This window comes from Sorghum bicolor, chromosome 10, assembly GCF_000003195.3.
Source record: "Sorghum bicolor cultivar BTx623 chromosome 10, Sorghum_bicolor_NCBIv3, whole genome shotgun sequence".
Taxonomy (NCBI): Eukaryota; Viridiplantae; Streptophyta; class Magnoliopsida; order Poales; family Poaceae; genus Sorghum; species Sorghum bicolor.
The window spans coordinates 54,344,542-54,416,237 of record NC_012879.2 but is presented as its reverse complement, the minus strand read 5'-3'; the positions used below and the strand labels follow the sequence as shown (position 1 = coordinate 54,416,237).

Here is a 71,696-nt window from a genome sequence, read left to right as displayed (position 1 = left end):
ACATGGCTTATTGAGCTCGAACCGTCAGAGAAAAAGGAAGCCACCGCCAAGTCAATAGAATCCATGCCCCCATCAAAGGAAGCCCCAAGTGGCGATGTACATGTCAAACAGCCATCAAGTCAACCATTGACCCTAAAGGATATCAGAAAGCCAACGATTGATGATTATGTCAATGTCCCCAGTGACTATGTGCCCGGAAGGCCTATGCTCCAATGGACGCTGCTTGATAAGATTCAATGACCGATAAAAAGGTTTCATGACTGGTACATGAGAGCAGTGCATGCTGGCCTCCATGCAATCAGAGTTGATATACCAGCAGACGTGTTTGCTACTGGTAACGAAAAAAGCATGACATTTGTTACCTTTGAGGACATGCTCTTGTTATTGAACTATAGGCGGCTTGACGTCCAACTCATAACAATCTGGTGTCTGTAAGTATCACTCATGCACACACAATTATTATTAATATGTAGTGTGAAACTCTAATATGTAGATGTTGTCTGTAGTTTGCAAGATCACGAGCAGAGGTCATTATTATCTACCGGATCGATGGTCGGTTATCTGAGCCCTATCAAGTTACAAGAAAATATGCACAAATTTGTACTATCAAAGGAAGATAGAGCAAAGATAGAGGAAGACAAAACACCAGAAGAAGTTGCAGAAGCTATAAAAGAGTTGAAAAAAATACGAGGATAATTATGCCCTCTATCTTGGTAGATCAATGCTGAGGTATAAGTATAGGGATTTTATATTGGCACCTTACAACTTTAGGTAAGCTTGACTTCATATACGTACTTCAAATAATTATCGTGCAAACAATATATATGTGTCGCTCACTCATTTATTCATGCAGTGACCATTGGATTGTTTTTTATATTTATCCCTTTGAAGGGAAGGTGCTTGTCCTAGACTCTTTACATGTTCCTCCCGAGAAGTATCAACAATTCTTGGTTCAATTAGAAAGGTGAGCCAACATATGAAACCACATGCGTACTTATATAAATTAGAGTTTCAAAATAACTTTAGTAATTTATATTCGATATCTACAGGGCATGGCGGTTTTATAAGAGACAAAAGGGACTGGTCGACGCCGCACGCTCAGATCCTAGGGTGCCATTGATGATACAACACCACTATCTGGTAAGTTGTCCAAACACATTTCATCATATAAATAACACATAAAGCATGACAAATTTAGAATAATCTGTTGTTCATTATATAGTGCCACAAGCAACCACCTGGATCGGTCTATTGTGGGTACTATGTCTGTGAGTTTATAAGGCAGCGGGGACGTTACGTGAGGGACAAAAATATGATAAATAATATATATATATATATATATATATATATATATGAAGTTTTCTCATTAAAGTTGAAAAATTATATATTGAACATGTGTCAATCATGCTTTTAAACTTTGTTTCCAGCCAAAAAAGCAAGGAAAGGACGTGCCCTTTACACCAAAGACTCTGGAAGATATAGTAGCAAACTTGTGTGGTTTTATTATGAGAGAAATAATTCCAAGTGACGGTGCATATTTTGATCATGAGGACGATTTAGCAAGTGATAAATTTAGAGTGCTGACAGACATAGCAGGTCTAAATCTGAAGCGAAATGACATGTAAACACTGTATGGTTGTGCGGATAACATGCATTGACGTGTATATATGTAATTTTATGGTTGATGTTTGATTTCATGTTTATAATTCTATAATATATATATGTGGTGTATGTATGGTGTGTGTATATATTTACACGCACGAGTATCTACGCGCACCTGAGATTATACACGCCGTCCAGCCAGTCACGCGCTCGAAAAACGTCGGGTAACGGGAGGCGTTGGCCCGTTAGCAACTCCCTCGGTCTCGTCCCTCCTTTCTCAAATCTTATCGATATCGCAAAAATCTATTAGGGCCGTATGACTGTTGCGCAGCTAGATTCTCGGCTATGTACGTGAAAGCCAGTGTTTGAATCGGATATTAGTACGTACTGTTCATAACTAGTACTGGCTACACTAGGCTACACATATGCTTAATTAGGAATATGCCATACACACTGATAATTATACATTAATACATGCGAGTAAATGATTTTACCGAGTATATTTGTTCATATACAGATATATGGAGTATCTATAGATATTTTATAATTATATAGCGTATGTTCATATACAGATATATACAGAGTATCTATAGATATTTTGTAATTATATTTTTTTAACCGAGGTAAACCCCATTTCCATTATCACTAACGGAAATACAAAGTCTTGAAAGTAGTATAGAGAGACAGAATGGGCAGAACCCAGAGAAACCTTACGACTACAAAAGCTAACAGAGAAATAAAGCTGTTGAAACCTATCTCTCCACTGATCTGACTCTGGCAAGTCAGATAACAGACCAGATTACAAGATATAGAAACAAGATAGACCCATTCCGCATCACAACTGGCCGCTTTCTTCAGGCACTTGATCGGAGATCTTCTACTCTTCTTCTTCTTCGTTGTTATCATCATTGTTTTTCACTAGCAGCTCCCCCTCTCTGGTCCTCTTGGCAAGAAGAGAGGTAGCGATCTTGAGCATCATGTTCACTCCATTCTCCAAGGTTTCCTTGTCTACCTCCTTGAAAAGACCTGCCCAATATTTCATTAAAGCACAAGCATGACAAATAATAGATATTGGGTTTGATAAGAATTTTCCTTCAAAACATGTTCTGTTTCGGGCTTTCCAGATAGCCCAACAAACTGCCGCAATCCCAATTGCATGAAACTGTTTTCCTGTAGGTATCCAAACATCACACCAATTCCAACATTGTTCAAAAGAACAAGGAATATTATCAGCTCCAATACATTTAGCAACTATTGCCCAAACTGCTTTAGCAGTACTACATTGAAAGAACAAGTGAGATAAATTTTCAACTTTATCACAAAAATAACAGGTGGGATCACCTGTCCATTTTCTTTTAACCATATTATCTTTTGTCAACACAACATTGTTAAGCATAAGCCACAAAAATATTTTTATTTTAGTTGGTATCGCACTTTTCCAAATTCTTTTATGATATATGCCAGAGTCATTTAAAGTCATAGAATCATAACAGGATTTAACAGAGAAACGACCACTTTTGCCAAATTTCCAAGAGATATCATCTTTAGCATCAGTAAAAATAACTTTTTTAAATTCCTCCATAATGCTCATCCAATCATCCCGTAGTTTATCCACCAGCCATCTTGAAAAGATAACTACTTGCATGTTTTGCCTAACTTCATATACTTTCACATTTTGATGCAGACAAAATTTGAACAGATCAGGAAATATCATTTGCAACGGTTTATCATATAGCCATGTATCTCTCCAAAACAGAATTGATTTACCATTACCAACTATAATTTTTCTCCCTTGCAAATATATTTCTCTAATTTTCAACAAATCAGTCCAGATAGCAGAGTCATTTTGCCTGTGCTTCACAGTGCAAATTGAGGCATTTTTGATATATTTGAAGTTAATGATTTGTTGCCACAACCCATCCTCTTTTTCTAGCTTCCAGAGCCATTTACACAAAAGGCTAATGTTCATTTTAGAAATGTCCTTAATTCCAATTCCTCCTTTCTTTTTGCTTTTACAAATCTTAGTCCATCTAACAAGATGATACTTTTTCTTTGTCCCACCACCTTGCCACAAAAAAGTCCTTCTCAACTTGTCCAACCTACTTAGTATTGTTTTAGGAAGCAAGTAAATGGACATATGATATATAGAGGCATTGTTCAAACTGGATTTAATAAGAGTTGTTCTGCCAGCTATCGACAATGATCCACCTTGCCAAACGTCCAACTTCTTAGCATTTTTATCCACCAAAGGAAGCCAGTCACCTACATGCAGCCTACTAGGACTTACAGGAACTCCAAAATATTTTATAGGGAATGTTCCTATTTGGCAATTGAACAGATCAGCATAAGCACTGGCCCAATTCTCCTCATCATTAATGATAATAATCTAACTTTTAAGGAAGTTTATTTTCAAGCCAGTCATTATAGTTCATACATGTACAACAGTAGTTTCATATTTCTTGCATCATCAATGTTGTGTTTCAAACACAATATTGTATCATCTGCATATTGTAATACTGCAACTCCTTTATCTATAATATGATCCACCAACCCATGAAAAAGGTCATTAGCTTGGGCCTTATGAATCATTCTAGTCAAGCCATCAGCCACAAAATTGAATAAAATAGGAGATAAAGGATCTCCTTGCCTCACTCCTTTGTAACTTTTTATGTAACGTCGAACTAGATTGTTCACCTTTACACTAACAGTTCCCCCAGAAACCACATTTTTTATCCATTCACACCATTTGGAACAAAAACCTCTAGCCTCAAAGCATTTGAAGAGAAAGCTCCATTTCACTTTATCATAGGCTTTTTCAAAGTCTAATTTTAAGATGATCCCAATCTGTTTAGTCCTCTTGGTTTCATGTAAGATTTCATGCAGAATCATAATACCACTCATGATATTTCTTCCTTTCATAAAAAGCAGTTTGATTATGATGTATAAGTTTCTCAGCAGTTTTTTCCAATCTCACAGTCAAAACTTTTGTAATCAGCTTGTACAAACAATTTAGTAAACAAATCGGTCTATATTGTTGAATTTTTGTAGCATCACTAACTTTAGGTAACAGAGTAATCACCCCATAATTCAATCTGCTAATGTCTACCTTTCCTTCATGAAAGTCTAAGAATAATTGCATAATTTCATCTTTTATAATTTCCCAACATATTTGGTAAAACTCAATTGGTATCTTATCTGGGCCAGCTGCTTTGTTTTTTTTCCATTTGATACAAAGATTCTTTAATCTCACTTTCAGAAAAAGGTCTACATAAAAGTTCATTCTCCAAATCCGACACTTTATCAAGTTCAATTTGTATATTGTGTTCTATTTCAGGTCCAAACAACTCAGCATAATAATCAGATGCATGCTGCAAAAGATCCTCATCCCCCTCAATAATGTTTCCATCACATTCAAAAGTTATGATCCTATTTTTTCTTTTCCTGCCATTGGCAACTCTGTGAAAATAACTGGTATTATTATCTCCTTTTAATAACCATTGTTCATGAGATCTATTGTACCAGTATGTTTCCTCTTGATCCAGAAGAAATAAATTTTCACAAATCAATCTAGTTTTGATCTCAGCTAGTTCAGCATTAATCCCATTCACTTCCTCCAAAGCTTCCAATTTTTTTATCTCCTCACTGTTAGAACATCTTTGCTTTTTAAGATCACCTTGTAAACTGAAACCCCAGCCTTTGAAGTACTGTTTCAGTATCTTCAATTTTTGCTGAATTTTATCTAGACTGGTTCTAGCTCTACAAGGTTTAGTCCAAATATTTCTAACCTTTGGAATGAACTCAGGATCTCATATAATTACAAATATTTTGTAATTATATGAGATCCTACCCATATTCTCAGGCAGTATACCTTCTCAGGCAGTATACCGAAGGAGTTGAGTACGTACACATTATCAAAGGAGTAGAGACACATAATCAGAAAGTATGAGTACATACTTGTTTGATCCGACGTATATTATAATTGAAGTATGAGTACATACTCTTCCATTAAAGTATATATATATATTCATCAAAGTATGAGTGCATATGCAAAGCAGTATAGTATGAGCACATACTTTCGAGAAGAATAAAAACAGGGATTATAATGTAACAACCAGTCACTCTTTTCTGAAAAAGAATAGAGAGACACAAGTATCAGGAGATACTACTATCTGAAAAGTATCAAGTGATACTATAATATGGAAAGTATGGCATGGTACTATGATGGTCTTAAAAATGTATGCAACCATACTCTTGTCAATCTAAAAATCATTTGTGGCGTGTGCAGGTATTAGGTGATACTTCTAGTCTTAAAAGAGTATACAAGTGAAACTGTCATCTAAAAAAACAAGAAAATAGTTTGATTACATTCCTGCTGACCTCCTCCAGGTAGTGTCATAGATAATGAATTGTTCTTTGACTTCCAAAATGTAAGAAGTAGAGTGCCAGAAACCTCAATAGAATGGATTTCATAAATTGAAATCATGAGAATGGAAAAGAGAAAATGCATCCATGAATGAAGAGTGCAGTAGATCTTAAAATATTACCCACTGATCAAATAAAATAACGCCTAATCTGCCCCCAAATAATAGGCATTTTATCAAACACCTAAACTCTGGTAACTGGTAGGCTAGTAGCTTAGAGCAACTGATAGGCACCTCTCTACAAATCAACGATAACACAATCTCATTCTCATTTCTGCCTCTTCCCCATCCCAAATCAGCAAATTCCTCATCCCAATCTCATTCTCCATACACTCCCGTCCATAATAATCAGCACAAATAATCAATCTCCAGCAAAGGAGCTCACAAGGGGCAGGGCACTTGAGTCAAAGGAGAACCAGCACCAACGTCCAGTAGAGGGGGCCTCCCGGTGGCAAGCAAGCTGCAGCCTCTCGCCGGAAGGATGAAATGGAGATCTGAGAAGGTATGCATGTACGCAACAAGATGGAAGATGTACACATAGTCCCAGTAATCTGTATGGCATAGAGTCATACCCGTTTCATGTTCACTCTACTGGACGTTGGTGCAAACTGCCGGGACTCCCGGCAGTTGCGTGTTTGAGCCCGAGCAGACGACGCCGGCATGCTTGTATGGTGGCCTCAGCATCGGATCGTTTTGGGTAGCGTCTGAGCATTGATGGCGGTCCCTTCAAGGAACTGCATCCCCTTCCGGTCCCTTCAACTGATAGGCACTTCTCTACAAATCAACGATAACACAATCTCATTCTCATTTCAAACACGCAACTGCCGGGACTCCGCCCACACGGGCTGGGACACGTGCGTCCTCGTGGGGAAGCACCTAGCCATGACGCCGTTGGATGCAGGGGAGGGGCCCAGCTGCCGTTGCCACCGCCGGAGGGGCATCAGAAAGGTAAGTCGCGATCTGATCCACCAGTAGAGGGGAAAGGACATTGCGGCCAGGGGCTGTCGACGAAAGCTAGTCGGCAGTCTACCTTGGGGTATACCCACGGTAGTAGTTTATCGGTAGACGGTGCGCAAACTACGAACTTGATGGTGACGCAAGATACGGACAAGCTTTTTATCCAGGTTCGGCCGCCGAGTTGGCGTAATACCTACGTCCTGCGTCTGGTTGTATTGATTTGTGTTGAGAGAATAACTTGTATGACCTGTCCTCTAGGGGACCCCTGCCCCTCCTTATATAGTCCGGAGGGCAAGGTTACAGATCTGGAAACTAATCCTAGTCGGTTACAATTGCCATAGATAGTTCAATATCAATTCCTATTCCAACCGACTAGAATCCTGCTTGATCTTCACGGCTTGTTCCCTTGCGCGAGACTCCAAGCTGTCGGATCAAGCTTTGAACTTGTCTCGTAATGGGCCAAGTCTCCTGGCCCAAGTCTAGCTGTAAGGGTATAAGGGTTTATACCCCCACAGCTAGTCCCCGAGCACCATGTATTGTGAAGTAACACACCATCTTGAGCTTCTTCGACCAATGACATTTTGACATCTTCAATCAGCATGAAATTCATCCAGACAGTTGCGACGGTATTTTGACCAAATCTAAACATATTTGATCAACATTGACATCGAAGAAGCCAATTGTTCGAAGAATGCATGGTGCTCTTGAGAAAAAATATTTCCTTCCTCGTGAAGTGTGCCCACTTTACTTTTCTGAAAAGTATAGTCTTAGAAAAAAGCAAGCATATTCACCGCAAGGTGAAGTGTGCCCACTTAGTCCCCGAGCCTGGTAGTAGGTGACGTAGGCACGTGGTGCCAGGGTCAAAAGAAAAGTCCTCAAAGAAATTCTGAAACTGAGATGCATCGTCAGATGCATCGTACCGATATAGTCCCCGAGCTTGCTGGAAGGCGAAGTATGAGCCTTGTAGCAAAGTCTAAAAAATTGAATTTACCAGTCCCCGAGCATATAACGCTCGGTGGTCGGTACAGTCTCCGAATTCTCAAATTGGTGGGCTGGTCGACCAGTCCCCGAGCGTATAGTGCTCGGTGGTCGGTGCAATCCCCAAACTCTCAAATTGGTGAGCTGGTCGACCAGTCCCCGAGCGTATAGTGCTCGGTGGTCGGCACAGTCTTTCATTTGGTTTAATAAAATTTATGTAGGGTGGCTAGGTACGCAAGCAGCGGTTACGATAAGACCGACATATACGAACGCTTGGGTCAAAGCCACGGTCAGAGCACACGAGGATTTCGTTTTTGAACGTGCAATGGTCGATCTGTGGCGTCACTGCCGTGCTGCACCGGCTCGTCGACTACAAGTTCTCTGACCCGTTGCCGGACCGTTGAGTCTGAACGACGTCGTTGAGCAGGGAGTCCAACTTAGAGTGCCACAAGTCCTGACTGACGTGACGACCCATTGTGGAATGTGTCCCGTTCCGTATGTTGTTTCATTTCATATCCGTACGCCACGATATAGACAGACGGAACTCCCTCCATTCCAAGGCCTTGTTTACTTCCTACAAAATTTTGCAAAATTTTTCACATTTTCCGTCACATTGAATCTTTGGACGCATATATGGAGTATTAAATATAGACGAAAATAAAAACTAATTGCATAGTTTGGTCGAAATTGACGAGACGAATCTTTTGAGCCTAGTTAGTGCATGATTGGAAAATATTTATCAAATACAAACGAAAATGCTACAGTGCCTGTTTTGTAAAAAATTTTGGAACTAAACAAGACCCAAATTAATGGTATGTTTATGACTCAAAGTTTATCCCAAAAAATAAATAAACAAATGGCGCACAGTTCCATGTTCAGCAGCAAGCAGCAGAGCACAATACACTTGCCACGCTAAACCAAATTAAGGCATAGCACTCTCGTTTTCGTTTGTATTTGATCTAAACATGACCTTAATTTGGTTTAGATCATAGACTAATTAGGTTTAAAAAATTTAGACACTATAGCACTTTCGTTTGTATTTTATAACTATTGTCTAAATATGGACTAACGCCTTGTTGTTCAATTTTCAAAAATTTTCGAGATTCTTCGTCACATTGAATCTTTGGACGCATATATGGAGTATTAAATATAGATACAATAAATAAATAATTGCACAGTTTGCATATAATTTGCAAAACAAATCTTTTGAACCTAGTTAGTTTATGGTTGGACAATAATTGTCAAATATAAACGAAAGTGCTACGATAGACAAAACCAAAATTTTTCATCAACTAAACAAAGCCTAATTAGACTCAAAGATTTATCTACAATTTCTTTAGTTTATGTTAATGTTTTATACAAGTACCGTAAAATTCGATGTGATGATAAATCTTAAAAAAAAATAGATTTTAAGTGTAACTGAACAAGGCCTTAAAAAAAGGGTAACCAACGGCAGGCTCGCGTTCAATCGTTCTGGTATACTTGCATCTTCAGGCACAGTCACATCAAGACTCCTGTCCATACACGGCCTTGTTTATAGTTCACTAATTTTTTAATTTGATTATTATAGTATTTTTATTTTATTTGACAATTAATATTCAATCATAGATTAATTAGATTTAAAAGATTTATCTTATAAATTATATAAAAACTGTGCAATTAATTTTTTTATTTATATTTAAGGTTATATTCATATGTCTAAAGATTCGATATGACGAGATGAAAAGAAAACTTTTGGAAATTAAACAGAGCCTTATGGGGACAATATCTTCATTTTACCTTGTATCTTGATTTTCACGCCTGTTTATAGAATACACTAACTTATTTTAGGATGGAGGTAGTACGCAGCAGTTCTTTATGCCATTAGGTTGCATATAGCATCTACGCATCTCGTCAAAAAAGTATAATTCATGTTTTTTTAATATTATTAGATAACTTTTAGATTGATCAAATCAAATAAAAAGTACTAATATTTATATATAAATAAGTATTATTAGATTAGTTGTCACACCCATATTTTAAGAACAAAATATGATGCATAAAAGACTCATATGTGCCCCAGAAACAGTCGCACACATAAGTAGACAAATCTCAAATGTACCATTGCAGTGTTTATTACATAGCGGAATATAATATATCACATAGTCTCATACCAAAATGATAGCATGAAGTAAACAACGCTCTCGACGGAAGCACCACACAGGGACACTGTTGACTGGTTGACTCCAAACCTAGTACTCATAGCGATAGTCCTCATTCCAATCATCATCATTAGCATAACCTGGGGTGTTGGGAAATTGCAAGAGTGAGCACATATCGTACTCAACAAGTATAACCAGGGGTTCATGAGGCTCAAATAGCTGACACTGGTTTGACTGCATTAGCTTTTAATGGTGGATAGCATGTTCATAAATTGATAGCAAATGTCAAGGTAGCAGTAATAATCCATTAATCACATGATCAAGAGTAAGCATAATTAATTCATAGCATAAACGATAATCAAATGAACATGATAACATAACAAGCTCATCATCTTAATGTAGATGTCCCCAAGGCCGCTCCTGACCGTGAGCTCGGCTAGTATACTAGTTTTACACTCTGCAGAGGTTGCACATCTTTACCCATGAGTCATGATTTACCCTTTCGCCCGAGGTAGCTAATCTCTTAACCCCCTTCCTAGAGAGGTCGGCATGGATCACTATGAAGCCTTTCAAAAGTTCGCCTAACATGTTAGGGCCGCAAGGTTTCCTTTGCGCGCAGATATAGAGCCCCCCTTCCGATGGCACAATGACGCACAACCTATACACATACAGACAGAGGCCACACTATACCCAAAACGGTTCAGCCCCTCCGCCCTTTCGGGTAACCTCTAACAAGCTAGAAAAGGTCTTCATACTGAGCTAAAGCCAGAGCCATTATAGCCCTCATGGTTGCACTGTTATCACGGGTGATCACGTATAGACAAGATCTCATACAATTATTTGTCATTCTTTTACGTTCATTGCATAGCTATTAATCATCTTACAAGATCATGGATTATATCAAGCACTAGCACATCTACACCAAATGCATATCAAGTAGGTAACAAGGAATCCAGGTAACAATCATCTATGATTTTGCTAAGGTCGACAAGGTGAGAGCATGCATATGATATATATGTGTAGTTATAAGTGAATAGGTAACAAGGATGATGCCAAGTTATACTTGCCTTGATCAAAGCTCTCCTGAGCCTGCTGGTCTTCAAAAGCTTGGTCTTGATCACCAACGTACGGCTCACCGTCTATTCCCAAACATCAATCAACAACACGCAATCTAATGGAGACAATCATACACAAAGCAAACAAGATATAATTAGAACATTACACCAAACAGTGGTAAAACAAGTATAAAAGTTTATAAAAATATTCTACGCAGCGCTACGATCACACAAACGTAAAGTTCACGAAAATCAGAATTAAAACGTAGAAGATATGAATTTTCTAAGATTTCCTATAGAGAAATAATTAATTAAATGCTACTGAAGAATTAAAAAGTTTCAAAACAGTAAACTAATACTTCTAACATGTAGAGCTCGTAATCACGAACCTAACGCAAATGAATGGACAAAAACGGAGTTAAAATGAGTATTTTATGAACAAACTAATTCCAGTGGCAAAACTGTGAATAATCGAAAACGTATTTTCACTTAGGCTGAAGAGAATACGCTTTTAGAATGAAGAAAACGCATTCTGGGAAAACCGCCAGGGACTGCGGGATCAAAATGGGAAAATCTCAGGGGCTCTTTATGAAATTTCGCAGGCGAAAGGGTATCGGCCGCTGTCGACCATCAGATTAGACGTGGACGGCTCAGATCTGAGTTGGGGAAAGGGTGGCCGGCGGCCGGCCGGAGCAGAGCTCCCCACGGCGGCGCCATGGACGGACTCGCCGGCGGTCTCGGCTTTCTCACTACCGTGCACCAAAAACCGAAAGAAAAGCACCAGCGGGACGAGGAGCTCACCGCGAACTTACCTAGAGCCTTGGCTCGGGCCGAGAGAGGACAGGGAGTTGGGGTCACGCGCGGCGGCGGGAAATTTCTCGGCGAGATCGAGCTCGAGGCGGCTAGGGCTTGACTTTCGTGGCGCGGGTGGAAAGACGACGCGCGGAGCGAAGCTAGAGGTCTTATAGAGTCTCGGTTGGCACAAAAAAGGCAAGAGAAATCCCGCCGATTTCGGGATGGAAATCGGAGACGGACTCTCGGTCGAGTCCTACTCGCCCACGGCGAGAGGAGGGAGACGAGCGCCGCCAAGTGGGGCCCGCTAGTCAGCCGGACAGGGAGAGAAAAGGAATGGGTCCCAACGGTCAGCCAGAGGAGGGGAGGGGAGAGGGGAGCACGCGGTTGGGCTGCCTCGGCTGCGGGGAAAATGCTAGGCCGCGCCGTGGGCCGTGCGAGAGAGGGAGGGAAAGGCCGAGGGAGTTGGGCTTCAGCTGGTTCGAGGGAAAGGCTTTCTCTTTTTTTTCTTTTCTACAGCTTTTTGAGAATAGTTTTTAAATCCTTTTGTAGACAAAACAAAACACACAAGAGAATAAATAAATAAATCTCAGCATGAATGCACAACTATGTTTCTAAATTTATGGGAATTTTAATTTCAACAAAATTATTTATTTACTATATTAAATGCTCACAGAAGAAATACTCAAATAAATCAAATTAATTCCTATTAATCGAAATCAAAATTTTGGGTGTTACATTAGTTATGAAAATATTTTATAGTAAAAGAACTTGACTGATTCTAATCTAAATCTAGAATTGCATTCCTTTTGGGACATACTCCCTTGGTCCAAAAATAGATGACCATATATGATATATTCAAATTTGTGGTAAAGTACTTGACCTTCTGGTTTTCCATGTACTTTTTTTTTTAACAATACATCTCTGTCTCTACTCTTAAAGGGTATTTTAGTCTTTTGTCTTCTAGGTTGGTCTAAGATCTTAAAACATCATGTACTACGGGAGGAAGAAAGTAGAGAGGATAATGTGATGTTTGAGAACATTGCAGATATGACCACTAAAAAATAACAAAATATATATGTATGCAAATACAAATTAAGCTCATGTTGTATGCACCTGAAACAAGGCACGTATACAAATACAAGATACCAGTTTCATGCACTACTAGTTGCTACTTATATACTCCTACAACTTTTACCAGCTATTACAAGCACTACGCAAACCTTAATTTGTAATAATTTGCATATATAAAGAACAAAATAAACCTGTCTTTGAATAATATATCAAACCCCCTGCTTACTAGTCCAGCGTAAGTCCTGTCCAGCATGCATGCAAGAACCGATGATCGACATATATAATTTATTGAAGTCTATGATCTCTCTCTGACTGAAACCAGGAAGCACACAGTGATCCTCCAGCCGGCATGCATGTCGCTCCCGGCGGCGTACGGGCGCGTCGGCGCCTAGCTAGCTAGTGGCCGACGCCGGGGCTCGGGCCGGAGTCCTTGATCCCGCCTAGCATGTCGACGTTCATCAACCTGTGGCCTGCTGCAGCACCGCCGTCTTGCTCCGCCTCCGCGGTGGTCCCGACCACCACCGTCTGGATGTAACCCACCACCGGCGGCGACTCCACCGTATGCTGCGCACCGTCGTCGTACGACACCTTCAACGGCCTGCTGGCATTCGCGACCGTCGCCGCGAGCAAGAGCAACAGGCACGTCGCGAGGAGCAGGCCGACGAGGACGACGGCCGGCGCTCGCGACCTGATGGTGTTGAGCTCGGTGACCGCCATTCTTGCCGTCGACTGATCGATGAGACGAGGAACGACGAACTCTACTGTTGACGACACACGTGCGTGTTTTTGTTGACAGTGCAGTGTTCTGGGCCGGGGGTAGTGGTATGGTAGTGGGCTTTATATATATAGCCAAGCCAGCGGCACAGCTAGCCCCGTAGCGTAGGTTCGCGTTTGCGTAGTAGGCATTGACCGAACGGCGGCCGGTCACCGGTGGCGTCTTTGGAAATCGTAGCAGAGGCCAGGAGAGCCCGGCCAGGCCGGTGATCTGATGACCGCCAGAGGAAGCGTCGTGGAAACGACACGGCCGGCCGGCCGGGGGCGCGCGTGCACAAGCTCGCTCGATCTTCGCCGCCAGGTGCGCCGCCGTGCGGTTGGAAGTTGGGGCGTGGAAGTTAGAATCGCGAGAAATTCCGCGGTCCCGAGTGTGGACTTTGAAAATGCAGCCGGCCGGCCGGGGCGCGCGCCGACGCCGACGTGATGACACATGCATATGCTGCGCAGCTTAGAGGTCGTCGTCGACGACGACGAGAGAGACCAGTGCACAACTCGCTCAGTTTGGTTAGTGGCGTGGCTTGCTGGGACTCCGGCCGGCCTCCCTGCACACTTGTGCAAATTTCGAGGGAAGATCTGAAGATTGGCTATAGGGGTACGTAGAGAGGACGGATGCGTAGATTGCAGGTGGCGACACTACGTACGGCAGAGAATCAAATTAGTGACGGCTCGCGAGCGAGAGCGACTGAAAAGCCCACGCGCGCCAAGTCAGCGCCAGAGCGCGGGAACCAGTGGAGAAGCAACGTCCGGACTCCGGACCGGTCGAACGGAGGGAGGACCCCGGCGCGGGCGGGTGCTGACGTGACGACGCGTGTGGTGCCACTGCTGCGGCCGAGACCGACCCAGTCATTTCTGACTCGTCGTTGGCTGGTGGTCTCTTCGGCCGCGTCACTATAGCTCACCAGATACACCGACGTTTTGATATTTTTAAATACATTCTTTACTATACGTATTTAGACATAGTATACAAACTAAAACGTCTTATGATTTATAATAGAGGAGATATTTAATTAGGAGCTCCGTCTCCAATACGAATCAGACAAGGACGACCATGTGGCGCAAAGAGCATGTGTGATACATTTTGTGACGCTATTGCTAGTATAGAAAGGTCGATCCATACATGTTAAATTCTTTAGAGATTGTTGATAATATTTTTTATCTATCTCAATCCACGACGTGTATTAGGACAGAAATTTGTTATTATTATTAATCTCCCATTCCAATCCATCCTAGGATTAATAAAACCTTTTTGGGGTTGGGGCGGAGTTCCCAAAAGAGTTTGTTATTCACGTGATCTTCGTGGGCTAGTTCAGAATGAAGGGCTGCTCAATCAGTGCAATTGTAATGTTAAATTGATGCATGCACCAGGAAGTACACTACTGTGCCAAATTGTCTAATGTGTTTGGGTCAAGCTAACCGGCTTTCCCGCTAACTGCAAGACCTTTCAGCATTTGCCATATACTGATGGAACATCTACGGCTGTGGATAAAAGGATCGATAAACACTCGACACTTGGCTAGCTAGCTATTGTCAATAATGAGATCATGGAGCTTATTGCATGCGTGCTTATATTGGAAATGCACTTGGCGGAAGCAGACTTGACAGGGTTTCCCACTCATCAGGTGGTCGGCACGCAGATCAAGCACACTGCACACGTTGTTGTGTCATCCGCGCGCACTCACTTGCTCAGTGATTTTTGGTGGGGGAGGAGAGAGGCGGTAGGATCGCTTGACACGCTACGTCAAATTAGGCTGCCCGTCGCGCAGAATTGCGTGCTGCTCATATATATGCGCCATGCATGGAGCATCGTTGTCGAAGCTCCGTGCCTGTGTTGGACGATTCAGGCCTTGTTTAGTTCTATTTTTTTTTAAATGAGTACGGTAGTACTTTCGTTTGTATATAATAAATATTATTTAATTATAGTCTAACTAAGCTTAAAAGATTTGTCTCGTAAATTACAGACAAACTATGTAATTAGTTTTTGTTTTCGTCTATATTTAATGCTATATGCATGTGTCTAAAAATTCAATGTGATAGAGAATTTTGAAAATTTTTAGGTTTTGAGAGGAACTAAAAAGGCCTGATCAATCGATCATCAGTTCATCACTATGCTGATTTTCTACGGATGAATACTAAGACACTTTTCCCGTTTGGTTTCTATAACAATAGTAGTCTCACGAAGATGCATATATTATTCAAGCATCATCTGAGACAACTATACACACATCGCAAGTAGCACTTTCTTTTTCATTTAGTGTCACTACCCCTCCTCTCTCTCTCTCATGTTCATCACTAGTACAAAAATGGTCTGTACTCCCGGTTCCTTTAGTCCCGATTTCCCAACCAGCAACGTTGCTTTTAACTTCATCTCTTCTTTCAAAAAATTAGTAGCTTCATGCTTTTTGTTAGCCAAGCTATAAAAAAATCTTGTGCAAGAGACTGACACTTCTGCAAGCATCTAGGAGCTAGTACCAAGGTGAGTTGGCTATTTTTGTTAAGTGGGTAAGATGGAGGCTACAAGAGTACAAGACACATAGGAGCGTTGGGGTTGGCCTAAGGCCAGTCTCAATGCATAGTTTTATGATACAGTTACTAAGACTATAAACTAGGTAACCGAGCCATATGAGTTTTATGAAGATGAAACTCCTCTCTCATCTAATAAAACTTCTTCATTTAATGACCCTACCAAGTCAATAATTTTGCTTATGTAATACTCTATTTAATGCGCATGACACTCTCATGAAACATACATTGAGACTGGCCTAAGAGGATTAATAAGACGAGAGGCTGGGCACTTTGTTCCCCGGGAGCTCTTGGCATTCCATTGGTCAGAACATTGTTGCGTGCACTCCGACCAACCAGCAAATCTTATAGTAATTATTTCAACCCTAAATCCATATGCTAGTTTTCATAGCTAGTGTCAACAAGAAATTTCTTCTCCAAAAACTACACCACACACAAAGCATGATTTTTTTTTTGGCATGGGCGCTTAGGCCAGTCTCAATGGCCTGTTTCAATGCACTGTTTCCAAAACAAATCTGCTGACAGAGCATCAATGAAACGAACAATGAAACAACCTCCACAATGCATGAGTTTCACTTTGATGTTTCCTAGGCTGGGCAAAGCATTTAATTACTGCAAAATGATTGGATCACATGTAAGATGGTGAAACGATTTAGTCCTCAGTGGGGATTTCATCCTGTTTCACCGCGTGGGAAACAATGCCAGCGGAGTTTCACCATGGTGAAACTACTTCCTTCTCTCTCCTCTTCGTTTCATGCAAAAAGTGCAGTTTTGCTGACATGGCGCTCTAATAAATGTGCATGACATTCTGATGAAACCCCCACTGAGACTGGCCTTAATGAATCCATCCTACCCACTATTTCTCGTGTCTTCTCTATCCTATCCTTTTTGTCCCTCTTCTGATCTCTCCCGCCCGCTTCTCCGAAACCGCAATATTATTGTTTCCTACCTCAAGGAGAGGGAAGTCCATGGTGAATGGTGTTGGAGTCCATCTCATCGCTTGAGTGCGTGCCAAGCCGGCAGCGGCGAAGCCCGCAAGGACATGTTTGGGCTAGTGATCTTTCTTCTCCACTTACTCGTCACGGTACTATAGTAACATAGCAAATTACAGCATGTACGAAACATTAAAGTTTATTTTTTTAAAAAAAGAATATGTTACAGAGCATCTCATGAATAAATAATAATATAACAATATTTTTTTAATATACCTCATAAGTACTATGAGAACAATCTTATTATATTGTAGAAAATAATATAGTTCAAGTATAGCATAAAATAAAAATAAGTAACAAAACTAAATAGAAAATGAAATTAATAAAATAGTAAAGTAAAAATATAGAGGAAAGGAAAAAAGGAACAGGAAATGACAAACTATAAATAGGAAAATTCGAAACATCTCATTGATTAACATAAAAATAAATAGGAAAATAAAAGAGTAAACTTGTTTGCGAGAAAAATATATACCAGAATAAATCAAACACTCCAATAAATATCACAGGACATACCAACGAAGAGAATAAAATTCTACCTATTTGTAAAACAAAAAAACTAAACTAAACACTTAAGATTAATATAAAATATAATAAAAAATAAAAGCCAAGGTACAAGAAATAGAAAAATAATAATATCATAGCTCTAGGAAAATAATATTGAAGGCCATGATAATATGGTAGGTTCAATATAATAACATTCTAGTTCATCAAAATTATTCTATGTCGAGAAGAATAGTATTCCAGTGCAAAGAAGAAAAGGGGAAAGAAGAAAAATGAATGGAATGAAAGAAAAAACAAAAGGAAAAAAAATCATGAAATTTGTTTACAATGAAAAGGAATAAAAACATGAACAAAAAAAAGAAATGATCAACAACCCCCCAGCAAACATACTTTGTTGGACTCAACCATATATATCATTTTTTTTGCGCAAAACATATATATGATATATGGGTTGAATGGAAATGCATGGACCAACATAGAGCCACCAGGCTAGTACAATATGAAGCAAATTTGGCCCAACAATGGCCCACTATTAAAACAAAGAAAAGCACATGCAACCAAACTAGTATGGTGGGAAGTAAATTCGACCCAACAACATCACAACACAAGAAAAACATGAAGTGATGGGAGGTGATCAGAGTGTTGCTACCATTTGACTGGCCGATTAGCGATGATTCATGAGACTAGGGGGATCCACTCATTCCATGTTGTTTTTTTTCCTGTCAAGTGAGAGGGTGGACTCGCTCCATGCAATTTTGTAGGGAAACATGCATTTTGTTTGGGAGAAATAGGATCTCGTTTCATATAGTAATTTTTAGGCATGGACAAAAGATATTATTTTTTAAATTTTAAAAATGATATAATAATAGACCAGTAAACTTTCATAAACGTATATGGACCTAGTACTAATTGAAGGACGATATACAATTTGTGAGGATCAACAGAGCCTAATATCCCCGGAATTTGCCCTAGCAACCTAGCTAGCAAAACTAATTAACACGGTTAAGTGCTAGCCATTTTAGCTCTGCTGAGCTCTAGTTTCTCTAGCTGAGCTTTTCTGGTAGAGTTGAAGCCTTTTAGAAAAAATGTTTGGCAAAATATGGATAATTTTTAGGGGCATTGCTATGTTTTTTAGAGGGTTTATCCCGAGAATCTACTTTTGTTTCCCGTCTTGCCTAGTCTAAGTCGTATTGTGCCTTTTGTGGGGTCTTTTCCTTTTACTCATTTGACATGGCTTGACCAAAAGCTGGTGGAGAAGCTAGTGCAAAAGCCCTACCATATAGGACCTTCCTTGAAAACAACTTGATGAAAAATTGATACTCAAAGTATAATCATGGTGTGGGCCTGCAAATATATATTTTCATTATTGATGAGTCATCCTATGTTCCAATGTAAATTTACATTATCTTTGGGAAGGTGACAGATAAATTCCACAAACAACACATATAGAAATTCTGATATTTTAGATCGATGTTAGCACTAAAAAAAAGAAGTTATTGCTATTTTCCATCTTCCTTTCAGTTGTCTAAAACTAGACAACAAGAATCACACAAAATAAGTTCTTTTTTTTTTCAAACCAAGCCCAACAACTGCACAAGTTATATATAACAGTTTGAATCCATAGTTACCACAAGAAAACATTTTCTATGGCAACATTTCATGTTCTATGCGACATCTTAATATAAAGAGTAAAATACACTGGCGGCCCTTTAACTTGTCAGCCTGTGCCACTTTGGTACATGAACTTGCAAACCCGAAAAAGTGACCCCTGAACTTGTCCGCCTGTGTCACTTTGGTCCATGAACTTGCAAACGCGAAAAAGTGCCCCCTAAACTTGTCGACCTGTGCCACCTTGGTCCATGAACATGCAAATACAAAAATAACACCAGCTGCATGACACTGTTCTGCCACGTGGCCGCCTCTGGTAGGCCATGCATGACACCGTTTATGGTGTTGACATCAGCGATGATGTCAGCACTTCTTTTTTTAATTTACGAAATTGATATATTTTTATTCGTAGCGTCAAATATATCAAATAATATATCAATTCGTTGCATTTATCAATTAAAAGAGATAATTTTAAAACAAGCAAAAATTATTCGTTTTCTAGGTTTCATATTTTTCCTAGGCAGAGTACATCATGAAGAGGCTACACAAAACATTTCATGAATTTAGCATTTCACTAGTAAATTAGTTATGAAATAAACAAATATTTGTTGACGCGTTGAAAGAGCCTTTACACGCATGGATAAAAGTGGCACAGGCCGACAAGTTCAGGGGCCACTGTTTTGCGTTTGCAAGTTCAGGGGCCACTGTGGCACAGGCGGACAAGTTCAGGGGTCAATTTTTCGGGTTTGCAAGTTCATGGACCAAAGTGGCACAGACTGACAAGTTAAAGGACCGCTAGTGTATTTTACTCTAAAGGGAAAACAAAGAAGATAGATCATTGTATGTCACTGCACGACATCCTCCTCCTCCTCCTCCCAAGAGAGTACGACGTAGTGGCATATAAAGGAGAGTAAGCTAGCTAACACTCCACTAAATGTAAATCCAAAATAGATATAACTCATAGTAAGGCAAAATTAACAGCGATCGATAAACTTCATCCTTATTCCAGCAACATTGATAATACAACAATTTTGGTTAGTTGGTTTAATTCTTTTTAAAACACGGAGCACATAAATCACAGGCGAAACTTCCATTATTAATAATATATATCTCAGCTGACTGAGCTAATTCTTTTTACTTGTATCAAGGGACATTCAACTAGTATAACTGTTATAAAGAAACACTAGTATAACAAAGGTGACTTTTTAGATCATGTATTCCATGCATATATATATTTCTATTAGTTCACCATAAAATTGTAATATAGGTTTTCTAACATGAAAATCATATAGAGATAATACCTCTTCAAGACAATGCCAACATGTGTACAGAACATAAAGAATCTGTGCCGGTATGAACTAGAAATTTGATGAACACAGGTTCAACACTACTCCCTCCATTGCAAAATCAAATTATAAAGTAATTTGATGTGCACACATGTTAGTATTTTTTCCTACAAACTTGGTCAACGATATAGTACATTTGATTGAAGGGAGTAATATTAAACCATGGATATGGGAAGTTCCACACAGAAAAAAACCTCAAAGTAAAACTAAACCAAAAAGAATATCCTATCTTGAATTTTTTTGACAACGATGTATCGATCATATTTGTGGATATAGTAGGTTAGAAGAAAGAAGCAAGAAACTGTATAGTATATCGGTGCACACTTATACCCAATGCTATATCAAATTTAATGAAGAACAGTGGCTAAGAATCTTGAAGAGATTTGTGGAATTAACCTTTGATCGTGTGTATCTCTGTTCAGTGTCAATTTATTCATAAAGTCAAGTAACCACTTGCCAAAGAATATGATTATATATATAGAGCATAGTTTATGTACAGTTCCAATTAATTGTCTACAGAGAAATAGCTACCAGATTTGATGAAAAATGATGCCAACAACATAGACGGAGTGATGCTGACCTGCGTGCCATGAGTCTCACCCTTATTATTAGGGCAGTGAAAGGAAGACAGGCAATTAGGAGGAAGAGATATTGGCGCGGCTCAATCAGATACTGATTTTACAGCTGTTTGTAAAACCTATCATCGGATTGAACCTCACCAATATCGCTCTTTCCATTGATCAAAGATATATGCACATGCAGATCATGCATGTATGGAGCTCTCGTCTGGTTGTAGCTAGAGCCTTGCTGACACATATATAGAAGTAAGGTTTTCTACCCTCTCTTCACCTACAACTTCGAAATGACAGAATCCTGAAATTAAGAGTAGATCAAACTCAACGATAGTAGATCATTTTATTTGAGGGAATAGTAGATCATATTTGATGCATGCATGTAACAAGAAAGATATTTACATACCAGATAGCGATCATCCGATCCCGCCCTTCATCGATCAGATCGAAGTGAATGCATCTAGAAACCACATCACGGCTAGTGTGTGTGTGTGCGCGCGCGCGCGCGCGTGTGTGTGGGGGGGGGGGTGGGGTGGAAGAAACTTCGAAAGTCCCTTGGGTATTGCTAGGGTTAATTGGAAGCTACTAGCGTACCATGAAACTTCTTGGATCTTCACCTGATATTGCTGCTATATTGAGAGATTAGCCATGCAGGAGCGTTAGAGCGAGGCAGGCAAGCCAGAAGGCCAAGAACGTAACACACAGTGATGAAGTGATTTTATGGCGAAACAGAAGAATGAAGATGGAGAAAAGCTCGAGCACAACTGAAGGGGACCTAGCTAGCATGCGATGGGTTTTTATGCTCAGCCTCCATGAGGGAGGGTAGTGAGCAGAATGATAAGCAAGGGCAGATGAAAAGATATACTCCTATATGTACTTATGTAGTAGTACAAGTCTTTCTCTCACTCTCTCCGGCCCTCTCTCATTACACAGTTGCATGCACGCATGGTCGGCATAGAATAGTGGGGTAGGTCGAGCGTTTTGCGGATGAATAATATGGCCACTCGTGCTCCTCCTTCAGTTATAGCTAGCAAACTGCGCAGATGTTTTGGTACACTGATTGAGAATAACATATAGATAAACAATGTTGATCTGTCACACAAAACTGCAACCACAAAGTTTTTCTTTTTGCTACATTAAATTATATTATATTCTGCACAGATCGATCGAAATGGGTTGTAGAATGTGTGTTTCAGAGAGAGAGAGAGAGAGAGATACAGACAGAAGGAAGAGGGAGGAAGACGACGAGGATGGGAAGGCGGAGGAGACGTAGCTAGCTAGCTAGCATCAGGTGGGCAGCATCGGGAGCAGGAGCGCAGAATGTGTGTGCCTAGAAACAAGCCTGGGAGGCCCGTACAAAAGGCTTGGAGTTTCTTAATCGAGAGCACCTTGCACGTAAATCTGTCTGCAATCTGAAGCCCAGTTTCTTAATCGCGCCTGCTAGCTCTCTCCTTTTCTTAATTATTAACCATCCAACTCTCTATCTCTCTGTGCGTGCGTGTGTGTGTGTGAGAGAGAGAGAGAGAGCAAGGAAAGGAAGGCGGCCGGGAGCATCGGGCAGCAGCAGCTGGCGGGCAATCAGAACACCTGCTACAAAGCGGGGACAGCGGCGCCAAAGCGGCTCTGCCGTGACACCGGCGCAGGGGACACACCCAGCATAGGGTTGCTCTACCTGATCTCGTCTTTCCCCTATCATCATAATAATACTGGTTTTCTTTTTCGCATCCCTTCAATTCGTCGTCTATTCCTTCCTTTCTTTTGGACCATGCATCGTCCTCCTATCCTCCCTGCAGGCTGCATCCATCCATCTGACAGGATTATCGAAAGCGTCTTCAGTTTACTGTGCGCATGAGCATCTTTTACAGTAGCTAGTACGTACTACTACTCCAAGAATCATTATAAAACCTATATATTAATTCCAGTAGCTATATATATACTCCAATGCAATACATATAGCTAGGTCAATTGCCTTTGAATTGAGCGGTGATAATAATTCATATAGGGGGTAGTTCAGACTGATGTGAGTGGACCATCCAGCGAGCTTCCCATATATACTACGATATGATTATGATATGTGGTTCCACGCAGACAAAGCGCAAAAAGGGAGATGCTGGAGGAGAAAGGATGTGGCGTGTGGTATAGCTAGCTAGACTGGTTGCCGTGATGATAGGAGGGGCTCAGGTGGCGTGCCACGCCCTCACTAATCAGATTCCCACGCGCTAACCCAACAAAATCATCCCCTTCCCCACACTTTTTTACCCCTCCGGCCGGGTGGTGAAACAGCAGCCGTCCACCATCAGGGTCGTCCCTCGTCCACTCGTCCTGCCGGTTAGTTACCAGCTATAGCAGCTCTGCCGCCTCTGCGGTCAAACTGGGGTTAACGACACGACGGCATGCTTATAGCACTACGAATCATGATGCCGTATATATATATATGTAGCAGTTCTCTGGTGTACAGTATATGTGTACGTATACTACTCTACGCACACACACAATATATATACGGCAGCGCTAGAATATTATTCTACACCGTAAGTCAACTGAGCAGAAAAATACTGAGCATTATCATCCAGCACTACACCTAGGACCATGAAATACTGAACAATACTGAAACGCGAATACTGAATGATACTGAATTTTACTCAATGATACTGAATTTTACTCAGCATAACAGTTCGGTGTAGAATAGTACTCTACAGCTATAGGGTGTAGAATAGCACTTTTACACACATATATATATATATATAAAAGCTTGCTAGCTAGTCGGTGGAATCATGGTGTGTACGTGGAGGGAGGGCACATGCAGAAAGGAAGAAAGGAGACACCTCTCGCATGTTTCGCTCCTGCCCGGCATGAGCGGCCGTCGAAACCGGCCGGCGCTGCCTTGTGCAGCCCGCCCGCCGGCCCCGTGCGTTGGGCCAGTCGTTTCTTCAACCCCTGCCTGCACATGCGCGTGGAGACACTTATTATACGCACAAGAGTACGCGTAGCTTTCTCCCACGCCAAAATACGCGGAATTATGCCCACCCCGCTCGCGCGACGCCATCATGCATGCATGGATTCCTCCGGCCGCCCTTCCCCGGCCGGCTGGCGGCGGCAACAACGCCCAGCAGCCACCCTGATGAGCCTAATTGCGCATGCATGCCCACACTGTGCACCGACGACCACGAAAAGGTTATGCGCACACAGGTGATCATTCATGATTTTTTTTTCAGTAACTAATATGTCGGTGCGTTACAATGAGAGAAAAAAGACTATCAAACATTGGCAAAGATTGGTGAGAAACGAAGATACAAACGATACACATCCATTATGTTTTACATTTATCTAAGGCATAAAAGCAATAATTCATAGAGGAAATGAACTAGAATTATTAATCCTTGTGACTGCATTTCATATCACCGACGGCCTCTGTGTCGCCCCTCATCGGACAACCTAGCCAGGTGGCCCCCTAGACCCCATCTGTACGGCGAGGCCAGCACAGGCGGAGGATGCGGTGGTCATGGAAGCAACATCGAAAGAGGAGGAGGAGATGTGGCGGTGGCACGACCGGTGGGTTCAACTCGGTGTCAATCTATTGGAGCTTCTTATGGAGGCGGTGCTGCTTGAGTGGTCAAGTATGGGTCGACAGCTGGTCTAGGCCATCTTGGCCAGATGATAACCGTGTCGAGGCACTGTCATAGAGGCACAATGACTCTTTGATGGGACGCATGAGGAGATGTTGTAGCCGTGTGTTGGCTAGAACGATGCACAGTGTGGCAACACTAGGGCCATGCACGGGTGGAGGCGCCGCAACACATTGGCCACACAAAGCAGCGACACACGATGATGTGGGGTTTGCTCTCACCGAGTGGAAGTTATGAAGAGACCTTTGTGAGAAGGTAATATGGCGTGGGGAGAAGGCACGATGGCGTGGAGGAGGAAGTGCTAAGGCCTATAAAGTGGCAGTCTTCATGTCATGGTGATGGTGGAGGAGTTAAGAGGGGGAGGGCCATGTCGAGTAGTCGAGGAGCAGGTGTCCATGGTGGCGGAAAGTGGTCAAAAAGAAGGTGTTGATGGAAGGATTAGAGAGCATGACTTTTGTCTGGTAGTTGAGAGCGGCAGTTTGGTGGGGCTGTGAGGCTGTGGTGACCATGAAGTTTATAAGAGGAAGGAACAAAGGAGGTTGCAAACATATGTGCGTTGTTGTTTTGATCTGTGTGGAGTTGAAAGCCCAATATTTGGTTTGGTAATTTAATGACAAGTAGTAGAGTAATGCTTTCAATCAAGTTGTGTTTGAGGTAGATCAACACTTGGAGTTGTGAATGTCAAATATATGATTATTATTGTGTGTGCACGTTGTGAGTTAAAAAAAGTGAAAGGGGAGACACACATCTATATAGATATGTCGTGATGTAAACGTGCTCGGGTGATCAAGCCATGGTTTGGGTTGTGTGACATCAACAAATATTTTACAGATTTAAATTGAAAACGAGAATGGAAGAGTGAGGAACGAGACGACATAGACGAATAGGGCAGAGGGACGACAGGCTGATTGGATGAATTCGAAAGAGCTGGAAGAGAAGTAATAAACTGATGAGATAGAAGTGATAGACAAAAAACAGAAATTTAGTGGTTGACTGAGGATGGGTGGTTCTATGTGGATAAACTGTTTAAAGAAACGTTGCCAAACAACCTTTTAAACTGTAGCCAACGCGTCTAAGAAAACAAAAACTGTATAATATACCTTTCGGCAACGTATCATATGCAACCCACCTTCGTGTGCAACCTATGCAACCACCAATTAAGACCACAGGATCTAGATTTAACGTCTGAGATTTTTTCACTTCAACCCCTCCACCTATGGGTTTAAATCTAATCCGTGTGTATTCAGATTGGAGGATTTAAGTGAAAAAAACCTTAGACGTTGGATCTAGATCTTGTGTCTTTAATTGGTGGTTACATAAGTTACACACGAAACTGGGTTGCCATATCTTTGATGGCATGCCATAGGTAGTATGGAACAAAGTGTGTCCATCATGATATGGGCCGGGATAAGTGCACTGGCACTTGGGCTGGTCTTTAGACAGGAGAGGACAGAGGCCCAATGACGAAATTTAATTCTCGTCAGTCTACAGAAGAGCTTCAATATATACTAGTGTTTCGTTGCTTGAGTTCAACTTCAATATATAATTTGTACGTAATATATAGCTAACAAATTTCATTACTGTGTTATCGTTGGACGCTTTTCTAAAAAAAAATGTCAAAGTCGGATACGACCATGGTGTGACTTTTATTTAGTATACTAGGAATTGAACAGATTCACACCACTTATATCTACGATGTAATGGACATACTGAACTAGATTACCTTGTATTTGTATTACTTGATTTAGTTTTTTCTGAAAACTTGTTTTGAAGAAGTTATATTTTTCATGAAAGCTTGTTCCCAGATAATTTATCTTTTGAAGAAATCTTGCAAAACAGAAAAAAAAACCTCCATATAAAGTTATCCTAAAACCTTAGAGCAACTCCAACAGCTTTGCTATTCTTATTATGGAGGCCTTTTAGAATTTTTATAGTAGAAAAATAGGCTCCAATAGATATGCTATTTGGTTTTGTAAAATAGAAAGTTTGCTATCCTTGATTTTCGTTGGCCATATATAGCCAACCACTAGCACTAGCTATCTGATAGCAAGGCTGTTGAAAACCTCTTCTTTTTTAAGAACTTATCTATTTGATAAAATGGCTAAACATTAGAATTTAGCTACTCATTTTAGCTAGGCTCTTGGAGATGCTCTTATGTTAGAACTTCCACAAAGTTCTTCTGAGAAATAGTACAAAACAATTCTTGAAAATTTGAATGACACGTTGTACGGAAAAAATATATGTATAAGTAATACCTTTCCAAATAATGTTTCCCCGTTTTCTCTCAAAAAAAAATCATTTGAGGAAATTGTACTATGTATTATCAATTTCTAACTTTTAAATGAAAATTGAGAAGTTAAAAAATAATAAGTTTTTAAACTAGAAAGGCCCTTTTTTGTGTGAACTAGTTTATACTAAACTAACTCCTTCCCTTGTCCTCCTCCACGGTCCCTTCAACGGAGGAAGTCATTCAAATCTAAGAGATTTTATAAGATTTTGAAACTTGCATGTTTCCAAACTAAAATGCAATATAATCTAGTTTTCAATGAAATAGTAGGTGGAGCGTGCTCCCCCGAATTGATCCAAAAAAATATATATGTTCGTAGTTTTTAATTTGATGAAATCCTATTTTGTGACAGGAGAGGGGATTGCTTCAATAATCAATCAACAGAGGATAAAAGGATGGCAAGTTCACAGCACACTTTGTGATTAATAAGCGTTAACCGATTTTACCATACACACTACTACTGTAGTTAACAAGGAACAATCAATGCAAGAATGAAACAAACATGCAAGTCCCATCTGTTTCGACCGGTCAAGATCACGAATTGACACCGAGAGAGATCGATCGATCCGTTAACCGGGCGGTCCATCCCCTTCCATCAATCTTCATGCATGACATACATAATCCATGCATGGGGTCGGCGGCGGGCGCGGGGCAGCTTTCAGTGTCCGACGACGATGAGCTGGTCGTCGTTGGGCACGTCGGGGTCGTTGTAGTCGCTGCCGTCGTCGTCGTCGCTGTCGGGCGCGGCGGCGGGCGCCTTGAGCGTCACGCTGGACCCTTCCTCCTCCTGGTTCTCCGGGTTGTTTATCGCGCCGACGCGGCACGCCTTGTCGTTCTTGGCGCCGGCCACGCACTTGGGCTTGGCCGCGCCCGACGACACCGCCGCCGGCGCCGCCTGCTGCGGGGCGGGCGCCGCGGCGTCGGACGGCCGCGGCTGGAGCAGCGCGCACGCCAGCACCAACACCAGCACCACCACCCACGCGCGCACGGGCGCCGTCGCCGCCATGGTTGGTTGGTTGCTCATGATCGACCCCCACCCGGAGAAATAAACGATAGTAATAATCAAGAAAATGTGGGAACGAATAGCGAAAGGCGATCGATCGATGGAAGGGAGAGTGATGATGGCAGGAGCTAGCGGCGTTGGGAATTAATGCGGGCATTAACAGGCGATTTTAAGGAGAGGTTGGTCTGCAAGGCTCAACAGCTAACGTTGCGCTCTTGCCAATTTGTGGATGGTGGCCCTCGTTTTGAGGGAGAAACAGAGACGAACGGCCTCGCTACCTCGCTAATTTTAGCCTCGGGGAATTAAAGAAATGCAACAGATTTTTCCTCCCTACCTGAAGACATGCCACATGACTGGAATTAGTAGAGCGAAAGGTAGCTAAAACCTTTTCAGCATGGAGAAAGCTTAAGTCTTAATCGGGCATTTAAGAAGAGGTCCGTGTCAGTTGTATTTTTGGAACGGATCTATGTTCTCTTTCTTGTCCAAATTGCAACCTTCTAGGCTTGTACTAGCATTGATGATTAGAGGTTGCACCTCACTAGATTTTGCTCGGTAGCAAACTACGTAGCAATCATGGAGGAAAAAGCCCTCTCGGCTCTATACCTGCTGATATGCATGAGGAAAGAGCCATGTTCCCATTTCTACCCCCAAGCGCACCACCACTGCCACTCAGGTCTACCCATCTTTCCCTCTAATATTAAGGCACTTTAGTATAGCTTCAACCGTTGATAAAAACAGTTCTAGAAGCTAATTCTCTGATGGAGCTGAGACTGTTTTAGAAAAACGTTTTTCTCTGTCAGATCATGAATGGCTAATAAGAGCGGACTCCTCGGCGCCAAGGAGGTTTGGAAGACTTCGGCGCCGTCTAAGGTGAAGTTTTTCATGTGGCTCCTGCTTCACGGCCGGCTGTGGACCGCCCACCGGCGTTGGCGTCATGGCCTGCAGCCATGTGCGACGCGGGTAGGAGGACGAGTCGCAAGAGCACCTGTTCGCCGGCTGCGTCATCGCTAGAGAGCTATGGTTCCGCATCCTTGGATGGGCGGGAGCCCAGCAGCACGCCCCCGACGGCTCCACCAGCATCGTCGTTTGGTGGATGAACACGAGGTTGAGTGTGCCTGCTAGACGACGCGGTGGGTTCGACTCCCTGGTGCTTCTCGTCACATGGGAAGTCTGGAAAGACCGGAAACCGGCGAACCTTCGACGGCATCTGTCTAAGCTTGAGCCAGCTCTTGCAACACATCAAGGATGAAGGTGAGGAGTGGATCAGGGCGGGCTTCAGGAAGCTTGCGGCCCTGTTCGTCGGGGTACAGTAGGAGGAGCAGCCCGAGCAATCGCAAAATTGTGTACTCCTTTAGTACATCACTCGAAGTTCCACCGTTCTAGCCGGTGCCTTGTGTTTGTGTGTATCCGTTTGGGACGGCTTGAGGCAACTCGCCTCTGGCACCCCTAGCTTTGTATTGAACTCCTTTATCCCTTAAAGCAGTACACGCTTAAGCGTGATTTTTGAAAAAAAACAAATGTAGGGAGATGGTGGCAAAAATGATGTAATTTCTATTAAACTAGAGGGGCAATTTTGTACCTTGACTTGTGGACCTTGATAGAAGTTGGTGAAAGCTGGTTTTCTCCGGCGGCGCGTTCAAAATATGGAGTCAAAAAACGCTTGTTTGGTAACCTAAGTACCAAAACAACTTCTGAAGCTATTGAAAAATCTATACCAAATAGACTCGATCTTATCATCTTTTGTAGCGAAACTCTCCACACTCCAAACTGTATAATTAACTCTAACGTCTAGTCTCGTCGGAGTTGAGAAAGAGAGGCTCCTGATTTTGAGCAGCTAACTTTCCCCTTCATGCTCTATGGCTGTCTGTTGAGAATTAAACAAGGTCGTCAGCAAGCTTTCTCCTTCATTTCCCATTAGGGCACTCACAATGCAAGACTCTATCATAGAGTCCAAGACAATTAATTACATATTATTTATGGTATTTTGCTGATGTGACAGCATATTTATTAAAGAAAGAGGTAGAAAAAACAAGACTCCAAGTCTTATTTAGGCCTTGTTTAGATTTGAAATTTTTTGGCCCAAAGAGAAAAAAATTTATGGAACTGGGGACTGAGAACTAAACGGGGCCAAAAAATTTTGGGGCAAAAATTTTGGGCTGCAACTGTGCACGCACTTCCATAGAAACCCACCAATGACAACTGCAAATGTATGCAGTCCAAGTTGTGTCAGAAAAAAATTTGCCAAACTAAACACCTAAATTTTTTTGCGTGTTCTGATCACAAATTTTTTTTATCACTTTGGTCAAAAAATTTCAATTCTAAACAGGAAGACTCTAAGTCCACATTGTTCGAGACAATAAATAACTTTAGACTCTATAATAGAGTCTGCATTGTGAGTGCCCTTATTACTCTTCAGTCATAAAATTTTGCACCAACGACGACGGAACTCCGGCTGCGCACTACCATATGCATATACGTATGCTTGAATGAAGGAGCCTCATAAACAGACAGAGACAGCCATATATATGGGGCATTCATGTGCACTACTATCACCGTATGACACATATAAATGACATAACCCCAGTCCCCAGCACGGTTGCCCGTCCGATCGTGTGTATCCGGGCCAGCAGCTTGACTCCATAGAACGAAAGAGACCGGAACAAAGAAACTTACACGAGCACGATCTGCTGTGTGCCTCTCTTGCGTCCACAACTTATCTTATAAGCCGTAATTTTTCTACCAATTAATAGTATTTTTCACTCACAATAAGGTGGTGTTTAGTTCCCATTTTCTTTCAAAAAATTTTGGGTTTTAATCTATCATTTTGCAAAATGAAACTAAACACCATGTAAAATTTTTGGTAAAAAGTAGCTATTCTCTATTTTGAATTTTGGCCTCAATATGAAAAAAAAAAAAACCCAAAATGAGCCTCAAGAGGTTTCACGAGGACAATAAATTCTGCATTTTGGATGAAACTAAACATGATCCTGAAAATTTTAGTATTTTACATTTCATCAGTCCAAAATAGTTGGTATTTTATATTTTGAATTCTATGGAGAACTAAACACTCTCTAAATTAGCGAACGGTGCTTTCAGCCATAGCTTTGTTGACAAACGAACACGCTCATATCGACATGACGGCACGTGCAGTGGTCGATCATCAGTGCGTGGACACGCAAATCCTGCTTTGCTTGTGTCGTTAGGATCCTACTAAACTGGTACTAACTGCACAATCAAAGCCGTGACGGGCTGACGGCGACGCGAAGCCGACACCACCCACCGCCCTGTCTCCTGCTCACGCAGTTGGTGCACGCCGCATGGCGCGTACACGCACACGCACACGCACACACGCTGCATCATCCTCGGTGTCGTTGTTGTTGTTCCATCGGTTCCGTTTTCCTGGAGGCTTTGTTGCTCATGCTCTCCTGGACTAGTTGGTGGGGGCTCTCCTCATGCTGGAAGATGTGGTTGCCGCCTTGCCGGTTTCAGTCACGATCCATGCAACTGGCCTGGGGGAATTAAGGGATGCATGCATGTGTTGGATGCCGGATGCATGGATCTATCGGGCAAAACAATCAAGAGGCATGGGAGGCGCACCAAAGCCATCAGGAAAGCGACGGCTCCAAATTAAATTGACAAATCTGGAAAAAAAAACCGAGAGATTCTTCGTCTGTAGATAAAAGATTGGACCTCACCATTGAGTGTTTATCGAGATTCGAGACAATCGAAATGCACGTGTGTGTAGAACATTTAAGGCTTTGTTTGGACTTGTCGGATTCACTTCAAAGAGTTGGGGGTAGAATTTAGTTTAAGTTTCACTCCAATCCACCTCAAGGATTGATATGAATACGACTATATCCAAACAAAGCCTAATTTGAAACTGGGTCATAGAACCGCTGTGTTTGGAAGATTTTCTCCCCGACGATACCAGCTGGTGAGAGTCAAAATCGAGTTTGAGCCGACTTTAATTATAATAAATCTTGATGGAGTCCAAATACTCAATTTGATGGTTCGATTGAGCATATGAATAAGTTTATGGAAGCCAAACTGGAGAAGCAGCCTTTTGGTAGCAACACAAGCTTATTTATATTTGCGATGCTGAAAAAAGTGATTTTACATAATTCATATGTGTGCGTGTGCCTCAACCACAAATTACATCTTCTGGTCCATCGGCAACAGCCCATCAAGTCAACCATGCTTAGTATGCCATTGAATTTTTTCCGAGGGTCAAACGAATTTCGGACAGCAAAATCAAAACTAGACCATCTGGTTTTGGTTAGTTGGTTCTATGCATGACTATCTTCCCCTGTACCCATATGTGTTGCGCCTTCTGTTTCTGACTGCTTCTTGCCAAAATATGAAATTAACAATTTTGTACCATTACGAAATTTAAGCATGTTATATGGTTCAATGTCTAATTCTGTTGTTAATAGTTTGTTGCAAGATATCACTTGTGCATTGCCAAATCAAACACATGAAATGTTTGGTACACCATTACATAGGGCCTATTTGGTTTCCCTTGCTAAATTTTAGCTAGCTAAAATTATTTTAGCTACTCTTGGATGACTAATGAAACTAAACTATTTTAGCTCCTTTTAATCAATGTGTTTGAAACTTTAGCTATTAAAGTTACTAAACTTTAGCTAGCTAAAATTTAACAAGGGAAACCTAACAGAGCCCTAGTACAAATAGAGGCATGTCCCAGATGTGAGGGTCTGGTTGAGACGGCGCTTGAGCGGTCATGGTCGATGACATTGCTAGCGGTAGTGTGATTGATTCAGGTGAGTCTGCCAATGGCGTGGCTGAGTAGTCGTAGCCGGAGACATGGTCGAAGGCGGTGTGATCGGCTCAAGAAGCCCACAGACGGTATGGCCAAGTGGTCATAGCTAGAGACATGGGCAAAGGCGGTGTGATAACCACTATAATCTTGCATTGTATTCCATGTCGTGGTTATCACACATGACATTTGTGGTTTAATGGTACATATTCTATTTTTTCAGTTCCTTCTTTTATTGACTGTGCACTCTGCAATGGTACTATGGAGACATTGGATCACCTCTTCTTCATAATAGTGGGATGAATAATTTAGCATTAGTTTGAGTGTTACTGCAGCTATTGTGTGTATAACGATAATGGGTAGAATTTTAAAAATAAAATATATATCAACGATTATTAGTTTTAATGATGACTACTTTGTTGAATTGATGCTTAGTTGTGTCTACTTTTAATCTTTCATTATAGAAATCCTTCCCTGGCTCGAGTTTTTTTTATTACGGAAATCCTTAGTACTAATTCATTTTTAGCATATCACGTAAGAATTTGTGTGGAGGGTCTAAATATAATTAGTAATGTATAAGATTGTAAAATCATATAAAATCAAATCTTTTGGCCAAAAATCTCTCCTATTCGCTTAAACTTATCAGCTACTTTTTAGTCAAGAAACAACGTTTTTCTCTCATAACAAATCATACAAAGCTAGGACGCAGGTGTTGCAAGGTTGTCTGGGTGAGTGTCTGCCACCCCAAAGAACTTGGGGGTCTTGGGATATCTAAGAGAGCCGGAGTGGCGCTTCGTGTGCGATGGGTGTGGAGATATCGTCGGAGATGGGTTCATCGGTGTCGGACGAGCGTCTATTAATTGGCCTTATTCCAGGCGGCCATAGTGATAATTCTAGGCAATGGGAAGTCAACCTTGTTCTGGACTGATTGTTGAATCAACGGCTCTAGCATTGAGGCCCTCGCGTCGTCGTTGTTAAGGGCGGTGCATGCAAGAAAGAAGAAGGTGACTGTGGCAGATGTGTTACCTAGGAGTGCATGGGCGCGACACGTTGCTAGATCGGTGTCTCTACAGATGCTGCTTGAGTTCAACAATATCTGTGATTTGTTAGAGGATATGTAGCTTGAGCCACGGTCGGACATGTTCAACTGGAGGCTCACGGAGGATCAGCAATACTTCGCGGCTTCGTCCTACATAGTGTTGGCTCGTCACTGGTGTATGGCGCAAAAACAGCTGCTCCGCCTAAGGTTCGCTTCTTCTTTTGGTTAACCATACATGAATGCTGTCGGACAACAAACCGTCGATTTCGCCAAGGCCTACAAGACTTCAACGACTGCATCATTTGCGATCCCATATACTCAACAAACCGTCGATTTCGCCAAGGCCTACAAGACTTCAACGACTGCATCATTTGCGATCCCATATACTCCTTGGATGTTGTTTTAGCTGGAAGGTTTGGCACATATGGCTGGTGTGGCTATACCTAGAGATTCATGTCACGGATGAGGAGGTGCCAGCCCTACATTGGTGGCTCAATGCTAGGAAGATGATGCCCAAGGTGCTGCGGCGTGATTTGATTCGTTCTTCTTCCTGATGAGATGGATGATTTGGAAAGGGCGGAATGCGAGGACCTTCAATGGCATGGCCTCGACTGCGGTTCAGCTAGCCGATGCAATCCACAACGAGACACGGCAGTGGTGTATGGTGGAGAATACCAAGCTCGGAATGTTGATGTTAGTGTGTTTTTTTAGTCACAAAGTTGTTTAACCATGTAATGCTACAACATAGGATCCAGTAGTTTTAGGCTTCAGTAACTAGGGTGTTTTACCACTTTATGTTTTGTTGTTAAATTCTTTTTGCTTATTGAAATACACGTTAGTGGTGTGCTCTAAAAAAACCGAATTTGCATTGAGCTCATGAACACCTTGTTCACTTGAGTTTATCAACCGAATCTATTAGTCATTCAGTAACGTTTTTCTCTCATAATAAATCAGGACCTACTTTTCACATTCTTCTCCAGTCTCCGCTATTTCCCCAAGCTATTCCGCGTTCGCCCGCGGGGTGTGGTTGTGGGATTTTTTTTTTCCCCTTTTCGGAGCGCCCAATGAAGCAGGATCTCACCATCTAACAAAGTGTCCGATCATGCGTCGCTTGACGTAACTTTGAAAGCCCGCACTGGTTAGTACACGCTCGTCACTCGTCAGTCAGCCCGGCGGGGAAGGGACCCACCGCCGCCTCGCTCGCGGCCTCTGCTATTTAATGAGCACCACCAGTCACCAGCACAACGCCCGCAGGCCGGCGCAGCTGCAGTCTGCAGAGCACAGCACAGCACAGCCGCGCGCGGTTTGCCTCGCCACTCGCCACCGTACTACAAGCACGAGCACCCCGGCGTGGACGAAGCCGGCCACCTCTGCTCCGCCGCAATGGCGTCACCACGCGGCGCCCATCGCCGGGCCAGCGTTGCGGCGCTCCTGCTCGCACTGTCCTGCTGCTTCTGCTGCCGCGCCGGCGCCCGCGCCGACCCGTCGTCGTCGGGCGAGCCGAAGGCGGTGCCGGCGGTGATCGTGTTCGGCGACTCGACGGTGGACACGGGCAACAACAACGGGATCGGGACGATCCTGAAGAGCGACTTCCCGCCGTACGGGCGCGACATGGCCGGCGGGGCCAAACCCACGGGGCGGTTCTGCAACGGCCGCCTCCCGCCGGACTTCATCTCCGAGGCGCTCGGCCTGCCGCCGCTGGTCCCGGCCTACCTCGACCCCGCCTACGGCATCCAGGACTTCGCCCAAGGCGTCTGCTTCGCCTCCGCCGGCACCGGCCTCGACAACAAGACCGCCGGCGTCCTGGTACGTACGCCACTCTATATACCAGTACCACTCGCTCGCTCGCAGAATCAGATGGATGCCTCGCTTAATTACTTGAGCACACATCAATTCCCATGATTAAAACTAGATTGTACTACTAGTAGTTACTCCAACGAGGAACAAAAAAAAACAGGGATCTTTGCGCTCTGCACTACTGCAAGTCTGCAACTGCCTTGAGCATGGCACACCTGCAGGAAGAGTTGCAGAGGGGAAGATTCCACGACCCTGGGGCTGAAAACGGCAGGGACGACGACGACGAATGGCAGAGAACGTCCGCAGTGGCCTTGCAGTTGCAGGTTGCGCCTCCCGGAATTGAAGGCGCTCGGCCTGAGCCTGACGGATGGTTGATGGACGCTACACTACGTCCGGTGTTTAAGGCCGTGGGGGCGGGGGGGCCATACCTTGAATCCTTGAATTTTGCAGTCTCTGTTCTTCTCAAGACATGGAGCATTTCAAACCTTAAAACTGATTAGACTGCACGGACGATCACATTAGGGTCCAGAGAATTATTGATCGCTAACTAATGGTCCTTGTCACTCTCCTCTGCTAGTAGTACCATGGGGCTTTTTGCTAATGCGTGACGGATCCGTTGTCTTTGGTCTGCAGCAACCATTGTTTCTTTGGTTTCTTCCTCCTCTTGGCAATGGCAACCAACTGCAGAGGCATTAAAACCTCCGCATTTAGTGCGTCGAATTCGAATGGTTGCCGGCATTGCCTTCACTTTCTTTCAGGCTGCGTGCGACCCGTCCAGCGTAGCACGGTTGGTCTGCAGCATTGCCATCTTCACTGTTCATGATCATGCCTTCCTCGCTGTGTTGCGTTCTGTTCAAGCATTATACTCTCACCTCCTGAAGATCTGATCTGACCTGAATTCAAGTATCTAATTTTGGAACGTACAAAACAAAAATAAAACAATGGAAATTTAGAAAAGAGAAGGGCGCTATTGGAGAAGAACACCAGATCAAAGAAGAAGCCAGCGCATGGGCGACGGCCAACGTGTACTCCATTAGTAGTTGTCAAAAAAAAACGTGTACTCCATTAGTGAAATAAGCATTAAGTTATGGCCGTTGTAGAGCATCTCCAACAACTCTTTAAAATTCACTTGGTATATCTTGAGTTATAGCAACTTGCTATTTTGTTTGGCACAAGAGAACAAAAGATGTGTCTCCAACAAATTGGTATTTTCACTTGGTAAAATTGAAAAAAATAGGCCCACCTCTCTCCAAACCGGTACCGGTATTGGGCCTTCCACTCAGGTGAAAATTGGCTTACCTGCGCGATGTTCTCGCGTGCGGACTTGTCGCGTGCGTGGCCGCCGCCGCCGGTCGACCGCGACGCTACTTCACGGAACGAAGCTTCACCGAACGAAGCAGGCGTCGTTCAGCTAGTATACTCCGGCCATTCAGCGGACGTAGGTTCAGCTAGTATACTCCGACACTTCACCGAACGAAGCAGGCAATTCAGCTAGTATAATCCGCGTGGGAGAGAGACTCGTGGACGTCGCGCGGCCGCGGGAGGGAGACTCGCGCGCGTTGCGGGCGCGGGAGGGAGAGTCGCGCGCACGGGAGACAGACTCGCGTACGCGGGAGAGGCTGAAATCGTCGATACAAAGTCGTACTCGCGTTGGATATATATGCACGCATGCAGGGACTCCGTTTAGCAAGTTGGGAAATATACCAAGTGGATTTATCAAGTTGTTGGATAGGTGTTTTTGAGTTTTTCTCAAAATAATACGAATACCAAGTGGATTTACCAAGTTGTTGGAGATGCTCTGAAAAAAAAAATAGTAAAGTCCGATATGCTGCCCTCAAATTGATGTTGAATTTAAAAGACACCTTCAAACTCGAATACTGGAATATCGGACAATATACCCATTTAATTTTCAAAGCCTGACAAATTGCCCCCTGAAATAGTCCAAAGTAATTTCAAGGATGGTAGTTTTGGCTGATGTGGCACGTATGGAATTAATTTGTACTGACATATCTAATCACGTGTTCAAGAGGTTATGGAACAGTTCATCGCTGCTCAATTTAAATCCAGCTACAGCTAGCAGCCAAGCACAATGTTTGCTAAAGCTGCAGTTATTGGTGGGGCACTTGGGAATTTGTTGTGGTGTTTCCTGTGGAATTATGGGAGTAACTACTCCCTCCGTCCACGAATTATGGGACACCAGTAGATTTTTTTTTTTGTTTATTGGTCCCAACCATTTGGAGGAGAACACAGCCCTCCTCGGCCACAACAGCTCACGAAGTCCACGAGAACTGACGCGTGAATTGAATGGATCAAACGTACGCGTCCTGTTCCCTGATCGAGCGTCGCGGGGAGCATTCAAGCTCTGAATCTAGCCATCTACCACCGAGGACGATCGCCATGTACACAGATCAGGATCCCAGCCAGAATCTATTCAATTTTCATTTCTGCACAGATTTTATTTAATTAGTTCTGATCTTAATTTCTTGGATTGCACCGATCATGGTTGACGCTGCTGCTGACTGCTAAATAAAACCTTCCGTTTGGTTTCCTTCCCCGGGTCCGGCCGGCCGGTTGAACGACGACGACGACGACCGTGAAGTCAGTGATCCCGCTGTGGAAGGAGGTGGAGTACTTCAAGGAGTACAAGCGCCGTCTCCGGCGCCACGTCGGGCGCGCCACGGCGCGGCGCATCGTCTCCGACGCGCTGTACGTGGTGAGCATCGGCACCAACGACTTCCTGGAGAACTACTTCCTGCTGGTGACGGGGCGGTTCGCGGAGTTCACGGTGGGCGAGTTCGAGGACTTCCTGGTGGCGCAGGCGGAGTGGTTCCTGGGCCAGATCCACGCGCTGGGCGCGCGCCGGGTCACCTTCGCGGGGCTCAGCCCCATCGGCTGCCTGCCGCTGGAGCGCACCCTCAACGCGCTCCGCGGCGGATGCGTCGAGGAGTACAACCAGGTGGCCCGCGACTACAACGCCAAGGTGCTCGACATGCTCCGCCGCGTCATGGCGGCGCGACCGGGGCTCAAGGTCGCCTACATCGACGTCTACAAGAACATGCTCGACCTCATCACCAACCCTTCCACGCTGGGTGAGTAGTGTACATGGATCGATGAGATAGATCGATCTCCAATGCATGCTGTGCAATGCGAGCTGACCTGATGGACTGGCATGGCAGGGCTGGAGAACGTGGAGGAGGGGTGCTGCGCGACGGGGAAGGTGGAGATGTCCTACCTGTGCAACGACAAGAGCCCCCACACATGCCAGGACGCCGACAAGTACTTCTTCTGGGACTCGTTCCACCCCACACAGAAGGTGAACCAGTTCTTCGCCAAGAAGACGCTGGACCTGTGCTACCAGGAGCTCCTGTGACGCCTAGAAATGTTGCTACTAATTAATCAAATCGCGGTGTGTATAGCATAGCATTCCTCCCATTGTCGAGAACGACTCGATCGATGTACTGTATGTATGTAGCATGGTTGCTCTGTCTGTTTCCATGCGTTGATTCTTTTGGGCTTATAAATGATCATCAGATCAGAGAGATAAAGTTTACACGTTTGATCGAGAGTTACATTTGGTTCCGGCCGGACGTCTTTTATGCCATTTGTTTGTGACAGATAGATCGATATACTAGTATATACCAGTAATATTTCCTAGGCTCTTGGTGGTGGAATGATTGATTAAGCAGAGCAGCAGCAGCAATTCAGTTACGTAAGGATGGAGATGGATCACGCATGCACCGGTATGGACAAGTTGTTGGTGATGCAGCCCGTCCTGAAGATCTTGGCGAACGAGCGCCAGATCCTGAGCTCCTGGTGCGCCGTCACCGGCATCCCCTCCTTCACGCAGTGGTCGTACTTCTCCAGCACCGACACAATGTAGCTGAACTCCGGCCGCCGCGCCGGGTTCGCCGACCAGCACTTCTTGATCAGGTTGTTCAGCACCGGCGGGCACGAGTTCGACAGCGGCGGGCGCAGGTTCTGACGAAATCAGGCAATCAGCAATCACAAGAGAGATTCATCAGTTCGCAGAGAAAGAAACGAACACAAGCCAAGCCAACCCAAACAACAACCTTCTCTGAGGCGGCGTACGCGGCCTGCACGGGCGTCATGCCCTGGAACGGGAGCAGGCAGGTGGTGAGCTCCCAGAGCACGATGCCGAAGCTGTACACGTCCACCTTGCGGGTGTATGGCTTCTCCTTGGTCATCTCCGGCGCCATCCAGCGGTAGGTGCCCTTGTTGCCCTTGGTGGCCTGGCACTTGGTCTCCAGGCAGGAGGTGCCGAAATCGGCCACCTTGACGCGCATCTCGTCGTTGAGCAGCAGGTTCTGGGACTTGAGGTCCCGGTGGATGACGCCCTGCGCGTGCAGGTACTCCATGCCCCGCGAGATGTCCAGCGCCAGCTTCAGGATCGTCTCCGGCGACAGCGAGTAGGGGTCCTTCTTGTTGAGGTACATCCGGAGCGTGCCCTGGGACATGTACTCGGTGATGATGCAGTACACCGGCGGCTTCTTGCACGCCGCGATGAACTGCACGATGTTGGGGTGGTAGAGGCGGGAGAGGAAGGCGACCTCGGAGTTGAACTGGTCCTCGAGCTCGGCGCGCCGGGCCTCGTCGCGCTCCGGGATGCGCACCATCTTCACGGCCACGGCGCGCTGCTTGTAGATGCCGCGGTAGATGCGGCTGTTGGCGCCCGACGCGAACTTGTTGCCGATGAAGAGCTGCGACAGGTCCGCCATCCACTCCTCCCGCCGCCCGCTGCTGTCCTCGCCGCCGCCGCCGCCGCCGCCGGGGCCCATCACCGTGTCCAGCAGCATGGACCACGACTCCATGCTGTCCCACCGCTTCTTCTCCATGTCGTCCGCCTCCGGGGGAGGCCACGGGCTCTTCCCGCGCCCCGACGTCGACGGGGACGCCGCGAACAGGCTCGCCGCGAACGGCAGCGACGGGCCCCGACGGGGAGACACCGCCGTGGCGGCCTGCTGCTGGTCCGCGTCCCCGCCGCCGCCGAACGGCCGCGGCAGCCGGAAGCAAGAGAGCATGCGAGGCGCCAGCTTGTATCAAGACTCACAGCACCACGTCGCACACGGCATGCCGACCGGCGACGGTACCACTCCCCTGCTACCAACACGATCGACGACGGCGCGACACGCCGGACGACGCCCGCGCCACCGCCACGGGCATTGCACGCCGCGCCGCCACCACCAGCACCACCACCACACTCACGATACTCAATTACAGGTCACCAAATTAAAGCAAAGTATCTTCACCACGCATTGGAATCAAGCTAAACAAGATCCCAAAACTCCCCACGCCGATGCAAGCAACGCCCAGACAGATGCCTACGCAATAAACCCTGCGTACCCTATCCACAAAGCATGCATGCGCGCGTGGGCACGGACGCAGCTGCTGCTAGCTAGCTTCTTGGAGGATGAAAATGGCGGCGAAAGCGAATAAAGGCATCAGGCACGCGCAGCGGGAAGAAGGGGACGCTAGCAAAGCTCTCCTTCGTCTTCCTCCTCGAGTCCTCTTCTCTCTGGGCTCTGGCACCCCTGAGAAAGCGCTCCGCTCGCTGGTGTTGTTGACTCCAGACCGAGAGGATAGGCCAACGGAGGAGGCAGAGAGAGAGTAAAGGTGCTCAAGGATGTCTCGTGAAGATGCAGTTCAGAAAAGGCCGCACCTTTTCGGCGTCTCTTGCGGCGCCTGGATCGATCGGTGCATGCATGCTCTGCTTCTCACCTGATCGGCCGGTGATCGCCCCCAGCTTCCGCGGCACATGAGAAAGAGAAAGAGAGAGAGATATCTCCAACGGAAAAACAAAGTGCCGGGGGGAAAAAAGATATCTGCTATGGAAAAAAGGGCAAAAAAAAGCTTGGGATGACATGACCTGCAGAGAGACGCTAAGCATAAAATGCGTCGGGAAAGGCACGGCGACGGCGAGCCGATGCGGGTTGCGCACTTGCGCTTTCACCGGTCGGCATGGAGAGTGCGTTCTGTGGCAAGGACGACGCGCCGCCGATCGTATGGCATCAGCGAATGCGTCATATTGTCATGTCTCGCCATTTCTGGCCGACGGCAAAGGTATGGCTATTTCAAGGGCCGAACATCTTTTGTTCTGGGTCGATTTCGAAGGCTCGAATCTAGCCCAACACAGTGATGTGGACTTTTGTACCCTGCGACATAGTATGGCCCAACAATAATAAAGTAACCAAAAACATAGTTTGACATCGATTCTGACGGCCTAAAATTCCCTTGGAAAGAAAGTATTTTGTGACTTCAGTGGGAAACATGGTGACCAGCAGCAAATGCAGCATCCCTGATATTCTCTGGAAAACAAAAAGACAAGTTGTCACTTTGTTTTTCCTTTTTTTTCTTGAATACACAAAAAGGATTGCGCATCTTTGTATTAAAATTGAAAAAAAGTCAAAGTTACAACGACACGCCCCAAATATGCACAGTATGGGGGTGTTAGTATTATACAATTGGTGCTATCCTCTCTAGCAGAGGAGATCATTGGCTACTAGTACTACTTACTAATCTTACTACCTAGCCAGCATCAGCGGTTAAATACGCTGGCTTGCGCGGTGCCTCACCCGCTCTCCTTGTGAGTCAGACAAGAGCTGTCTTATTGCCTCAACATGCAAGGAGTTAAGCTGGTATGCTGTTTTTCTTCTTCCATTGTACAGGCACTCATATCTCAAGAGAAACAAATCTAGAAAAATACAAACTTCTATGTTAAGTCAAAAATTTAAATCCGGATGGAGGTTCCACCATAAGTATGGAGTTTGCATTATGTCATTTTTCTAGTTAAAAAAATTATTTTGCTCTATATGCGTTATGTAGGCAACCCTCCATTATTCAAAATCAAATCGGATTTAAAACAATTTGCTCTCAAAATAGCAACAACAAAAACAATAACCGCCAACTAAACAATAACAGCATGGGAGGCTCAAACCTACTTCATTGATTCCCAAAAAATCCATACTTTTTTACTAATAGGAAAACAAAAGCTTTACAAAGGTTTTTTAAAATAAATAAACAAATAAATAAATGTGGCAGCAGAGTTCGATTATATTGAAAAACAATAAATTTACTAGACAAACAAATGAACAATAGTATGATAATAACAACTCATAACACTGACTAAAATGCCAATCATAACCATTTAGAATAACCTGGAAGATTTGGGACCTCAAGGAAACACGTCAATCTGATGGAATATATATATAGAAAATAGTGGATTAGAATGTTTGGGCTATAGATCTGGATGTTACAAAGGCCTTAGGCCAGTCTTAGCGAGTGTTTCATTTTCATTTAATAGATTGCCACATAAACATTTTTATAACATGACAATGTTCTTAAGAAGGAAGAAGATATGAGTGATGAAGCTCTTTTCACATAATTACTAACTCTATATGAGTCATGAAATTAAATATCTATAAAACTATGTATTGAGGATGGGTGTTTTTATCTATATTTTATTTTTTACTTTACTTTATATGATGTGTCAATTTTTAGAAACAATGCGATGAAATTTTTCATTGAAAATGGCCACCAAAGACATTCACTTAAACCGCATCATAATCAAAGATGACTGTTCTTTTAGATACACCACTACACCAGGTAGGTAGTATAGCTATGAAATCGATGCTCCAAAAGTAGCTCTTGAATCAATGATCATGTCCAAAAAGGAGGGAGGTTAGAGTTCCACACGATTTGTATGACGCTGCAGCAACTCCGCGAGAAAGGATGGAAGAGAAAAAAAAAATATGATAAGAGTTTCTTCACATCATTAATAGTCCTAGACAAGTATGCCCCTTTGGCCTTCATGGCACTCTTTGCATCACCTAGAAAAACAACTGATCAATGGAATATAACAATCCATTCTCTTAGTCTTGTATCTTTTTACCTTTATCAACAGGAACAACAACACCATGCAACTAGAGGCGGACCACGCTGGGTGGGTTGTATCTTGAGGTGAGTTAAAAATTCTTCTTCTTCTGTTCCTCAGTGCAACCCGTAATAGTCCAGTGGAATAGCCCACAAGGCCACAAATCAAGATGGCGATGGGCCCAAACCTGCCCAGTTTTGCCATCCCAAACCATACCCGCGAAAATAAAATCTGCTTATTTAAAAACCCATGACCCATCACAAGTTTAGTTTTGTGCCCAAACCTATACCCATTCAGGTTACGGGTACCCACGGTTCGCCTATGATATTAATAAAATTCAAACTTATTTCATAGATATTTATCAGATATAAATATCTTATGTAGTTCAACCTTGTTGTCTTTCTAATCTACGAAGAGAAAATTATTATAGATTTCAACTGCTTGCCTAGGTATCATTAAATAGTATAGATTTCACCACTCTCTCCTCTGGTTGACATGAGACTAAAGACATCATACTGCGAGTAATAACTAAGAACAAATAGATGTGGGCTCGTTTTCCTTGTTAAAACACAGGTAGACAACACCACCTCAAGCAAATGTGTCATGGATGGATACTTGTCGTTTTGTTCTTTTCTCTACCTTTTGTAATACTAACTCAAAATTGATTTTCATACCATATTATATAAAATTTATTTATACAAAGTGCGTGTGATATATAGATTAGGTGTGTAGATATAAACTACTTTGCTATTATGGACCAGGTTTACAAAACCCATGGGTTTACGAGTTTGGATACTACATTCCCAGACCTATGGCCATAAATCCACTGGGTCTACCTTTTACCATAAAAAACCATCGGGTTTCAGATTTCGGGTACCCGTTGCCATCTTTAGCCACAAAGAACCCTAACTCCATACCCTCATCTGAATCACCTCTAACCCTTCTCCCCATTCTACTCCGCGACCACTAATGCCACCCTAACCATGTCTCTCCGCCTCCATTCTCCATTATAGACCCGATGGTGTGCTGTTGCCCCACTTCGGGCATAGCTAAGGACGGAGACCTGATGGTGTGCTACTGCTCCACTTTGGGCATAGCTAAGGACAAAGCTAGGATTAGAAATTGTTGATGTCACTACTCACTAGGATATCTATGATTGACATATCATGTCACTATCTTGTGTGTTCATAATAATGTTTCGTGGAGTTTTTAGAAGTTATTGTTATTAGACGACACCATTACTAGCACTCTAGATCTACCTCTAGGTACCACCATCTCGACTAGTGGGTGCTAGGCGACGGCCACGCTATGCTCCACAGAACTGATTGCAACAATTGGTTTTTAAGAATCTAAAACTCATCCAACCAGACCCCAATTAGATTCTAGGCCTTGTTTAGTTCCGAAAAGTGAAATGTTTTTGGTACTGTAGCATTTTCGTTTGTTTGTGACAAATATTATCCAATCATGGACTAACTAGGATCAAAAGATTCGTCTCGTGATTTACAGGTAAACTGTGTAATTAGTTTTTGTTTTTGTCTATATTTAATATTTTATGCATGTGTCAAAAAATTCGATGTGACGAGGAATCTTGAAATTTTTTTAGTTTTCAGGGTGAACTAAACAAGGCCCCAGTAATTTGCAATATTTATATTTTCTAATTTGCCGCAATAAGTTTTCTAGATTGTCACAGGATGCCACCAATAAAGCATTAGGGTGGTGAGTAAAGATGTCAATGGGGCCCACGACCCGTGACCCGATGGGTATTTACTCTATTAGGGTACTAATATGGAGTGAAACTAGTATCCATGGGTACACAAACGGAGCAAACCCTTCACCCATTGGGTACGCGGGTATGGGGACGTTCTAGTAGTCCCCATACCCATTTACCCATAGGTGAAAAATACCCAGCCCAAAACTAAAGAAGTCCACCAGCCACCAGTTCACCGGCAGCCCATAGACTGAAACCCTATGTAGTGCTAGCAAAGTACTACTCTCTACTACGTGATTTGTATGGACAATGAACTATTATGGTGTTGTGACTAGTGGTTGCAGTAGAAATTATTATGTTGCTATTTGCTAGGTATATGGTGAGGTGGCTATGTGACGATGCTTGTGAATGGTTATGTGACAATGCTTGTGAATTGCTACTACATGACTGGTGCTTGTGAATTGTTGATGTTTGGCGGGTATGGGTGACCCGCCGGGTCTAATTTACCCACCCGGGTATGGGTCTGGGAAAATTCCCCCACCCATCACTGTATATGGGATACCCGTGGTATCATATTATTGTTATGGGAATAGGTACATATCCGATGGGGATTTACCCATTGCCAACGTGAGTGGTGAGGTTATTGGACGAACATGCGGGTGCCGGGACGGCTGCTGATACCGGAAAGGTCACTCGCTGAAACAGTGCAAGACGCTAGTGTGAACTGGCCAGTCCCATTGTCACTTGCTCGTCCGATTCGGTGTTTCGGCGGCCCCGCGACCGCGAGTCACCTGTGATCTCCGAAAGCGACGAAACGTTCCCGTCACCGCGTCACGACTCACGAGACGTCCCCGCCCTCATTCCTATTCCCGGGCGGCCCCACCACCCAGCCCCCACGGGCATCATCTCCACCGTCCGATCCGCCCGCAGGGCGCCTTGAGGAACGTCCACGCGTCGGCAGCGCCCAACTGTCGGCAGCCGCGGCCGCCCCCTGCGAGTCCGCGTGGCCGGCGGGACGGCGCGGGCCGCGTCCACGTGCGTCGCCGGGAGGCTTATCTGGCGGCGACACGTCTGCCGGCGCCACCCTCGCCTCGCGCGGGCAGCTTCGCCGGCCGCCAATGGCGTCGCTGTCTCGCCCTCCTCCTCCTCCACTTGGAGATCAAGCGCATCGGCGCGGTAATCCGGTCGATTAAAGCGTGCAATTTGTGCAAGTGCTCAGACGCGTCGCTGTCTCATGGAAATCACAAAAAAAAACCCGGCCAAATCGCCACGATTCTGCCCGGAGATAAGCATAGAGGAGCTGCATAGGTTACACACTGACAGGGGAAAAAAACCTGATTTTTCTTTTTTACAAGAAGTTTAACTACGGTGGCCGGCTGTTCTCCGCTCTGAATCGGTTCGTTTAGTTCTCAAAAAGTAACTTTAAATTTTTAAAATTTTTCGTCACATCGAATCTTAGACAAATGCACGAAGTATTAAATATAGATGAGTTATTTGTAATTTGCGAGACGAATCTTTTAAACCTAGTTAGTTTATAATTGGACAATATATATCCAATATAAATAAAAGTGCTAAAAAATTTTGCCACTATTGATTTTGGCATTGTTCGTCGAGAGTTTCAGAAGCCACGCCAAAAGAGCTTCAAAGTTTCCCGAACTGACAGCGACTAAAATGCGCAACGATCTCTGCCGTCAGCACGGCGTGTGCCACCGCGCAACGACCGGGTGGCTGGCGATCCTTAGTTTTACCGCCACTTCCGGCCGTATTACTCAGCCACCACCATCAAGTATTCAAAATGGCGAAGCTTTGCACTGCAAGCGTTAGCCATGGTCGATGCCATCCGGTCGTGTCGTGCCGACCTCGCATGAATTCGCGATCAAGCAAACGCGCCGACTAGTAAAGCTTAGCCGGCGGCTCCGCTGCTCACTGTGCTGCTGCTCCGTGTCCGCGTGCGTGCAGCTGCAGTGCTCCCTACTCTGTTCTTGATAAGACGATCACGACACCACGTTGCGCCCTAAAGCAGCAGCCCCTAGCTAGTCGCCGAGTCAGTCTCTCACATCCACGCCGCGACGGGAGTGGATTCGACTCATCATCATCATCTTCTTCTTCGTCTTCCTCCTGCCGCTTCTTCCACTTCTCGGCTCTGGTTCGCGAGATCGTCGTGCCCGTTGCGGCTTCTTTAGGCCGCGATGCACCAGATTGGGAGCGGCATGTACGTGTCCGGCCCCGCGCCGGACAGGAAGCGCGGGCGGCGGCTGTCGGCCGCCACGCCGCCGTACACGGGCGGGGACGTGGCGCGCTCGGGGGAGCTCGGCCGGATGTTCGACATCGCCGCCGCGTCGCAGTCGCAGGTGCCGTCGCCAGCCTCCTCCTCGCGCCGCAGCTCGGGCCCGCTGCACCGGCCCTCGCCGTCGCCGGCGTCGGGACCGCTGTCGCAGCTCTCGCACCCGCCGGGGCTCCTCGTCGGGCCGTCCCCGTCCCCCGCGCCGTCGCCGTCGTCGTCGTCGAGGAAGGGGAGTAGCAGCAGCAGGAGCAGGCGCGCCGGCGCCGGGAAGGAGGCGGCGGGGACGGCCGTGGCGCTGGCGCCGGCGAGCGGGAGGCTGAGGCTCGGGGTCCCGTTCGCGTGCTACGTGCTGGTGGCCGTGGCGGCCGCGGCCGCCCTCGGCGCCGGGGCCTACTGCCTCGTGTCGTGGCGCCGCTGGGAGGTCCTCGCCGCGGCGGGCGGCGCCGTGGCCGCCGTCGCGGCGGTGTTCGCGTCGAACGCGTGGCGGACGGCGGCCGAGGCGGAGAGGTTCTTCCGCAGGTTCCCCGACACGGTGTTCGACGACCACGGCGGCGACATGCCCGTCGGCGAGCTCGTCAAGATCACCGGGGTGAGCTCATCAAAACCAATCAGCTATTGCCTTTCCATCCTTGCTTCACTGTTACCAAATCCGTTCCCTGACGTACCTACGACTCTGCTGTCGCTAACAATTGCATCGGTATTCTCCCAGTCCATGCATGCCAACTAGGAGTTGTTAAAAATTGCATTTTGTGCAGTTCTGAACGTGGCTAAGATCCTGTATAAGTTCCTAATTAATTTTCTTTTTGTCGGTCAAAATTGTTGCTTCGACTCGTTTATGCGTCAAAGAATGCCAATCAAAACTGATGATGAGTTTCATCTATGGTCAATGGTTTTGATTGAGGAAGCCAAGTTACCAAACCACTTTTGCTTCACCAAAGCAATGCATGCGTCGCCAACTTGTTACTTCACCAAAGCAGAGTCTGAACACTCTGATCTGCTTGGCATGCTCTGTTCTATTCTAACATGGCTGCCCGTCTCCTGCTCCTGCAGCAAGTTACCTGCGGTGGTCAGCCGCTGGGCGCCAATTTCCACGACGCCGCCCGGTGCGTGTTCACCTCCGTTCAGCTGCACGAGCGCCGTCGGTGGGGCTGGTGCTGCTGCTGCCGCCGCCGGTGGCAACTGAGACACTCCGAGGTCTACTCTGGTTATTACAAGCAATGGACATGGTCCCCAGTACAAGCGATGTGGCAACTGATGGCCGGTTGTGTTTATTGGCATCGCTTTGGCAGGCACGGGTGACGAACTTCTACATATCTGACAGAAACTCCGGGAAGAGATTCTACGTGCGTGCCGGCGAAGGCGACGTGATCACTCCGATGATCAGATACAAAACCACCAGTTTTGATGGCAGCAAGAAGGGCGCCTCACAAAACTTGAAGAACTGGATGGCAACCAACGAGTTGTCTTACAACGGAGATTTGCGTGTTAAGGAAGGGTAAGAAGATCCTTCACACAGATTTAGGTGAAAGAACTGAAAAGAAGACCATATGCCCTGCGAAATTGTGTTATTTGCCTCTTGCTAATTGCTATTCCTCTGTTCCTCCTCCCATATCTCATGCTATTGCTCTGTTCCTCCTATATCGCTGCTAGTATTTTCCCAAGTCAGAAGTTTGCCGCCACTGAACTTTACACAAATTTAGGTGAAGGAATTGAAAAAAACATATATACTGCATAGCCTAATCATACCTCTGTTCCTCCCCTATCGCTCAAGTCTGCACTAGCAGAAGTATACCTCTATCTTTATCAGTTTTGAGGTTGACTGGCGCCAATAGATCAACCACTATGGTCACAATTTACACCTACCGAACACATAAACTCTATTGAGGTTGTCAGTTTCTTGCGCTGATCACAATATACAGGTAGAAAGCCAAAATTTGTTTCCTCAGATATCCCACTGAACTTTGCACAATGATTTGCAATTATTTCAAGTTGGTCTCTTGATATCCAATTTTCCATTGTTCTATATAGAATTCGCGACCTAGTAGAACATAAATTTATAGATGAGAGAAGTCGAGACCTGTGTGTCAGAGTAGTGATGTGAGACTGACAAATGTTCATGCAAACACAAGAAAGTCATGATGTTTATATTTTTTTTCTACAAAATGATCATTGCATTGCCTTCACTGTTAAAGCACATTGTTCACTAAGATTGCAACAAAATTGGTTAGGTTAATCAGAGAAGGGGACACAGCAAGTGTGATAGGAATCCTGAAGAAGCACCATGCCTGTGACATCGTCGATGCACCAGCGGGCGTGGTCACCACCGGTTGCCAGCTGATCCGGTGCATGTTCCCTGTCTTCATTGAGGGGCTCATACTGATCGGGGATGAAGACCCTGACGAGGCTGTATATATGGTCTGAACTATATATATAGATACATAAATACATACACTAATGTAGAATACACGCCCTGTCTATCGCGGAAGAGGAGTTTTAGTATCTTCCATTAAGGGTTTCTGATAAAAAAGGATTTACTACTTACGTAGTTGATGGAAACAGAATGATGTAAATTAAAGTGGTATTTGTAGCTTGTCAGTAGCATAGCTGTGCTGTTTTTTTGGTTTCTTTTGAAGAGGACTACTCATTTGTTTGTTGGCTAAGGTTTGATGTTAATGTGCCACGCTTCTTTTGAAGTTTGGCCTTCTCAGTTCCTTTTTTGTCATTCTTGCAATAACAGAAAGGGATTTGGTCCAAATTTCCATATGGGTCCTATTGTTTAAACGAGGTTTCTCATCATACGAAAGTAACTAGCAAGGTAGCCTGCTGTAAAATTTGTTTTTATATAACATTTGATTTTATCTTAGTTTTTTTTTATGTATGGATCCATGTGGCTATTGTTAATCTATTTCTTGGGGGAAAAAACTATTGTCGTCTCTCTCATACCTTTTTCTCCATTCCTATCTCATGGTTGTGCAATTCCTCATAATGCTAAATCAACACAATTGGTAGCCTTCATTTTTATTTTGGTAAGCTCCATTCCTCGATAAAACTCGTCCAAGTCTCCCACAAATTATTGAATTCCTTAGCTTTCTTCCAAATTAAAAATTGAGATCATATTGTACATTTTACTGTTAATTTTTAGTTGCCTATTTCTGTAAAATTTTGCTATTGCAATATTGTTTTTTCTCGACCCACTAGTGCTTCAAGTAGCCATTGGCCGGCTCATCATTGCGTCAACATCCTTTCGCACAGTCTTCCCAAGAAATTGTGAACCCACCAATGGTGATATGTTCCACTCAAAAAAACTGGAAGCTGATTAAAAATCGCCCAAACATCTTCTCGCTTAGCCATAGTGGCCTTTTCCGAGAATGGATCATCTTGTGTATTTTATAACTTTCTATTTCTAACTGTTGGAAATTTAACTTTGTCATAAAAAGCAGGCCCAAACTTTGGAGTTGGAACTTTAGAGTTGATTTTATAATTTTCATAATAAAGTTTGCTTGTAGGAAAATTGATAGAGCGAAGATGGAAAGTTGACTTTGCCAAAAAGAAGTCGACTTTGCCAAAAGATTTTGTCTCTACTTCGGACGAGCCAGAGATCAGAACAAATCAAGGCAAAGATAAGAATTTGGCGTCGTCTAATGATTGAAGATAAAGAAAACAAAATGCAAAAGTCGACCAAGTTTGCAATGCATGAATCATTCGAGAGTTCCATATATGAAGCTGAAGTTGAAGAATGAAGATTTAGATATAGAAAAAAAGACCACTTCGCCCTTTTGGTTATGAAGGGCTGTAAGAGCATCTTCAAGAGTTTTGCATTTGGGTAATTTGTCAAAAAGCTCCAAAAGAGGTATCCAACGGTTTTGCATTTGGAGTTTGCAATTTGGGCAACTTGGCAAATGAGGGAGCAAACTTGGCAAAAATGCCAAGTTGTAGACGGTTTTGCAAACCTGATCGCGCGTGCAAAGTCACACGCAAGGAAAGCGCGCGCGCCTGGAGACCTCCTATTTTTATCCTTTGCCAAGTCCAAATGCCAATTCTCTTGGAGATGGCCTATTTTTATCCTTTGCATTTTGTTATGGAAGTTTGCAAACAACAACAAATACCAAGTCAATTTGCCAAAGCCTTTGGAGATGCTCTAACTATTTATGTTAAAGGTAAAATTGTCATTTAGTGTAAAATACGAAGATTGGGAACTAAAATACCCACTGGCATGTACAGTACAATCTGAAGTGAATATAAATTTTATTTGTGTTCAACTTTGGATATTCATGTGATTGATTTCACCCAACAGGAGTACTCCCCTCCCCTCCCTGAAAAAAAGAGGGCAATTAACCAGTGAAGATCGTCTACGATGTTCTGTTAATGGATTCATAACTTATTAATAATTTTTTCTCGAGTTGCCAGTTTTATATGATTTAGCTTTAACTTTTGCCTTTACTAGGGCAAAACTACAAGATTCGCATAAAGCAAAGCCACCAAAGTAAAAAAAAAAACTGCAAGCTGATTCAAAATTGCCCAAGCATCTGTCTCGCTTAGCCATAGTGGCCTTTCGGATCATATTGTTTTTTTTCTCGAATACATATAAGATTTGCATATCATTATATTAAGAAGAAAGAGTACACAACACAAAACAACATGCACAAGTGCGCTAGGTGGTCAACAGCTGGACCGACCTAGCAAAAAGTTCCGTGGATCGATATTACATAAATAGGTCAACCAAAATGTGCTCAACGTCGCGTCTTACGAGTCCTTCCGGTCGCACGTGCGCCCGTTAAACGTTGGAAACAACATGTCCAGGCCCTCCACCTCGCTCGACGACAAGGTCACGGAACACAGGGCATTGAGTATCCCCCTCGGTGCGGGTGAAACCGTTGTGGTTGGTGGAGCGAACCCAGTCGCTTGTTTAGGAGAACCTCGCCCCGCTTAGAGGCCGGAATGTGCGCCAATGGCTGAGCAGTGATATGACTGCTCCTGGACAGGATAGGCGGGGGCCTTCTGACAGACGTCCTCTATTGAGGTGGAGAGGCAATCAAGGGTGGCTCCTGTATGCACCTCATCAAGAAACCGTGTGAGGCGCTGAGCAGCCTCGCGCAGCGTGGGCGTTTGGTCGCCAATCTCGATGTCGGGCTAACCCACCTGAGGAGGCATGAGGTGCTGGCTCCTGCTCCGACAGCTGAGGCGAAGGGACAGCCGCCACCGGAGGTGGCTCCACGAATCCCTAGGGGGCGGTCGCTACAACAAAGTAGCTCACGGCAAACGTGGCGGCCAGGAGCTTCTCCAGCATCGGGTCGAAGGAAATGACCAAAGTGGGAGGACCATTGGCCACACACATCGCCTCCGCAAGTAGGTCGAGCTCGGGGAGACACAACACGGTCCTCCTCACGAAGGAGCCTAGCGGTGCTTGGGCGGTCTCGGCCGAATGACCGTTGTCGCCATGATGCCACCAGGCTGGGCGATGCCCATCCCGCTGCGCAACTCGTTGAGCCCAGGCAGAGCTCCGGAAACAATCAAGGTGGCGGTCGGTGATGTCCGGCGCTTGCGTCGCCTCTCCCTTGGTCGTCGTCGGCCACCAGTGGCAGGGGTGGTGGTGCTTGACATGGCTCCACCATGGGCATGCGAACCACCAAGGTCCGCCGGTCATATTATTTATTTTATAACTTTCTATTTCTAACATGCAGAATAACACCGCCGTGAGTATCTCTTCTTACCCCCTCGCTCTCAAGTAATAACTCATCTATATAGCAAAATTGTTTCTCAAATGCAGGATCACACATAAGTTACAATATGTGCATAAATTTAGGTAATTATACATGTTACCGATCAAAATATGTGCATAATAGTAATGGAACCTCCCGCTCGATCACCCTGTGTTCTCTTTCACCTTTGCTCACGTACCAAGCTACTGAATGAAATAATGAAAGAACACGCTCGTAGCCTGATAAAACAGATTACGGGGAGCGAGATGTGTGAAGATATATATATGCATCGTTCTCAGCCTTTGGCAGTGGTGGGAAGGAAACATCCAAACATCTGCGCATCACAAACACAAAGGAGTTCAGCAATGATCAGTGAAATGCCATACCATACCACATCACCTGATCGACGGTACTCTCTGATCACCGTGTTAGTGATCAAAGTAGTGGATGGTGTTAGTGATCACCGTGTACATACGTACCTTGGACACGAAAGGGGTCTTTTGATGGTGGCGCCTCAACGCGGCGCCCTCCGGCGGCGACGGCACGCGCGGCACAGCCGGCACCCCGGACCTGGCCACCTCCCGGTGCCGCTTCACGTTCTCGAACACCACCGTGAACCCCTGCGCCGCCGACTCGGCGGACTGCTCGTCCCACACGCCGAACCTGGGCACGGCCGACGGCCGCTGTCGATTCTGTCGTCGTCACACGCGCACAGGAACAACCAAGACGACACACGACACCGTCAACGATCAACGCCGCGCCTGGACAAGCTATATATATATATATATATATACTAGCTGATCGGCCGGTGTGAGACTCACCGGGGCGTTGCTCTGCGGCGAGGCGGACCGCGCCCGGGGACCCGGCGCCGCGTGGTGGTGCTGCTGCTGCCTGCTGTGCGCGTGCGAGGCTCGGTGGCCGTGGCCGTGGCCGTGGCCGTGGGAGGACGGGGGCTGCTGCTGCTGCTGCTGCTGCTGCTGGTGGTGGTGGTGGCCACCGCTGTGGTGACGGTGGTGGCCGTGGCTCGTGCGTTGGTAGTACTGCGGCGGCGGCGCGAACTTGCTTTGGTGGGCGGAGCCTGGGTCGGACGCCACGCTGCTGCTGCTCTCCGTTCGCCGGTGGCCGCCCTGCCCGTGGTGCCGCCTCGACGACGGCGGCGCCTCGCGGTGGCCTCCCGCGGTGGCCGGCCTCGACGACGACGGCGGAGGGACTCTCATCATGGGCCCCTCCTCCGGGTCGTCGAGGCTGTGCGGCCGGTGCAGCGGCGGCGCCGTGGCGCCCTTGTTCTCGCGCACCTTGTCGAAGTAGACCGTGTACCCGACATCGTCGTTGTCCCAGGCGCCGAACTTTGGCACCGTGGGTCGTTTCTGCAAGTACGTCGTCCAGGAATGAGCAATTCCAAGCTTTCAGGTGCCAATGCAAGCAAAATGGTGAATAAATTATGCAAATTCAACTTGATTCTGTGAAGATGAAGATGCAATTGAGACTAAACGATGTCAGTCAACCCTTCCCTGCAGCTAATGTTCAGATTTACAGCAAATAAAAGAGGTCATGAATATTGTATCCGGATCAAAACCCTTCCTTGCTAATATTCAGATTACAGCTGGTTGGCTATCCTTTTGACCAGTGCTGTAAGTGAAAGCAACGTAACGTGCCTCCCAGTAGGAAACGGAACCGTGGGCTTATATGCTTTGCAAAAGTGATTGAGAAAGACGTGTTCAATCAAGGGTGTCTATATAGTTTTATTTTAAGAAGAGTAGACTCCCTATCCATAGAACGTGCACAGATTTTCATTTTTCAACCAGAAGGCAACACTTATATTTGGACGGCCGCTCTCAACTCATCTTGTTCATCTCAAGAAGGATGAACATATCATTACGAGTTTACGTGAAATGAATAGTCAGAAATGAGTTGTATGTGCATCCTCCGTGACTCTACTTGCAACGCGCGCGCCGGTGGTTTCATTTCAATGCTATTTTATCGAAACGGTTATATATAATTCGCAGCATCATGTTGTTATCCATGAATCACTTCATGGCTAACTTAAAGCTATACAAATGGTTCAGGCTGGCGACCCTGGTGTATGCCAAGAAACTGTAATCATCCTAAATTATGCCAAACTAAGGTGAGAGGCGCACCTGAACGAATGAAACATTATTAAATTTGAATTTTTTTTTGCATATGCACAGAGATGTTCATATACTAATTAAAAACGCCCAAATAATTAAGGTGGAATGTATAACTAATTCGGCACAGAAGAACACAAAGATTATTCATAATTGAGCAAAAACATGGTTATGTTATGTATGCATCAAAGAGAAACCAGACAGCAGGGAAGAAGAAGCACTCACGGCCATTCACGCCCGGAGATCGAGGAACCAAACCAGCCGGACGGCGACGGTGATGTCGGCGGCGAGGTCTCTTGATCCGGTGGTCTCTTCTCCCCCTTCCCCCTGCAGAGAGGAGAGAGAAAGAGGCAGCAATGGCAGGCCCCAAGGTAGGGGATGAGAGAAGGCAGGCAGCTGGTGCGGTGGCAGCAGCTAGCCAAAATCTGGCAATCGTCTAATTAAAGGAGGAGAAGCCAACTGCGGAAGGGAAGGAGAAGGAAGAAGCTGCAAAATAGTGGCCGCAGCCCAATTCGGCAATGGTCTTTTATAGACGGCACGGGAAAAGAAGGGCAACAGATCAAACAACAAAGGTTGCGTGGCGTGTGGTGTGCATATTTGTATTACGGCCTTGTTTAGTTCAACAAAAACCAAAAGCTTTTTAAGAGTCCCATCACATCGAATCTTGCGGCATATGCATGAAGCATTAAATATAGAAAAAATAAAAACTAATTGCACAGTTTGCTTATAAATCGCAAACTGAATATTTTGAAGCTAGTTAGTCTATGATTAGATAATATTTACCAAATAAAAATAAAATACTACACAGTAGCCCAACCTAAAAAATTTTAGAAACTAAACAAGGCCTACATATACATGCCCAAGATCCTCATCCTTCTTGCAGTCTCTGATCCGGTGTCCATGTCTTCCTTCTTGCCGTTGCATTCTGACCTCGTCCCGGCAGAGTCCTCGGTGGCCTGGCTTCCTGCTGGATCGACAGGAGACACGTCTGGCTGGCTGGTCAATATGGGAAATGTTGTCTTCGAAGTGCCATCAACCATGACAGCTGGATAGATGAGGCCATGCTGTGTACGGAGTATCAGGGGCAGGTATATATAGAAAACTACAAAGAAAGATCTCTGTCAGAATGATGAACACGAATAATCGTCATAACTTACTTGTAGCCATGACCCCAAGACTAGATGATATGGTACAACGTACAAGCATAAGGGAATCCTTCAAAATGGGACAACTTATTATTCACTGGGAGAACCTTAACTATAAGAAATAAGGCTATCTAATCAGAATAAAAGATTAGAAATTTAATTTGGGTAGGGGTGGCTGCTATGTTTTGGGCTATTTGGAGATGCCGTAATGATGTTGTTTTTAATAGAATAAAATCTAACTCTATTATGCAGGTCATTTTCAGGGAAGTGTACTGGTTACGCTTTTGGGCTCAATTGCAGCATGAAGAGCAAGCCAAGGACGCGCTCTCGATGATGAGCAAGAAATTAGAAGTCATTGCGTTAGAGATATCCAATAAAGGATGGAAACATTTATATTGTTTGAAATAACGTCCTAGTCGTTTTATAAGACTATGGCTTCCTCTTTTTCACTTGATCCAAGTTTTGTATTTTTGGGCTGTGTACATCCTCGGATGTAGAGACCGGATTGTTATCCATTATCTAAAAAAAGGCTTTACACGACGATTTGTTGGTGACGTTCTAAGAAAGCATCGTAGAATTTTATTGTCCATGACGATTCATTTTTGAGGTGATATATCTATGACGACTGATTAAGTTATCGTCATGGTTGGACGTCATAGATCATTTTGACATATTTGTGGTAAATCTTGATCGTAAAGTTACAGCTAATATTTAAATTCAAATGAATTATAACACCCTAGGTGTGAGGTAGTCATCACCAGAAATCATAGATGCACCAATAAAATTAATAAGAATTGTTAAAAGATCTTCACATCCGACTCTAGAAAAGCCAAAGAATTAAAAAAAAAATCATAAATGGAAACAAGAAATATAATTGCATAGAAAGAGAAATAAAAACAAAAAAAAGAAGAAAAGAACACACCACATAAAAATAGAAAAAAACATAAAAATAGAGTGAGAGAAGTACTCATCGACAGGTCCTACTTTTCCTCGTCCCTAACATTCTCACGCCCTCATGCCGAGGCCCGACTCCCTCCGCAGTCTCAGAGTGACAGAACTACTCATCGACAGGTCCTACTTTTCCTCGTCCCTAACATTCTCACGCCCTCATGCCCGAGGCCCGACTCCCTCCGCGGTCTCTCTCTCTCTCTCTCAATGTCGCTCTCCCTACTCCTCCCCTGCACATGCCCCTGCATCCGGCAGCCGCCCCTCCCTGCTCCTCCCCCACGGTCGTCGCCTTCGCATCCGGCACCCTCCTCGCCGGTCGCTGCCCCTTGGCGCTCCTCTCCTTCTCTCCGGCGGCCCCCCTTCTCAGCCCAGTGTCTAGATTTTTTGGTCCGAGCACAACCACGTCACGGTAGTTGCAGCTCCGAGCGCAGCCTCCTTCCAGTGGTTGAGATGAGCCCGTCTTCCAGCCGCCGAAGTCTTCCTTATATGCCCTTTCCGGCGATGAGCTGCCACAACAATGGTCAGGTATGCGTGTGCCTGATCTTCCCTTCCTTTTGTGCAAAATTGAGGATGAACCCTAATTTTAGTTATTTGGTTATCCGTATTTGGAATAGATCTGATCTAATCCTAAGTGTACGCATGTATGCTACAGGGGTTGAATTTTGTTAATCTGACTAGTACTATTTTTTTGACCAGAGCTATACATGTTGAAAAATTTGTACCATCCTATTTTCAGTATTTGACCACTAGCCATTGAGGTTCTCCAAAATTCCTTTCATCTGGAAAGCTAGTTCAGTAGTCATGCTCAGTATGTATATTGTTTTGAAGAATGATGATGCTGAAGTTCAGTCTGCATCTTGTCTGCAATTTTTTAAAGACATATAATTCAATTTTCTTTGAATAATAAATTAATCAAATTTCTATGAATAATAAAATAGTTTCAGTCCAGCAAATGATTTTCATATTTTAATGCTCATCATAAGGTGAACTTACATATTGTACTGTAATACACATTCTACTTTTGGGAACTTACATATTGTAATGCTCATCATGTTTTCTAATTGGCAATGCACATGCCTTAGAAATTCATAAGGTGAAATATATATTCTATAGCATAGCTTTAGTCTCAAGCAAGTCTTTATTGCCTTATTGGTGCATCTCACTAGCTTACTGGGACTACAGTACAAAAATAGATGCTACACTTGTTTATATTTAACCAGAATCTCACTGCTCTATATAGACTGAAGATTATTATTCAAGTTCTTAGACATTAGAATATTTGATGTTTTTCATGGTTTGAAGCTTATAGTGAACTGTTCTGTCTCTCTCAGGCAGAAGGAGGTTCGGTGTCATGTCTGCTTAGGTGAGAATATGATTTCTCATTCTTTCAATTTTCTCGCATGACTGAAGCATTCTTAGTAAGGAGCTGTGTTTCTGTATTGGATACTAGTTGTTTGCTTGTACACACTCATCTTCTAGTAAATTATAGCACAATAATATGTCTGCCTTATATCATGTATATACATGTCATTTTTTATGGTTCACCCCAAATGTTGGAACTTCGAGAATTTGATTGTTTGATTTGCATCATTTTCTATTGATGATATACCATGGTATCTAATCTTTCTAGTTTGCAGGCATTATCCGGAAGACAAGGATAGTTATGGAATGTCTTACCGGTTCTGTAGAGACTACATTGACTATGCAGAGAGCGATTGGAGATGAATGGTTATGCAATAGCTACACTGCATATATCATCATCAAATGGCTTGTTGTAAAGACATACAATACATTTTGTTGAACATTGAACTATCTATGTATGTGCTATATCTATGTAAAGACATTTGAATAGTTGTTTATCTGATTAGTGTGTTCTGTGATGCATGTTATTGCACTGATGTTTCACTTCATTGCTATAGCCTAGAGCTACTACGATTAACTAGTTATTCCATTATGTTTTATTTCATCACTATAGCCTAGAGCTATTGTCATTGACCAGTTATTCCATGACGAACTGAAATGTCAATCTGTGACGGCTCAATTCCGTCCTGTAAATGTATGATGCGGGATACATGATGTTTTCACGATCATCATCATGAGTTGACTCTGACACATTTTTGCTTGTCTGTTACCAAAATAAACCATCATATACAAGGGTATTTTTTGTAGTGCTTGTATGAACACATGGCAGCGTGATTTTCCGCAGCTGATCTCCATACCTAGAACCAAACAACTACCATGATCTTGACACATAGAGATGGAATTTTTTCCTCTATTTTTTTTGACTCAATACAAATATATTTTGTGAAGAATCACAACCGCACTCCATTTATGGCCTCAACAATTCACAACAAGTATAATTGAGATTGTTGAGGGCATGTTTGATAGAGCTTCGGTCCCCTTCCAATTGATTCTCATGGAGAAGCAGGGTGCAGAGTGGATGAGAATTGATTTTGGAGTGATTCTTGTAGGGATTGAATAGGAAATAGTGAAGAGCAGGTTTTTTTAGTGAGCTCACAACTCCTAGTGTAATTGAGAAGTGATTCTTGTCTGTTGTCCACCAGAATCTAAGCGAGACTTCACTACTTCACTATTTAGTTAAGGAGTGATTCTTAGTTTCTCATGAAGAATCTACTCCAAAAAAGCCTTGCCAAAGAGCCCCTAATTTGTGTTCCAAATTGTAAATGCATGTAGTTGTATAGACGTAGCATATATCTTCACTACATATCATGGATGTAAGAACATTTCACAACAAGGCTTCAAAAACCTTTCGGTTCCCTTGTGGACATCAGATTATACCAACACTTAGCCAATTTAAATAATTCACTGAGCTGGTGTAAAAAAGGTCAAGTATAGCATCTAACAAAAATTGTCAATAGGAAGGGGTCACCATGACCTACGAAACACTTCAACACTTAAGGTTGAAGGAATAGAAAACATTACAATGGGAGAAATCACATGAATAGAGAAAGATGTATAGCAAGATAGAGGAGTGGAAAAATACGGGAACCAGTAGGAGTTGGTTTTTGGAATACACGAATATAAAGAACATGAGAAATTTGAAAATGAAGTTAACTCTTGTGCTTAGACCAATATGCATATTGTTCTCTAAGTCATTGCAATATAACCAAAGAAATTCTTTTCGCTCCTATAAGGCACTGACATATAGGCCCACTTAAAAGCTACCGACACGCTAGGTGATGGAATGAAAGCTAAATCTTGCTCGAGCATGCCTTGGACATCCATGAAGAAACCAGGTCAGAGTGGATTTTCTATTCCCGTGTTGGCTTGCTTCCATCCTCCATTCCAAATGGATAGTGACATCATCAAAACAATGTTGTGCTATTCCTTTGAAAATCCATTATAAAAAGTATAGTCCAAATTAAACAAATCCCCTCCCCTCCCCCTTGGCCCTAGCCACAAACACCTGCACAATGCATGATTTGTATTATTCAACGATATTGAGACTTCTTATGCAGATGTACTTAATTAGTTTAAAAAGATGTACTTAGTTTACATAGAGATATTTAAAGAACCCTTTTCTTTATGATGGCATGTGAAATCCCTATTATCTTTAGAGATTAATGCCATTCATGTTACTTCAAGAAAATAAGGCTAAGATTTGGTTGACTACTAAGATGGATTAGCAAACTTTATGGCTTTTTTGGTGTAGCATATGAGCAAAGTTGTAATCACTTCTAAAATAAAGTTTTTTTGTTAACATAGTCATCAATCTTTGAAGTAAGTTAGGACACTTCCACAACATCATGGAAAGGATAATAACACCACTACCAAATATATATTTATTTATGATTGTAATTAAGAACCTCCATTGGCAGTATGTAACAACTTTGTTCATAGTTTTTTGTCTCACATATCAGGACATTTAAAACACAATAGTGCTTTCAAATAAGTGCTTTAGTTTTTAACAAATTGTTTTCACATGGCACTTGCATTTTCACTCTTTCATCTACTAGTATCCCATTACATATTTTAGAATCTTAAAAACAAAACGAAGCTAGAATAGTAATAAGGATCCTAGCATGTTGAGTGCTTGGTTATAGCCTTCTATGACCCCACAAATATTTTGGACCATACATAATATCTTGATCCTGATGGCAAACTTGGTCTACATCTAAATTAAGTAATAATTATTGAAATATGAACCTAAACAACTTTTCATTATGAATCACAATACAGACATAGAAAACCATAGATGCACATACACTCACCCAACACTATCATTATGCGTGCGAGCACCTTCGAAGGCTGAGACTATAAATCTTGATATTGATGAAGTCACCACAAGCACATTGCTATCGTTGGTCACGTTCTATCGTTGAAAGAACAATGTTGTTAAATCCTAAAATAAATTTAGAGAAATACGAGCACCCATGTCAACTCAAAGACTTGAAATTCAAGTAGATAGGTTCCACCACAAGAAAGCTAACCAGCTAAGCTATGCTTACTTCACAACTTAAACATCTTAATAATGTAACAACTTTTACTCTTTACAAGTTGCAATGTGTTAAATAATGCAATAATTGATTTGTGGGACATTGTAACAATTAACTCATAGTAAAATATTTATTATTTTTTCTTGAATACATAGGAGAGCTGTATCATTATATTACCAAGAAAAATTAGGTAGAAACCCCCTTACAAAACACATACCAACACCTCAATAATCTTAGGTAAGAAACCATGGGGACCTCCCCCACGGTATTTTTGCATAAAAAAAGAATCTTAGATAGCTAAATCGTTCATGATAAACCATGTAACACTACCATGACTAGGAGATCAAAAAACCTTTAAGTCTTCTCATTAGACAAGGCAACTAGGTAAGCAATGCACTAAGCTCCCAAACAAACCCCATAATCTCATCTCCTCAGCTACCAACAATGTGATGCTCTCATATTTGATGAGGCTCCATAAAAAAACACAATGATTATGATGATTCCAAATACTCCAAGCTCCAACAAAAAAATAGTTTAGACTATGTCGAATCTGCCTATCTACATGCTTATTGATTTCACACCACTAGCCATCGAAGGAAGACCCTCAGGGCTGAGGAGAGAGGTTATGGAGGCCCACCCTTTGTTGTCTGTGTAAAGGCCTAGAAATGGTAGGAAAAGGATCAGATTATTTAGGCTTGTCACTGGTACTTTATCCGTCTCATCACAAACTTATGTTGTTGGTGCATTTATATTTAAAGGTTAAAGAAGACAAAAGTCATGAACTCAATAATGTTTTTCATGTCTTTCCCTATGTTGTTCCTTGTTGGTTTGGTTCTTTTAGGTCCTAGCAAGTCTATAGGCTAGGCCATCATGCCAATGTCACTATGTCAATGGTAACAATAATAAGAAATAATTTTCACTAACTCCTCTGTTATCACACCAGTGCTCAATAATCCTATGTTGCTTGGAGTCAGTATAACACTTTGTGTTTTGTCCATGGTAATGGTAACAAAAAGTGTATCTCTATGTCGTGGAAGTGTTCCATCCATTAGCAGCGGACGTGATAGGGGTTTGAACATATGTGTCTGCCTCCTCATTCTATGGGATACCATAGTAGCAAAGACATACAATCCAATAGTAGTGCCCCTTTAGGTTCCCCTAGTTACATGGTGGATGGATGTTTTGCCCTGCCTTTTCTGGCAAGTTTAAATGGTGATATGGTGTTGACTTAGGAGTAGGAGAAACCCTAGACCCTCTTTGTCATCATTAGAGGTGGTCCAAAAGTGGATCAAAGATGGTGAACTCATTTGATCCATGTACTTATGTCAGTGATGGTGAAGAAAAGGCTACAAATTTTCATTGTGGTTTAATTTCATTTTTTGTTGGATCTTGACATGAACCATCATGTAATATGTATGTTTTCCTTGGCTAATTATTGTTAAGCATCGCCTTAATAAGAAAATAATGTTGTCCAAGTATGTTTAAATTTACTCACAGAAACATAAATATAAGATTATTGATAACTACAAAATGAAGTTGCAGTTGCAGCATCTAGCAGTAAATCCAATATAATGAAAGGTTCAACCATCGTCTTCGCCCATAAGCTGATTAATGCTCCTTTGTCGTTGTGGTATTCAACAAAATTACTACCAACAAATACTACTAGCATGCTCCTAACTTTGTTCCTCAAACTATAAGACTTACAAACTAGGTAAAATTTTAAATTTAAAACATACATTGAGAAAAAGCCCTAACCATGTCAAGTATTGTTTGTTAATTAGCATATCATGTTTTTGTTTTTTACAAAATAAATATCAACATGCATTAGATATACAATCCAAAATACTCCCAAAAAATTGAGAGTGCTCAAGGCTTTTTAGATGTTTCAATTGGAAATGTGTCTAGTATTATCTTTAGCTCTTCACAAAATACTATCTGATGTATCACCAATACTAGACTTCCACAACCTTCTAGTTCCTTTGACTATGATACTTTGCCAGCTTAAATATATCCAAATATAACATTGCTTCTATGTCACAAAAGATTCAAGCAAAGTAACACACCATATGAAGTGGTCACCTACTAAACATATGATCAAGAAGTTTAGTGCAACACAACTCCTCTACAACGTCAGCAGATCAATCAAATTTACTAAGGCATATCCACATGCTAATATGCACTAGGAAGTACATCAACATTGAATATATACTCTTGTGCCATCAAGTCATAGAAACATGTGATTATGTTGTATCAGTGGATAGATCGGCCTAGAAACCAGCAATAACATTACATACCCAACTTTTTCTATGCTCAAAATTGTAATCTCTATAATAAAATCAAATAACAAGGTATAAAAAAAATCAAAAGATAGAAATCAGAGTTCCAATTGTGCTTATTCACAAGATCTCATGTGGTTATATATTTAATTCTTCATTATAGCCAAAATTTTGATGCACTCAACAAAGTCCAAAGAAAAAGAATATGACAAATTGTTTTGCCCTTGAGAATATTATCATTTTTCTTGAACATTAAAATGAAGTTAATAAGGAACTTAAAGTGCCATTTCAGTAGGAAAGTTAGGAATGGTAACTATTAATAATTTGTCTTTTGTTTCTGTATTTTCTACATGTTGGTTTTGAAACTAAATTCCATTAAGAAAAGATCCATTAATATAAAAGCAATCACAATATTGTCCTAGCATCATTGTGTTTAGTATTTATTAACGTAACAAGGCACAAACATACCAAATGTTCTTCAACGGAATCCAATGAAATACAATCTTGGAATTGGTTCATGTGGAAGCAACAAACCTTCTCCCCATACTTAACCATGATAATACTTCTCTGTCAATCTCAGTGACTCTAAATAGACAATGTTTCAAAAATAAAGAGAATGCTACCAAGACACACATAATTCATTTAACTAGTAAATTCAATTAATATTTCACGTGTGAACAAGCATGTAAGAAGTCAACATAATGGTTTATTATGGTATGAAAATAGACCAATTTGACACATCCTCACTTTCAAAGGTTTGGTGTGAGTCTTTGTATTCTAGACAAAGATTTCTTAATGTATATCAAGTGCTTTTTTGGTTTTAGATCATAACCTCCACAACCGTCTATATGGATAATGAGGTCACTTTGAAAATAATTATTTTCTCTTTTGCTCTCTTTAATACAAAGATACATAGCTAGGTCTTATGCATGTTTGGGAAAATGACAATAAAAAATCCAAATGAATACAGAAACATAAGTGACCTTAGGTTGTAGCAACTGCACTTGAGTGTGCATAGCACAACAAAACTATCGTTTTCATTTCAATAAATTCCTCTATGATATGTAGTCTTAAATTCTTTAAACAAAGCCAAAGGTTTTCCCTTTGACATTTTCATGAACTATTTTTTTGCTAAATATCATTGACTTAAAATAGACACTTTAGTAGGGTTCTAAAGAATTGCTACTAAAACACCTATTATATGATGTTCATCTATTTAATTAATAAAATACATAAGTAAATTTTCTATAGAAACAATTCAATTATATTGTCACAAAGAATCAGTAGAGCAATACTTTTCCACACAGATACAAAATAACACTAATATAGTCATATGTTGACACAATCCTTACACTACTAGGATCTAGCCCTGTCGTGACGCCTATATTGGGTTGCAATATGGCTACTTTAGTTGCAATATGGATCAATTGCATCCATGTATGATCGTTAACAAGTGGGTTGCAATATGCCTATATTGGGTTGCAATATGGCTACTTTTTGCATCCTTTTGATGTGGTGTTGCAATGTGATGGTTTTGCAACGCATAAAAAAACTAGTGCAACCATGATATGGTTGCAAGCATGGATATTGCTACCACCAAAATGGTCGTGTGAGTTACTATTGCGTCGAAACACAAGGCTGTAATATGACACTATTGCCATGAATGAACTTGTTGCAAAATAACTTTACTACCACTCCATAGTTACGTGGGAATATGCCCACATTGCCATGCAGTGTGCTCCATTGCATCATAGAAATCTTGCAACATAAAAAAAATTGGTGGCTAGAGTCACAATTAATTCAAGAAAAAATTATCTATACGTTAATGCACAAGTGCTATAGTAATATCTTCCACATATGCAAAAAGCTTTCTACCAATGAATGGTATGTTGTTGGGGCTCTCTTGCAAGAATGGTCTCAAGAAAACTTTGTGCTAATGAATGATATGTTAGGGTTCCCTTTCAAAAGAACTCAAGGAATGATTTCAATCCTAACACAAAAGTTAGCACCCACATAATATTATCCAAGAGATCTTATGGATTCCCCACTTTCCAATATGTAAAATAAAAAATGTGAGTGAATTATATATATATATATATAAATATATATGATTTCAAGGACATAATTGTATAAAAAAGATATGCACATATAGTGGACACTATCAATTTGTTATACCCGATTTTAAGAACAAAACCAGATATGCACCATATGTGAGTCGTAGAAGTTAAATCTCACATATAGCTACAAATAAGGGGTAATATCAAAAGATAATGCATAAATTATATAACGTACATAGTATAAAAGATATAACCTTTAATAGCAAACAGCGGATAGACAACTCCAAACTTCGGGTATTAACTTCTCTCTACAGGATCCAACTGACTGGTTGATCACAAGCCTAAACTTCTCCTGAGGTTTGGGGGAAATAGCAAGAGTGAGTCCATGTCGAACTCCACAAGTATAGCAACTAGATTGTATAGCTTCCACAATCTCAGGATCAATGTGACATAAATAATGTAAAGCACTAAACAATAATAATGAGCATATTTAACACACATGAATCATCACCCTTAATGTAGATGTCCCCAAGGCCGCTCCTGACCGTGAGCTCGGCTAGTATACTAGTTTTTAACCCTCTGCAGAGGTTGCACATCTTTACCCATGAGTCATGATTTACCCTTTCGCCCGAGGTAGCTAGTCTCTTAACCCCTTCCTAGGGAGGTCGGCAGGGATCACTATGAAGTCTTTCAAAGGTTCGTCTAACAAGTTAGGACCGCTTGGTTTCATTAGTCAGTCCATGTGATTCACCCGCAGGAATCCACGGTCTGCTATTCCCCAATTGCGCCACAGGGGTAACCGCTAAGGAGCTAGAAAAGTTACTCATACTTAACTAAAGCTAGAGCCATTATAGCCCTCATGGTTGCACTGTTGTCCCGGGTGATCACGTACAGATAAATCATCAAGTTGCTAAAAAGTCATTTTTATCGTTTATTACTTATCATTAATCTAGCCACAGGATCATGGTCACAGAAATAGAATCTAAATGCTATACTTGCCTTGATCCAAATGCTCTTGCTGATCTTGCTAAATGTCCAAGTACTGATCTTGCTTGTTGTAGCACTCTTGATCACCACAGATTATTCACCGTCTATTCACGATCATCGATCACACAAACAATCGAAGAAAACATACATGAAACAAACAAGGCTACAATTAGAACAGTACACCAATCATAGGAAAACAGTATGAAAAGTTTGTAAAATGATTCTACGCATCGCTACGATCTCACAGACGTAAAGATCACGAAAATCGGAGCTAAAACGTAGAAGATATGAATTTTCTAAAATTTCCTATAGATAAATAATTAATTAAATAGGATCACAAAATTAGAAAGTTTCAAACTGAGTAAATAATTTTACTAACATGTAGAGATCATTATTATGAACCTAACGTAATTTGAATGGGTCAAATTGGAGTTAAAATGAACATTTTATGGCTAAAACAGTTTCAGTGGCAAACTTGTAAATATCAGAAAATGTACTTTGAATTAACCCGGCACACTTTACGTTTTCATAAAGAGAAAGCTTATTTATGAAAACGTGCTTTGGACTGCGGGTTCTATATTTAAAACTGCCAGGGGCTCTTTAGAAAGATGTCCAGCCGAAAGGGTACGGTTCGATCTGGACCGTTGGATTAGATTTAGAGGGTCGAGATTAGATCCAGAGAGAGAGGAGCGACGGCCGGCCGGAATAGAGGAGACACCCGGCGGCGCCATGGCTGGGGTCAAGCTTACCTCGCCGGAGTTTGGCGTTTGAGCGATTCCGGCCACTAGAACGCAAAACGAATACACCGGGCGGAGGAGAATCTCGTGCCGAACTCACCTAGGGCCTTAGCTCGAGCCGAGAGAGAGCGGAGAGGGCTTGCCACAGAGAGGAACAAGATCGGCCTCGCTGAGATCCGAACTCAAGAGAATACGGCGACTAGGGCTCGGTTTCACAACTTGGATGCAAAGAGGGAGCCGCGGGGTTGACCTAGGGCTTTATAGGGGCTTGATTTGCGCAAAAGGCAAGAGAATCCCGCTGTTCCCGGGATTGAGTCGGCCGGTTCGTGAGTCCGGGTCGACTACGAACAGAGGTAGGGGACGAGCGCTGTCCCGCAGGCCCCACTTGTCATAGAAAGAAGGGTGGGACCCGACTGTCAGCAGGTCAAGAAGAGGGGAAGGAAAATCGCGCCTGGTAGCCTGACTGCTGGGCCGCGCAGCGCGTTGGGCTGGGGCGGAGGAATTGGGCCGGGGCGAGGGAGAAGAATGGGGGAGGGAAGAGAGGGCCTTCGGGCCAAAAACAGTGGGGAAGTTTTCCCTTTTCTTTTTTTTGTTTCTTTTTATTTCAAAGTCTTGTAGAAACAACTTGAAAATCATTTAAAAACAGTTTGGCTTACCTTAAACTTTAGTTAAAACCACACCAAGCAATAAAACAAATGCCCCAAAAATAAATGCACAAATAAGTTGCTAAATCTTATAATAAATTTTAATTCAATGAAAATATTATTTCCCTATGTTTCATGAGCACAAAAATTCAAAATTAAATTACTTTAGCTCTGTTTCAAAAGTTGTAAATTTTTGGGTGTTACACAATTCAAGTTTTGGCACAAAGTTACACTCATCTTGACTATTCCATGTTCAAGGGTTGGCCTCACCTTCCAAGCACATTGTAGGATGTCCTCCATATGTTTGGATAGATGGCAGTTACACCACTATTATGGCATATTCAAGACATCTACTAGCACATGTTGTTAGTTGTAATGTCTAAGTAGAAGGATGGAGCATTACAATAAGAGTTACTCTTGCATATGGTTCCATTAGAATAATGATTAACCAATAACATCAGTCAAACATATAGAAAAATAGTAGTTTGATGTAGCCTATTCCAAGACAAACAATGAACTTTTACTAATTTTATTAACTTCTATCACATACGATTATGATGAACTTTATGATGATGACTATTTAATTGAAACCTCATATACACATGATAGAAACCATATAACAGGAATGCATTGTTCTCTAAAAAGATCAACAATATCAGATGGGAACAAGAAGATAACAATAACTTACTTCAAAAAGTACTAATAGTTCTTGTATTTTGATTTCTAATCATAAGAAAACTAAGTCAAGAAGTCAAGCTATAGATTAATCTAAGCAAACCATGACATAACCACCAATTCATCATAGGCAGTACAGTTGTCTATTGTAACTAGAAATCACGTGGATCATATGGATCTAGGCAAAGGCTGCATCTTTCGTTAGAGCCTATATAGGAGCTAGTGCCACTGCTTCTACTTCAATGGAAACCAGGGGAGTGAGAGTGCTTCTTCTTCACTCGCGTGGTTTGACTCCATGAAGTGTGTGAGATGGTGGCCATTACTTCTTCATCCCTCAACATTGACAAGTGTTGGGCTTTACCCTTCATAGTCCTTGCGGCTATATTGTACATGTGCGCCACCTCCACAAAGGTCACCTATATCCAAATCCATATGCCTCTGTTGTCTAACCAATCAGGGATGTCCATCTCATACTTCTTGTAATATGATCTCACACTAAGGTATGAACAATTCCTTACAAAAATTAGGGGTAGCACAATTTGCTCTTGCTCAGCCCTCTCAACTATAGTTGCTACCTCCATCTACCTTACCAACTCAATTAAGACCCCATCTATATCCTCTCTCACACACTAATGACACATCTGCTGCCTATAGATGGCTTATCCTAGCACAAATGCTGAGCGGATAGACTAAAGAGACATGAACAAAATTTTAAGGGCAATGTCCCTAACTTGCTACTAGATAGTCGCACCTCAACTAGCACAATGCCTTGTCGTCCTAAACTCCCGCCTTAGCAAGTTTCATACACTATGGGCAAGCAACAATGCAATGGAGAGTTTGGTTGCCTCCTCTTCCATTTTTCACTAGCAATAGAGTAAAATTCTTTTTTTTTGTTCTTGATAGAATCCAAGAAATCACCATCCTTGGAGACTCTTTACTCTTACTACCTTTGTCTCCCCATCAACACTATCATTTCTTTTCTTGTATCGAGTGGTATAACCCAAATCAGCATACTCTCCATTTACATTACACAAATTTCCTAATATGCATGTATATTTTTCATTTCCGATACCATGGGACAAATGAGCATCTTCCCCTCACACATAGCCATGGACATTACATTTTCCTCTGATAGCATGTCCTTTAGTAGAAACCATGATGTTTTGCAATTCGTATCAACCAATTGACCATGAGTTGCCCTCGATCATAGAAACTTGAGGTTCCTAGTTAGGTGTGCCCATTCCTCTATAGCCTTGGAATATCATACATAATTCTATAATTTAGCAAACTTTTTATCATCATTATTATACCTATCTTGCCCCTTAACATCTTACACCATCCATCAACAACATATTTAAACCTAATATCGCCACATCGTTAAGACCATGATCCATATCACTAGTTTGGAGTGGGAGAGTCACACTATCGTAGTTCTCCCCATCAATAAGACCATCATCATCATATTTATTCCAACATCAATCTTTTTTTAAGTCCATGCATGGTCAAGTGCCTTGCATTGTCTGGTTGCGGGAAACTTCTTCTTATTGTCCAAATTAGGGCATGCACACCTTATCATTTTACCTTGATCATTTTATATACATCATCGCTGCATCCACGAAAGAATCTAGTCTACTCAAGTATTGTGGACAATAATGGGTCCCAAGGTATATCACACTTCTGTGTGACATACACAAGTTTGTAGAAACATTATTCATTCTTATTAATGTCAAAATTATGTGATTAGGTATGCAGTTATAACTATATATAATTGTATCAAATCTATAGGAACTCATAGGAGATTGGGAAAACATAGTACCAAATCTTCCATATATACAGCTCCCTTATACTAGGATTTGAGACAAACATGCAATGATAGTTACTGCATCTCAAAGCCAAAGTAGGAGCAAGAGGAGAGGAAAAAAAGCGAAAGAGGAAGGGAGTAAAGGTGGAGGTGTGAATGACCTTTTGAAGCTTGTGACCAATCCAATCACCAACTTAACAAGATCGACCTTGGCAGAAATCACACGTGTGTTTTCATGCAGTGTGGATAATCTAGATGGAACTGGGTTACTTCAGGTTATCTTTCTTAATGGTATAAAGATGGGTCATATGCATGCATATTTATGGGCTTATTAGTTGTATATATTGTTTTCATTTATAATATCAGATATGGATAAATTCATAGAAAATTAGAACTCCAGCT

At 43.0% G+C, this 71,696-nt stretch overlaps 7 protein-coding genes across 7 annotated transcripts in view; 3 read left to right on the top strand and 4 right to left on the bottom strand.

Moving 5' to 3' along the window:
- Positions 1–240, top strand: part of LOC8083494 (PML-RARA-regulated adapter molecule 1) — a 1,990-nt gene extending 1,750 nt beyond the window's left edge. The window contains exon 3 of the mRNA XM_021449907.1: positions 1–240. This exon is cut by the window's left edge and continues 324 nt beyond it. Within this exon, the coding sequence (XP_021305582.1) occupies positions 1–240 (240 nt within the window).
- LOC110431380 lies at positions 13,020–13,827 on the bottom strand. The gene has a single exon (XM_021450463.1). The coding sequence runs from the start codon at positions 13,735–13,737 to the stop codon at positions 13,417–13,419; it is 321 nt and encodes a 106-aa protein (XP_021306138.1). The 5' UTR covers positions 13,738–13,827; the 3' UTR covers positions 13,020–13,416.
- On the bottom strand, positions 27,635–28,388 carry LOC8067687. The gene has a single exon (XM_002437280.2). It carries the CDS (start codon positions 28,268–28,270, stop codon positions 27,905–27,907), a length of 366 nt encoding a protein of 121 aa, XP_002437325.1. The 5' UTR covers positions 28,271–28,388; the 3' UTR covers positions 27,635–27,904.
- LOC8083493 (GDSL esterase/lipase At4g26790) lies at positions 35,325–39,419 on the top strand. Its single transcript, XM_002438670.2, has 3 exons — positions 35,325–35,871; positions 38,462–38,951; positions 39,039–39,419. The coding sequence occupies exons 1-3, from the start codon at positions 35,449–35,451 to the stop codon at positions 39,230–39,232; spliced, it is 1,107 nt and encodes a 368-aa protein (XP_002438715.1). The 5' UTR covers positions 35,325–35,448; the 3' UTR covers positions 39,233–39,419.
- On the bottom strand, positions 39,374–42,060 carry LOC8067686 (serine/threonine-protein kinase HT1). The gene is made up of 2 exons (XM_021448520.1): positions 39,933–42,060; positions 39,374–39,840 (listed from the first exon to the last, which is right to left on the bottom strand). The coding sequence occupies exons 1-2, from the start codon at positions 40,899–40,901 to the stop codon at positions 39,589–39,591; spliced, it is 1,221 nt and encodes a 406-aa protein (XP_021304195.1). The 5' UTR covers positions 40,902–42,060; the 3' UTR covers positions 39,374–39,588.
- Positions 47,228–50,605, top strand: LOC8083492 (uncharacterized membrane protein At1g16860). The gene is made up of 4 exons (XM_021448791.1): positions 47,228–48,331; positions 48,793–48,936; positions 49,032–49,237; positions 49,971–50,605. Exons 1-4 carry the CDS (start codon positions 47,648–47,650, stop codon positions 50,161–50,163), a joined length of 1,227 nt encoding a protein of 408 aa, XP_021304466.1. The 5' UTR covers positions 47,228–47,647; the 3' UTR covers positions 50,164–50,605.
- Positions 53,462–55,985, bottom strand: LOC8083491 (NOI-like protein). The gene is made up of 4 exons (XM_021449169.1): positions 55,793–55,985; positions 54,263–54,808; positions 53,921–54,133; positions 53,462–53,775 (listed from the first exon to the last, which is right to left on the bottom strand). The coding sequence occupies exons 1-4, from the start codon at positions 55,796–55,798 to the stop codon at positions 53,737–53,739; spliced, it is 804 nt and encodes a 267-aa protein (XP_021304844.1). The 5' UTR covers positions 55,799–55,985; the 3' UTR covers positions 53,462–53,736.

Bases quoted from the DNA above. Each gene is read 5' to 3' on its own strand.
- LOC8067686 (XM_021448520.1), bottom strand. From the start codon at position 40,901: ATGCTCTCTTGCTTCCGGCTGCCGCGGCCGTTCGGCGGCGGCGGGGAC. The intron at 39,841-39,932 runs GTTGTTGTTTGG...TGATTTCGTCAG, and splicing joins CGTACGCCGCCTCAGAGAAG to AACCTGCGCCCGCCGCTGTC.
- LOC8083491 (XM_021449169.1), bottom strand. The intron at 54,134-54,262 runs GTGAGTCTCACA...TGACGACGACAG, and splicing joins CGCCGCAGAGCAACGCCCCG to AATCGACAGCGGCCGTCGGC. The intron at 53,776-53,920 runs GTACGTATGTAC...TGTGATGCGCAG, and splicing joins AGACCCCTTTCGTGTCCAAG to ATGTTTGGATGTTTCCTTCC.
- LOC8067687 (XM_002437280.2), bottom strand. From the start codon at position 28,270: ATGAGCAACCAACCAACCATGGCGGCGACGGCGCCCGTGCGCGCGTGG.
- LOC8083492 (XM_021448791.1), top strand. From the start codon at position 47,648: ATGCACCAGATTGGGAGCGGCATGTACGTGTCCGGCCCCGCGCCGGAC. The intron at 48,332-48,792 runs GTGAGCTCATCA...CTGCTCCTGCAG, and splicing joins AGCTCGTCAAGATCACCGGG to CAAGTTACCTGCGGTGGTCA. The intron at 49,238-49,970 runs GTAAGAAGATCC...AAAATTGGTTAG, and splicing joins GATTTGCGTGTTAAGGAAGG to GTTAATCAGAGAAGGGGACA.
- LOC110431380 (XM_021450463.1), bottom strand. From the start codon at position 13,737: ATGGCGGTCACCGAGCTCAACACCATCAGGTCGCGAGCGCCGGCCGTC.
- LOC8083493 (XM_002438670.2), top strand. From the start codon at position 35,449: ATGGCGTCACCACGCGGCGCCCATCGCCGGGCCAGCGTTGCGGCGCTC. The intron at 35,872-38,461 runs GTACGTACGCCA...ACGACCGTGAAG, and splicing joins ACAAGACCGCCGGCGTCCTG to TCAGTGATCCCGCTGTGGAA. The intron at 38,952-39,038 runs GTGAGTAGTGTA...CTGGCATGGCAG, and splicing joins CACCAACCCTTCCACGCTGG to GGCTGGAGAACGTGGAGGAG.